The sequence below is a fragment of the Anoplopoma fimbria genome, chromosome 21 (genome assembly GCF_027596085.1).
Source record: "Anoplopoma fimbria isolate UVic2021 breed Golden Eagle Sablefish chromosome 21, Afim_UVic_2022, whole genome shotgun sequence".
Classification (NCBI taxonomy): Eukaryota; Metazoa; Chordata; class Actinopteri; order Perciformes; family Anoplopomatidae; genus Anoplopoma; species Anoplopoma fimbria.
Window position 1 is genome coordinate 1,880,744 of NC_072469.1, and position 51,914 is coordinate 1,932,657.

The 51,914-nt window shown below is 36.7% G+C and overlaps 2 protein-coding genes across 2 annotated transcripts in view; both read right to left on the reverse strand.

Moving 5' to 3' along the window:
- Nucleotides 1-3,806: 3,806 nt before the first annotated feature.
- On the reverse strand, nucleotides 3,807-31,729 carry LOC129110941 (vasoactive intestinal polypeptide receptor 2-like). The gene is made up of 13 exons (XM_054623215.1): nucleotides 31,673-31,729; nucleotides 26,860-26,959; nucleotides 24,990-25,097; nucleotides 21,214-21,311; nucleotides 12,587-12,684; nucleotides 11,376-11,514; nucleotides 10,092-10,242; nucleotides 8,727-8,787; nucleotides 8,265-8,334; nucleotides 6,305-6,396; nucleotides 5,588-5,726; nucleotides 4,506-4,547; nucleotides 3,807-4,422 (listed from the first exon to the last, which is right to left on the reverse strand). Exons 1-13 carry the CDS (start codon nucleotides 31,727-31,729, stop codon nucleotides 4,249-4,251), a joined length of 1,329 nt encoding a protein of 442 aa, XP_054479190.1. The 3' UTR covers nucleotides 3,807-4,248.
- Nucleotides 31,730-36,960: 5,231 nt separating this feature from the next.
- Nucleotides 36,961-51,914, reverse strand: part of LOC129111071 (disco-interacting protein 2 homolog C-like) — a 48,736-nt gene continuing 33,782 nt past the window's right edge. The window contains 14 exon segments of the mRNA XM_054623366.1: nucleotides 36,961-37,213; nucleotides 37,863-37,986; nucleotides 38,084-38,258; nucleotides 39,160-39,234; nucleotides 42,461-42,518; nucleotides 42,694-42,755; nucleotides 43,544-43,714; nucleotides 45,610-45,778; nucleotides 46,760-46,890; nucleotides 47,805-47,914; nucleotides 49,025-49,136; nucleotides 49,893-50,014; nucleotides 50,196-50,319; nucleotides 50,832-50,912. Of these exon segments, the coding sequence (XP_054479341.1) occupies nucleotides 36,961-37,213; nucleotides 37,863-37,986; nucleotides 38,084-38,258; nucleotides 39,160-39,234; nucleotides 42,461-42,518; nucleotides 42,694-42,755; nucleotides 43,544-43,714; nucleotides 45,610-45,778; nucleotides 46,760-46,890; nucleotides 47,805-47,914; nucleotides 49,025-49,136; nucleotides 49,893-50,014; nucleotides 50,196-50,319; nucleotides 50,832-50,912 (1,767 nt within the window).

A 51,914-nucleotide genomic window follows, 5' to 3' on the forward strand; every position in this document is an offset into this window, starting at 1 on the left:
TTATTTCTGGTTGCAGTGTATGTGAATGACAGGAAGTAAACATGGAAAATTCAGTTGAAATGTGCCAAAGTCTGGAGATCTCTTCTAAATTCACCAACAGTTACCATTAGATAATGCCTCATTTGCATATTTAAACATAACATTTCGGGAAAACTTGTACTACAAAAAATAAGAATTACATTAATGTGAATAATCAACTGAAGAAGTTTCATGGTGATATCTTCTAGTTAAAGTTTACCTCTGATGAGCTCATTGTGCTGCTGGTTGTTCTTCTAGACGTCTCTCCATCTGTGAGTCAACTCTGTCATCATGAAACAAAGACAGTAAGACGGAGAAAACATGAATAAACAATAAGGACATAAGCAAGATAATCCAGTCGGACACGTGAAACTCTGAGAAATAACACACAGGCCTTGTTCCTCTGCCTGTTTACGTCGTGCATCTTTCAAATAACTGAAGTCTAAGAATGAATTAGATATGTCTGAGACATATTTGTGAAAATGATTTATTTATATATATATATTTCATAACAGCCTTTGACAAGAGCTTTTGACATTTATTTTATCATAAAAAGGAAAAGAAAGTTTACTGTTAAAATGTATAATGTCTGTACAAAGTAAGAGAGATGTATATGTTGGTTAAGAAACATATAATATATGTAAATATATATAGATAAGTTTGTTATAGATAAAACAGTAAACTAGCTAAATCCAGTCATAATAAAGAGAATAAGTAACACCAGCTAAACTAGACCTGCTCAAAGTTATATATAGTTCCAGTTACAACCTACAAAACAAACCTATAAATCAGCTAATTTCTGTCGTAAATATTATCAGAACTGACAAAATGTTTTCTAGTTTTTTTCTCAGAGTAACATTAAAGACTAAAGTTTCCACCGGCTGCATAAAAACTTGTCTTTTCTTACCGTTTTTCTGTGTTGATGAAGTTTAACCTGCAGGTGATGACTGTCTTCTCCTCACTGAGCTCAGAGTTGTACTGATCGTTTCCATGGTAACCGCTACTGAGGACGATTCAAAATGAAAATAAACAATAACAAAACATATATTTTTCAAAAATATAAACGACGAACCATGAAACAGACCATGAACTAATGTGTAATTGCACAACAAACTAAAAATATATAAAAATAAGTTTATTTTCAGTTTTTCAGATTAATTGTTACGTGTTTTGTCATTTTTGACTTTGTCGAAATGTTACTCATCCTTCAGTTGCCTCCATGTGTAGTTAAACATAAACATTTGCATCGAGTCCTGACACTTTGGGCCTAATTTCTGGGAGACAGAGTTGGTGCATTTCTCTTAAAAGGTGAAGCTGCTCTGGAGGTAGAGATCACTTATGACGTATAACCTTAAAATGCAGAGCCAAAGAACAATCGCTGATAAACTAAAGTGAAAAGTGTGAGGAGTAAAACAGGAGGAAGCTCAACGTCGTCACTTATTACATATAAGTGTGATGAATAGACACGAGACAGCCGATGATTGATAATGAGACTCAGAAAAGTTTCTAAAATGCTTCTTAATCCAAACCAAACATGACCCCTCCCACGAGAAACACAAGGTCTTCCGACAATAAACCAGTTTCACACTCGAGTTTGTTTTATTCTGTTTACCAGTGAAGCAACACGCTCTCTTCCTCGTTGACCTCTGACCTCTGACAGCAGGGGTCAGTGTGAGCTGTCAAGTGCAGATAAACACACACACACAGTGAGATGGTTTCACTCCACAGCCAATGGAAACAAAAACACCAGACAAGGACAGAAAAGTGTGAGTTTACACTTTGTTTTTAGTTTTAGGTAGAATGAGAAAACTGGAAATAAAGACAAATAGTAAACAGGTCAAAACATGGTTCTTTTTAGTTAAATGTGTCCATAAATAATAATGTTAGAAAAAAGTACATGCATATATATTGCTGGGGTATGTTATTCTATCTGTATTGATATAAATTGGGAGAATAAAATGAACTTGTTCTTTTTTATCATGTTTTTTTTTGTCCAAGCCAGGGGATATCAGTGAAACTGGTATTGGGAAACATACTTTTAGAAACTGTGTGTTTTAATTGTGTAATATCAGTTAAACTGGTGTTGGTTTAATCATTTTAACCCTTACTGAATATTAAAAACACCTCTCAGTATACTTATGGGAGAAACAAAAGAGACAAGCCTCCATGATAAAAGCTTTTATACCAAAAAAATATGGAGTCACACATTTACAGTTGTGCTTATAAATCCCCCCCGACCTCATGAACATGACCAACATTAATACACTCACATGTGTAAAAAAAAAAATAACAAAGACATAAAATATAAAACATCATTTTCTGTACAAGGCAAAGTATGTTTTTTTGGCTGTAAGTAGAACTGTATTATTCATTATTTTATTATATTTCATTTTAAGACAACAACTGTCTTATTGAATAGTTTTGGTGTCCCATGATGCTCTACAGTTTCAGATCCAGATCCAATCAAGACTTTACATAATCGACAGTAACCTCTGGGATTTATCTTGAAATCCAGGGATTGTAAAATAAATCTGAGGGGTCGTGAGATGATTGATCAGAAAAATGTATTTCTGCTACATAAATCTTTTTTTGTGGACTAGTTGACCGTTCAACCTGTTAATCCCGTAGATAATAACATATACAGTAACAACGGTTATAAGTTGTCACAACTGGGAGACAATTGAAGCAAAAAGGGTCGCAAGTAGATGCTGTTTTGAATTTTAAAGGGCCAGTGTGTAACATTTATTTGGCTTTATTAGCATAAATTAAATAAATGATTAATAAGCTTGTTTTATTAAATGTATAATCACAAAATAGTGGGCCCTCTTTATGGAGCGTTATCTTTTTTACCTCCTCAATTTAAGTTGGTAAAGTTTAGTCATTTAGCTGGCTAGTTAGCTAGCTAGTATGCTAATTCCAACATGCTAACATGTTCCATTGGTTACAGAAAATGAGTCAAACAAAGTTGTTTCTCATTTACAATATCAATGTGCTGTGACAGGGGTGTTTGGATGAAGACTTAAGTTGTTTAAGTTGACTAATTTAGGGGCTGGCTAGTTAGTTAGCTAGCTTACTAGTTCCACCATGCTTTCTTGCTACGCTGGTTACAGAAAATAAGCAGAATAAAGTGGTCACTCATCTGGCGAAAACAGTGAGCTTTCCTAAGCTGTGACAAGAGTGTGTGGATGAAGCATTACGTTGTTTAACTAAGCACCAGGCTAGTTAGCTAGCATGCTAATTCCTCTTTCACTGGTTACATAAATTGAACGCACATGGGAGAAGTTTGGGTTAATATAAAATATTTCTGTCTGAAAGCTTTGAAGGAAACTTCACTCGTGAGCAAAATGAGAAGAACAGTTGAGGAAACAAGCATTAGCTAATCACTAAACACCCTTGGGGGGAAAAAAACAACCATTTTGCACCTTAATGTTTCTACAGTAGCCCAGAAGGGCCAAACCAAACACTGGCTCTAGATAGGGATATTCGCGTTTTCACATCGGGCACAGTTTCAGTTGCTTGCAATCTGCAAACTCACCACTAGATGTCGTCAAATTCCACACAATGACCCTTTAAGATAAACCTTACATGAAATAATCTGCTTCTTTGGACCCACTATAAAAGTGATAATAAATTCACAATTGTCAAAATATGTAATTCTTGACCACATCGTTTTTTTGGTTCTTAATAAAACATATTTCTGATTCATACATTCTGTCTGGCTTGTTTTTAAAGTTTTCCATTAGGAGATAATCAAAACAAAAAACGACATCATGATCATGGAATTATGGAATCACGAAATCACGAAATCAAAACTTACCATTGACGTTAATAGTCGTCTTCACTGTAACACATGATACACTCGGCTGTCTCCCATAAATATCTGAGACAACTGTGACTATGGAAGTGTGTTGTTCATTTATTGAACCAGTATTTTACTTCTTTATTTGCAATTTTTTTGGTAATGTTTAATCATGAAAGGAGGCCTTCAAATGCAATTAGTTGATGCAGGTCTCTGCTCTGCATGATTTCAGCAGGAACTGTTTAATGTGTGTGACATGAATAAAAAAAAAATCACTGAAGACAAAAATCTTCTGGAGGCAAACACGGTCCAACAAGAAGAAGTCCTTCACCTCAGAAACTTTGTCTATAAAAGTGTCCTTGAGACTTTGAACCTCTCTGTACTTCTCGAATATGAGCATCGGTTCTTTTAAACCTCTTTTAAACCTCCGGTCAGAGCATGCTGGTCTCAGTCTGCAGGATGGACTGGGCTCTGGAGTTTCTGGGAAACTGAGTGGAGCTTTCGTTGCCGTTGCGGCTGACCGACATGGCGTGTGGCCGGTAGTCCCGCCCCACGTAACGCTTTAGAGATAAACTTCTCCACGTCCTCCTCAGCTCGATCTGGACCTTTTTTTACACACCAACAAAGAAGAGTTCAGTGTCTGTGAAGCAGAAGGGTAATGTTGGGAAACCTGTGTGTGCAGACTCACCTCGCTGTTTAGGAAACAATAGAGGACCGCCACGATTAGACCCTAAAACACAAAACATACACAAAAAAACAGAAAACCTTTTTACAGCTAAAGTAAATAAAAGTGGTAGGAAGAAAGGATGCATTTTTTAACTTATATTTTAAATGTTATTAAAAAATGTTAACAGATCAATCAAATAAATACAAAAGTTTACACATAAAAGTGATTAAATACATAAAAAAATAATTAAACGCAAGATGTGGGACTCTGTAGTTAGCATCTTTTAAAAAACAGACTCATTTTCACCTTCACTAAATTGGGTTGTTTCTTTATTCAATTGTAAATTTTCCTATTTTTATTTATGTCTTTTACTATTGCACTGTTTATTGTTATGCACCAATCACGAAGCCAAATTCCTTGTAATTGCAAAATAACTTGGCAATAAACCAATTCTGATTTAATTCTAATACTTATCATTTTGTAGTTTTGTAAGAAGAGTTTAAATTTTGAAAAATTGACACGGATTGTGGTTATAAAAAGGCTTCTCACATAAAAAACTAAAATTAGTTAAGTTAGCTGAATATTTTGAGAATTTTAACCAATTAAACATCAACATTTCAGAAGAAATCTGCACTTTCATATTTAATAATTGTGATTCGGTCTTTGAAATCAGACCTGTATCTGCTTTAAAACGTGGTATGAAAGTGTCCAAATTTCAGTCCCATATGTCCAAAAAAATTAATACAACTTGTCAAAATCCCCAAATTTGAGTTAAGTCCAAGTTTAAAGAGGACGAGGACACACAAATAAATAAATAAAGTTCAATTATGGCCTAAAACAGACAAACAGTGTTCATGTCTTCCAAAATGTGGAAAAGAATGCTTTATATTATGTTTTTGACCATTCATAAAGATGTATTGTTGAAAGATTGAGTTCTGAATTCAAACAAATCAATGTAGAGGATTTGGACTACTGTCTCTATACAATATATTTATATCCATCTCAGCACAACAAATGATTCAAGACTTGTTGTTCATCTTAGAATGAGCACATATGTTGTATATTTCTGTACAGGAAGTGAAACCCGTCGTATGTCATGTTACCTGGAAGGATCCGAGGCCGAGGTCAAAGAAGATCTTGATGTGCTTCATGTTCTTGTCGGCCGGCTCCATCAGGTGGACGAACACCACGTAGTTGATCCCAAACAGAGGGATCAGCAGGAGGGTGGACTTAGCCAGACGTCTGGAGACACACACACACACACACACACACACACACACACACACACACACACACACACACACACACACACACACACACACACGCACACACAGGTCTGCAAACATCAGGTCACACAATAGACCACGACAACATCTTTGTTTTGGTGCCAAATGTTTAATGTAAATTGAAGCATTTTGTTTTTTCTTTCCACAAAAAAAAAGTTGGAAACTGTCTGCTTTTGTTTTGAAAATCAAAACTTTCTTTTTCAGTAACCAGAAGCATCCTGATCTTTGCTGATAGCAAGAGGACATTGTTTATTAAACCCCTGCACACTAAACAGTGTTTTTCTAGCATAACATATGCATTTTTCACTGGAAATGTTCAAAACAAAAACAATGAACGTATTTATGGACCAAACTGTGTCATATTTAGTGGAAACGCTACTTCAAAAACTTCAAAATTATGTTTTCTAAAGAGACATCCAACTTTAGAAACTCTTGTGACTTTAAATGAGGCAGCCAGATGGTTCATTATGTCACCTGAACACGCACTAAAATGTATAAATATGATTATTAAAAGGTCAAAGGTTAAACATGGACCTGTATTGCGACTGCTCATTTCCTCCAACGCCGGTGCAGCGAAGCTTCTGCACCAGGATGCGGATGATGCTGATGAAGAGGACGAAGTTTATCTTACATGAAAGAGATGGAAACAGAGAAGGGTTAGTAGTTCGTGTTTTCTTCTGTGAAATCAAAGCAAAACTTGTGAAGTACAAATTTGAGGTACTTGTACTCTTTATGCCACATTCTACTTCTACTTTTACTCCACTACATCTCACAGGGAAATATTGTACTTTTTATTCCACTTCATTTATCTGAAAGCTTTCGATACTATTAACTTACTAGTTAAGTGATTAGTCAGTTGACAGTTAACATTTCCTGGTTCCAGTTTCACTAATTGAAGATTTTCTTATGTATTATTAATAATGTTAATTATGGCAGCATATTAGTAGCAATGTTGAAGTATTAGTAATAATGATAATAATGTTCATATGCTTGTAATAATGTCAATAATGCAAATGTATTAGTAATAATGTTAGTTATGTTAATGTATTACACATAATGTACTGATGTTAACGTGTTAGTAATAATTTAAATAATGTCTATGTATTAGTTATAATGTTATAATGTTAATGTATAGTAATAAAATAACGTTCATATATTGTATGAATGTTTATAATGTAAATGTCATAGTTATGACTGTCTTAATGTTCATTTATTAATAATAATGTTCATGCTTTTATAATGTTAATATTGTTAACATTTAGTTATAATGTTAATAATGTAAATGTGATAGTTATGATGTTCTTAATGTTCATTTATTAATAATAATGTTGAGGTTTGGACTAAACAGACATAGTTAAGGCGTCACTTCGGTCTCTGGGTAATTGTGACAAACATTTCTCACTATTTTTTACAATCAATCAAATAATGTAGATAATAATAATCAGATTAATCCATAATGAAAATAATAATGAGTTAATAGTTCAAAATGAGCTCCAGCTCAATCAAACATAGCAGAAAGTAACTTTTCTGAACACTTCCTCGTCCACTGGTGATTTCTGTTTCTCAACGACTCTGATCAACGCTTTTAAAATGTTTTTACCTTCTTCACATTTAGATAAATGACTTTGTTTCATGCTCAGATTTTAGAATATATTGGACAGTGCTGAGAGTCTTTGGGAAGCTGAAATCAGAGTAGTTAAACATTCTTGTCGACAATGAATCAAACAGAGCAGCAAGTAGAAAATATGCTACTAAAAACAGAGTAAAGTTCAAGATGACAAAATGTTGTGATTGATCGTCTGCTTTCCAAGATGTTTAGAAATAAACTGAGTGACTGAAGCTTATCTGGAGTTTATATTTGGTTTTAAATGTCATCCCAACGTTTTAGCAGCTATTAGACTGTTTATAAAAGTCTTTATTGGAGGGTTGAAAGACGGGGAATTTATAATAAGTTACTAAAAACGTTCCAAGATGTTAATTTATGAGTATTTGCAGCTGGCAGACTAAAGTATTGAGTATATTGAACTGGGAGAGTAAATTAAAGAGAGACACAGCGTCACAGTGAAAATGACGATAAATGTCATTCAAGTTCCATAAAATGATAAAAATCTAACTGCAAAGAGTTTATGAGTTTGAAAGTGGAAATCTGACGGGATACATTTTAGATAAATGGTTTAGTGGATGATACTGAATGTGCATTTTTAAAAGGTCCCATATTGTGAAATTGTTGTTTTATGAAGCATGTCTAAGTGGTTAACAAATATTGGGAAAGTATTTTATTTATATATTTTATAAACTTAACTTTTATTTACCAGGATAATCCCATTAAGATAATGAATCTCTATTACAAAGGTCAAGACTGCAGCATAAAAGTTTTCGCACTTAAAAACACAGAAAACAGACTTGAAAATGAGCACAATATATCCTGTTTAAATAAATACTGTAGTAGCAGTGAATCAAAGTGGTTATATTAAGATGTTGCTGCAAAACTTACAATGACAGACGCCATGATGGGCCAGTTCATCAGTCTGTTGGGGATTGGGTTCTCATTCATCTCCCAACACCTGGATAAAAGAAAATGAACCTCTGGTGTCGACCTGTCACTCAGTGTGTAGCCCCGCCCTAAAGCATCCCCTGCTTTATGGTCTGTTTGACTCTAAATGGAGCATCATTTACTAAATGAACATCATGCTGTATTGAAGAAGACTTGAAACTAGAGATTGAGACCATAAACTCATGTTTACAATGTTTACTGAGGGAATAAATCAAGAGAGAAGTAGAGTCATTTTCTCATAGACTTCTATACAACCAGAGGAGTCGCCCCCTGGTGGACACTAGAGAGAATGCAGAGAATGACGAGTTTTTAACTGATTAACACATTTCTCCTAATTAGATTAGACTTTATTTTGTTGTTAATCCTGTTTATTAAAAGGCCTCACATGACGTTCAGACTCACAGTGTGTCCTCCAGGTTTATCCGACATATGATCCACGCCACCATGAAAACAAACGGGATTCCTGCGAGAGGAGAGGAAAGAGGAGCAGAAGAAGTCTGTTTAGATTCTCAGTCTGCACATCCTCACGAGGTGCCAAGCAGGAAATATGACGTACACACCCACACAGACGTACATTAAACAGCTGGAGCTGAATGTTGATGCATTAGGGAGGAAGTGTTGGGTAAAGTGGTGACGGATGGTGGAAGGTGGTGTTGCGTGGCAGCGGAACGGATCAGAGTGAACACAGAGGAGCCAGGAGACCGATTACCAGCCGACCTTTCGTGAAACATACTGGTCTGTCTGTCTGTCCGTCTGTCCGTCCGTCTGCGTATGTGAGGGTGATTTTGCAAGAATCTTAAGTGCAGAAATGATGCAACAGTTTCTGTTTATAGTTTTCTGTTTCTGTCTTCAGATTCAAGTTTCAAGCTCACTCAATGAGCTTAAGAGGTGTTGGTATGCGGATTATGTTACCGTCAGACAGAACCAGGCTGTTTCAACCTGTTTCCAGTCTTATGCTAAGCTAAGCTAAGCAGCTAATGACTATAACATGTTATTAACTGTTCCGACACGAGAGTGGTATCCATCTTTTCACCTTATTCTCAGCAAGAAAGAAAATATTTCCCAAAATGTTAAGCTTCTACTATAAAGTCACTATGTGTATATTTATCTTTTAAGTGATTCTTATTTATGTTAAAATTATTCTGATACAGAAAGTTTTTGTTTTTGTAAAAACCCAAAATACAAGTATGAAGCCTAAAAAATATCATGAAATGTCCCCTTTAAATAAATACTGTAGTGGCAGTAAATAAAATTGGTATTCAGATACATTCTAGTAAAAAGTGTTGTTTAGCACATTCATCTCCACACTTAAACACATAAAGCTATCTCATAAATCATTAATCACATTGTATTTTCAGGTTGTTCTCACTCTCAATCAGTGTTGAAAGGCAAAAACAGTAAGAAAGCAGCTAAATCTCCTCTTTTGTTCAGAAAACAACAAAATCCTGCATTAAAGTCAACGTCTAGCGTACAATCTCTACTTATCTTTTTTTTTTTCCATTCTAACATTTACGATTTATACCAATAGTGAAGTAATTCTCAAGTCTGACTTATAAATGAAGGTAAATTGAACGCAACATAACATGAAGGTAAATTGAACGCAACATAACATGCACTAAAAGTCACACGGCTCTATATCTTTACATAGATAATACTCCTTATATATTAACGCTCTGAATTTAGCACCTTTATAAAAAATGCAAGTTATTGCAGAGTATTTGTGACTAATCTCCATGACTTAAAATATATTTTCTGAACACGTCGTACCCCAGCCGATGAGCAGGTAGACGGAGAGGCGGGTGGAGTAGCTGTGGACGACGAGCAGCAGCGTGTGGAGGTACAGACCCTCCACCAGCAGCCAGAAGAAGTTGGCCATGATGAAGTAGTTGAAGAACACCAGGCTGGCCTTACAGCCCACCTGTAACAACACATCACACCAGTCAGAGGATAGAAAGATGTGTCATTAAAAAGATTAAATCCCAGTGTGACCAGAACACTAGTACCATAAATATATAAATAAATATAAACATGAAACACAAGTACTGATAGATTGGTAACAGAAGAAACCCTGCTGTAAACAATATTCCACTGAAACCTTAAAAAAAAATCAATCTGCTATACAGGAAAGAGAATAAACTAATATTCAAATGTAATTAATTTGAATAAAAACTATAAGATAGGCAATTACAATATAACAAAGTAAATAAAAGTAGCATAAAGTAAAAAAATAATAAAGAATTTTATTAGAATTAATTAGATTTACAAGGAAGATATACAGTTACATATATACATATATCTATGCATATAAAGAAATATACTATATATTAACTTATAGAAAATATGTAAGATATGTGCAATATTGTGGTAAAAAAATGTCTTTACAGCAGGGGTCTGAAAATGTTTTTTGGTTGTGGGTCAAATATATCACGACCCTAACTATAGTGAATGTTTAGTTTTAAACTAGACTGAAATAGAAATCTGTGTTTCTAGACCAGATAACGACCACACAGCTCGACTAACAGTGTAACAGTTGACTTCCGGTAGTTTATCGGCGTGTCAACATATTAAAAGAAGTATTTCTGTATGTGCTGCTATTAAATTAAATGTATGTAATACTTTTAAACTCTAATAAAGTGCATGGTTTAAGTGCAAACTTAATAATAACGTAATATGATGTTATGTGTAAATCTGTAAATAAGTAAAGTGAAAACAGGCAGAAATTACAAAATGTTGTTTTTTGGTCATGACTTAAGGGTCTTCTAAAAAGATTATGATGCAAATGTGGATGTTAGATGTAAAGATGTTTGATTTTGAGATGAAACAAAACAAAACAGAAAGAAATGGTCAAACATTGGTTACTGTAAAACAGAGATAATTTCACTAGATTAACATCTAGTGTTTCAATCTACGATGTGCAAATTATTAGAAACATGCACAAAATATATTCTAGTTTATTTAAACTAGTGTGTGTGTGTGTGTGTGTGTGTGTGTGTGTGTGTGTGTGTGTGTGTGTGTGTGTGTGTGTGTGTGTGTGTGTGTGTGTGTGGTCACCAGCGATGGCTGTGTGCTGCAGTCGGTGTTTTGTTCGTCGGAGAACAGCAGCACGTCTTTGGTCAGCACGGCGGCGGCTCGCAGCATGAAGGACAAGAACAAGTTCAGATGGATGTAGTTCCTGGTGCAGTGGAGCCTCCTGCATGTGTACACAAATACATATAAATACACATATATATATATATATATATATATATATATATATATATACATATACGTATATATATACACACAGAGAGGGATGTAGAGGAGTGTGTTTACAGAGGCTGTCGTGGTGTGAATCCAGAGGAAAATTCATCGGAGTGAACATCTGGAGTCGATCCAGACGGAGCTTCACTGAGCTGTTATCACCTCAGTGTGTGTGTGTGTGTGTGTGTGTGTGTGTGTGTGTGTGTGTGTGTGTTAGGAAACATGTGTGTTTAAGAGTGTTTATACACACAGGTTTACTTTATATATCTGAGTAATCCTTCAATCATCCTGAGCTAAAAGTATCTTAAATATGAAGGTCAAGGCCTCGACTCTAAACTGTCGACCATCATCGTGAATGTTTAAATAACTCTCTCTCTCTCCTCTCTCTCTCTCTCTCTCTCTCTGAATGTGGCTCACTGAAATGAACAGTTATATACTTTTGGAGAAAATAACTTATTGGTTAAGGAATAAGAGTAAAACATTTGACAAGATATGGCAACGCTTCTTGGATTATCGCTTCTTGGTAATTGATAGCGTCTCTTTTTAATCCTGTATTATGATAAATTAAGAGAATCCTTTATTTGCAGGATTTCAAACAAACAAGAGACATAAGTAAAACAAACATGATCAAAACAAATATAATACATAACTAATTAAACAGTAAAAGAAAAAATATGGAATTATATAATTTTTACACTGCAATGAAAAGGTTGTATTGAGTTTGAACTTGATGCTTATAAAGTTTGAAATATTACAGTCAGAAATTGATCCACAGTGAATAATAATTTGGGAAAATAGAAGTATGAGCCAAAAAAGAAAGGACATCTTTATTGTTTTTGCCTTTAGAGTTTAAAATATAATAATCAACCTTTTTATAATATTTTAGTCCATCTTTTCCACAACACATTTTTTAGTTCTTCCTTATTTAAAAAAAATAAAATCTAATTGTGAAACCTGAGGGCGCATTGACTGGTTAAACTGGTTAAACTGGTTTAACTGGTGTGGAAGTGAGACCGGTTTACCTGAACAGACAGATGATGATGGTGCTGATGAGCAGAGTGATGAAGGACAGGCTGTGACCCAGAGTGGAGAGAATCTTCACCACCCTGTAGAAGACCAGCTACACACACACACACACACACACACACACACACACACACACACACACACACACACACACACACACACACACACACACACACAAATAATTGATCTAGTTAAAATGTACATGTATGTGATAATATAAAATATAGTTTTAGTATATTGTAAAAATAAAATAAAATAAATTCAATTAAAATAAAACAAAATAAAATAAAACTTATATTAATATTAATAATAATAATAATAATAATATATTTGATTTATATAGCACTATTCATACATGAAATGCAGCTCAAAATGCTTCACAGTGAAAAATAAATAAAAACAGATAAAAGAGAAAATATACATAAAATAATATAAAAGTACACAAAGCAGACACGTGCAAAGTTGTTATTAAAGTAGAAAAGTTGTATAAAGATATAAAATAAAATATTAAAGGAGTATAAATTTGCAGAAAATAGAAATACTACAAGTAACCCTTAAACCAGGTTTCCTAGTTGTGGTGATCATTAAAGCCACTGGAGGGCGCTTCTCTTTTAATATACATATTAAATAAAGAATAATGACCGTCTACGCTTCTAGCCTGGCAACAGAAAACAGCCTCATCGTCGCCCTGCAGCCAATCAGAAACAAGAGTTCTCTGTGTGGTGTGATGCTTCCTTTTTACCTTATTCACATATATATCCACAGAGGATTCTTTATAAAATATTTCGCCAAATAAACTGTTTCAGATGCGTCTTTGTAGGTTTTAATAACAAATGTTTTCTCGATGAATTAAAGTTGATTCCCTTTCTAAATAAAATCTGCAAGCAAAAAAAACTAAAAGAGGTTTCAAACTCAGTTATTTCCAGGTCTGGTTTTACCAAACAACGATGAGAATGATGTTCAAAAGATGCACAAAGACAGTTTCATCAGCTGGAGCCTCGTGTGTCTGTTTTCAGCGTGGAGAGGCCCTTTCACAATAAAAGCAGGGGTCAGGATGAGACCCTGGTCCATTTCAAAACAGCACACACACTCCGTAAAACTCTTCAGGCCGAGACTCAGAGATGGATCTGCCCGCGTGTGTGTGTGTGTGTGTGTGTGTGTGTGTGTGTGTGTGTGTGTGTGTGTGTGTGTGTGTGTGTGTGTGTGTGTGTGTGTGTGTGTGTGTGTGTGTGTGTGTGTGTGTGTGTGTGTGTGTGTGTGTGTGTGTGTGTGTGTGCCAGGCGTTCATCGCTCTCTCGTCATCTATAAACAACATTCTTCATGTCTGACACACCATCTGGCAATAAACCGGACATCCACTCACACAACCACACACACGCACATACACACACATACACACACTCTCAGTGTATACATTAAGACATGCATGAGCACGTGCACGAGCCCCTTTCCCATGCATTTAAAGCACACGCATGTAAAAACACACATTCTGTAGAGGTCCGCACACCAACACATACGTCACACAAGCGTTAAATATGAACGTTTTCATACAAGAAAAAATGCTCAACGACCAAAATATCTCAATTTGCAGAAATGTCCATATTGAGACATCTACAGATTTCCATTTCTGGAGACTTTCTCTTCTCCGTCTTCTCTTTCAATATTCATCCTTCACTCCTTTCCTCTGTCCTTTGTGTTTATGAGTCCATGTTTCCCTATTTCTCTCCTTTTATTACTGCTTTTTACTTTTCTTTTCTTTAGTTTTTTATTTCATCCTTTTTTGTTTTCTTTCTTACTTTTCATCCTTATATTAGTCTTTTCCTGTTCACTCTCTTTCTTTCCTTAGCTCATTATTTTTTGCTTTTTTCATTTCATAATTTTTGTTTTCTTTCCAACTTTTCTTCCTTCTATCAGTCTTTTGTTTTTCCTCATTATTTACCTTTTATTTGCTTTATTCTGACGAGGTTTTCAAAATTCTTTGATCTTCAAATTTGTGTATTTTCACCATTAAAATTCCACATATTCATGAATATTAACGCTCTGAAAGCGAACAATCTTCCCTCTTTTATTCATTCTTTCCTACTTTTCAATTTTCTTTCTTTCATTCCTTTTTACTTCTTATCCTTCTTTCTCTGTTTTCCTTCTCTTTGACACTCTTTTTTTTGTTCTTTCTCACTTTTTTCCTGCTTTGGTCTTTTCTTTCCTTTGCTTGTTATTTTTCACTTTTCTTACCGTCTTTTGTTTTCCAACATTTCTTAAAAAATGTTTTAGGTTTCCAATTTTCATCCTTCTATGAGACTATTGTTTTCCTCATTATTTTCCTTTTCTTTGCTTTCTTCTGACGGAGATTTAAAAATTCTATCTAAATTCTATTCTATATTATTTTTTCTTCCTATTTTCTCTCCTTTTCTTTTTTCTGCTCAAGTCATTTCTTTCCTTCCTTCTGATAAGAATGTTTTCAAAATCCTTCGTTCGCCAAATTTAATGATTTTCATTATCGTTTGAACCTTCATGCATTTTAACATTCTAAACATAACCCGACAATTATGTATTTTTACAGTTTGTGCAATTCTTTACTTAAAGACGGTGAAAACTCTAATCTGCTGCATGTGTGTGTGTGTGTGTGTGTGTGTGTGTGTGTGTGTGTGTGTGTGTGTGTGTGTGTGTGTGTGTGTGGTTTGATCAGACTGTCACCTGGCAACATGAACATTCAGACGTTGATAAATCCAAGAAAAAATGTGAAAGCAGGACTTCCCCGGAGTAAGTACCCTGTTGCACTTCGTTTAATTACTTACTCTAAATACACATGGACAAATATGTGAAGATACAAATATGTGAGGACAGACAGAGCCGTCTCATTCCTGAGTGTGATTCTCAGGCTGTGAGCTGATGACCTTAAAGCAGCCACATCTCCTTCTATGTCCAAACACGTCTCCGTCCAGAAATCTCGCCGCTCGCTCGCCCTTTCTGTCTTCCTCTCTGACATCGGGGAATTAAAGCGATGCTGAACATTAGGCTGAGCGGCTTCCAAGACCGCCATACAAGTCTTTATCTCCTGCTGTTTTAAATCGGGACCATCAGAGTTGTTCTCTACTTCATATTTCTTAAATTCTGTAAATATTTATTGTTATATTTTATCTAATTTGTGTCTTATTCATTCCTTATAAATATGTGTGAAGTCCTTTAATACTATTCAACATTTGACGCTACAGTCATTTCTTTGCATAATGACAATATAGTTCTTGATTCACTGAGTCAGCGCTAAAAATGTACAATTTATTCTCTCTCCAATATTCTAAAAGTCAAGAAAATGATTGACAAATTGAGATTAAAAAACGAATAAATGAGCAATCTATATTGGTAGTTTGGATCAACTGACGGAAAGCACACACTGATATTTAAGACGAGGACATAAGTTGCATCAAAGTTTTCAACACCCCTAACCTCCAAAAATCCAGCAAAACAGGATTTACGTCGATGTTTGTCAGAGTTGGTTTGATTATTTGAAGTTTCTATTCATCAGTACTTTTATAAACCTCATCAGGTCCAAGCCAGGTGGATTTGCTGTGGCGTCACGGACATCTTTGACGGAGGGTTTTGTTGTTAAACAGAAGAAGAGACAAAGAAAGAGAGTCTCTGGTCTTGTGTGTTCAGCATCGAGCAGCTGTTATTTTTCTCATATTGCCACCATGAACGCGTTCTAAGTCCTCGTGTGTCTATTTCAAGTAGTAGTTCTTCAAAGTTGGATCAGATTCTGACATCAAACATCAGCTTTCTTTAACAGAAAGTGGGCAGAGCTTAAAACAAGCCTGTGCTTCCTTCTGTCCTGTGCATTAAAGCCTGTTTGCATGAATCTTTCTTAACCTCCCCACATCCTCTCTGTACACCTTTTGAGTCTATTCTTTTTACGTTCACGTCACAATAAAAGCCTCCACATGTGAGGCCGGGGACATCAGAGTTTGTTGATTTAAAGGTCTGCTCCGTGGGTTTCTGTGTGAGCGCCAGCGGTGACGTCTGGTCTCAGCGAATGTTCTCCAGACGGAAAACCTCCGTCTGTCCAACAGGAAGCAAAGAGAAGCTTCACCGAGAGTCAGAGAGCGGGAATCCCACACCTGAGGGGCTCTGGAGAGCATCACCGCCCAGCTGTGTGTGTGTGTGTGTGTGTGTGTGTGTGTGTGTGTGTGTGTGTGTGTGTGTGTGTGTGTGTGTGTGTGTGTGTGTGTGTGTGTGTGTGTGTGTGTGTGTGTGATGTTAAAATTCACCTCTATGTTCTGCTGTTGTCTGTCAGACTGCTCAGATGTGTGTACGGCACATGATTAATAGTTTCTGTTTACTTATTTACTGATTTGTTTCCTGATTTCACACCGCTCAGATTTGAGTCTTAATACCCGTTATCTTTCTTTTCTCCGCTTAAATCAGTTGTAGACTTTGCAGTTAAACAAAAACATTCACAACCCGTCCGGTACGTCGGGGGGGACCGGCGGGTCGAAGCCTCCAGGAACAATGACAAAGGAACTCAATGATGCCTCCCACAAGAGTCTTGTACACAACAAACGGTTCATGGATTATGAAAGGGGGTGGGGCTTAAGTGTAGGGGGTGTGGCCAGGGAGGTCTATGAGGCATGTCAGTCTTCTAAGGAATGGAAACAACAGTAAAACATGTGGTTATGGTTCACAAAGGTCTTATGATTGTTCCCACCAAAAAATTTTTTAAGTTGATCTGATTAATCAAATTTTTCTATTAAAGTTTTCAAAATAAACCTCCGTCTTCACAGGAAACTCTAATGAAATATAGAGATTAAATGGTATATTATAAAATAATGCAATATTCAGTCACTGTCCAAAGGTTTCTTTTCGATACATTAGGGTAAATTACAAAATGCTAAAAAAAGGGAATAAGAGGGGATTTATTTCTATTGTTAACGTTAAAATACTGTTAGAATGTGTAACTTACTTTTGGTTTTCAAAAGAATGGTTTAAAAAGTTATTTTTCGGGGGGTTACAAGTGTGAATGATTTTACAATTTTTTTGAGAACAGCTTAAACTTATAATGCAACTTAGACATTCTGGTGACTAGTAGTTCTCTTGAATACCTATGTTGAATACACTGATTGTAAGTCGCTTTGGATAAAAGCGTCTGCTAAATGACTGTAATGTAATGTAATGTAATGTAATATATAAGCATTATGTTCCTGCCTTTTCCATCATATTGTATACTAGATTGTACGCTTAGTGTGTTGTGTGCGACGGCTGAATAAAATACTACTACTACTACTACTACTTCTTCTTCTTGAGGAGGAGTGTGTGGCATGAACAGAGCGTGGACTCAATAATGGTCCCGGATATTCTCCTAAACCTGGATGTTACCTGCTTGTTTAAAGCTCCGTATAAACCAACGGGTCCTGGAATGCAGCCGTGACGAGAAGCAATAACGGGGCAGAATATTTAATCTACTGCCTCCGGTTAAAACACACAGAGGCAAACACACACACACACACACACACACACACACACACACACACACACACACACACACACACACACACACACACACACACTGAACACAGATAACACAGGCTCAGAGTAAAAGACAGGAGAAAATTCCTCCAGTTTACCTTCAGACGAGGCGGATTAGAGAGCAGAGAGAGTCAAGGACCAGGATCTGAACCCACAACTCATCTGAGAGCTAAAGCCGGTGTCTCGCCACAACAAGCAATGTGTTTGAACGCTGAAGGAAGTGTTCAGGTCCTTTATTTAAAGTGACAGTGAGAAGCTTCTATCTGGTCCTGAATCAGTCTCAGTTTAGTCCTGATCCTCTATAGACCTCAATCAGTAAACAGACCATCAGAGAGAAGATCGTCTGTTTCTATAAAGTTATTCTTAAAGCTCGTCATCGGAGCCACCGGGTCGGATTCTGGAGAAACCAGATGAAATCATGAAGGTTCACCAGAAACTCCTTCAGACCAGAGTCCAGCAGAGACCAGTCTACACCGCATCTTCTGACCTGGTTATTTGGTGGTCTTATGTGGGTTTTGGTAAATCTGAATTGTTTTTTTGACGATCTGAACTGGGTATTTGGTGGTCTAAAGTTGGTATTTGGAGCTTAAACTTTGTTTTAAATGATCTAAATTTGGTTTAAGTCGTCCAAACTAGTAAAAAAAAAAAATGTTGTTTGGGAAAACCCAAATGATGTTCAAAAATAGATGATTGGTTATTGGATTTGCACCTAAAATGGGTTTTGATTGTCTAAACTTTCGTTTTCTTTTCAGAAATTTCCAAGCAGTGATCGCCAATAGAAACCTGAACAAATAAAAATTCAAAAACATCTTATTGACTTGATACAACTAGAAGTAATTCTCCTTTATCATTCAGGTAAACTGGTCATAAAGTTGCTCCTCCAAAGTTCAGAAACCGACACAAACACAACGAGGATGGAGGAAGAGGCCGATGTCATGGTGGTCTGAAGAGAGAAAGAGGAGCTAAGCCGAGCGATCAGCTGGAGGTCAGAGATCTGTCAACCAAAAAAAAACACTCTCCTCACATCTGACCTTCGTCTTCGTTTATCTCTGTCAGAGCCTCGTCTTTGAACAGATAAACACACGGACGCTCTGAGCCGATATGATAATCTAACCTTTAACTTCACCACGGCGTCCAAACGCTGACTCTGTAATCTGATCAGAGTGATCAGATATGTTGCATTCATGTGCTGTTTTTACTTTGAAAACCAAGAGTGAACAGTGAGTCCTGTTTGAGTTTAGTACTGTCTAAGTCATTTTAAGTATTTATGTAGTTTAAATACACGACAAATGTATTTTGTTTGATTTCACAAACGTTAATCCGATGATTTTTGGGGAGAAGTTATTCTTTTGCTTGTTCTTTTCACCATTCATTTTCAGATGTGCAATAAAAGTTTCAGTTTTAAAGGACAGGTTCCATTTCTTGCCCATTTATGCATTCAAAAAGTTAACATCATTGGTCAAATCAAGTGGCTCTCTTTGTCTTTTTAGTACCAAATCCCCTTAACGGTAATAAAACCTGTTTCAGACTCCAACAAAGTGTCAATTAAGCATTATTTGGAGGGTTGAGATCTGGTTTTGGGACTTGGATCTTTTTTACATTGTAAGAAAAACTATATAATACATTCCCTGCAGAAAATGCAGACAAATACATTTCAAATCAAAGGGGAATAGTTTAAAGTTGTGTGACCCCTTAAAAGTTTATAGTCTGTGGCTGTAAGTATGTGTTAGGTTGCATAAAGGAACTCACTGAAACTAGTCCGCGGTCGGCTTTTAAAATCAGACGGTAAAAACTGGGTCTGTGGTTTAGTTTCTTGTTGTTGAACAAAGCATTCAAAGTGGGTCAAAACAGAGATATGATCTTTTGATGTGTCGATGCCACAGACTGAACGTGAGACTTGACACGTACACTGATGAAAACACTAAATGAAACCATGGTGGAAATTGAACCCTGAACACAACGGTTTTTAAGACTCTTGTCAAAACCTTTTAACAGTGTTTTTAAAGCTCTGAACTGGGTTTATAATGGTTTTAATGGATTTGTAAGGGTCTAATCAGAGTTTTTGATGTCCTGAACTTGTATTTTAGGTGGTCTTAAGTGTGCATGTGGTTATATAAACTGGGGTTTTGGTGGTTTAAAATGGCCATGTGGTGGTTTAAACTGGGATTTTGGTGGTTGTAAGTGGGTATTTGGTGGTTGTAAATGGGTGGTTAGTGATTTGAAGTGGGTATTTGGTGGTTTAAAGTGGGTATTTAGTTGTCCCAACTGGGGTTATGGTGGTCTTCAGTGGGTATTTGATAGGCTAAACTGGGTATTTGGTGGTCTTAAGTAAGCATTTGGTGTTGTAAACTGGTTATGAAGGGCGTAGGTGGGTATTTGTTGGTGTAAAGTGGGCATTTGTTTGTCTTTACTGGGTATTTGGTCGACTGAAGTGGGTTTTGGTGGTGCAAACTGAATATTTGTTGGTCTTAAGGGTTGTTTGGGTTGTCTAAACTGGTTATTTGGTGGTCTTAAGTGGGGTTATGGTGGTTTTTACTGTGTATTTGGTGGTCCGAGGTGGGTTTTGGTGGTGTAAACTGAATATTTGGTTGTCTTAACTAGGTTTTGGGTGGTTTAAACTGGATATTTGGTGGTATTAATTAGATTTTGGATGGTCTAAATTGGGTATTTGGTAGTATTAATTAAGTTTTGGATGGTCTAAACTGGGTATTTGGTGGTATTAATTAGGTTTTGGGCTGTCTAAACTGATTATTTGGTGGTCTGAAGTGGGTTTTTGGTGCATAAACTGGGATTTTGAGTTCATTTAAGGCAGCTTCTTCAAACTTTCTCTGATTGCATCAGCCAAGGTTGCACAATCAGACATGAAACATGAAGTATCAGCAGCAGCTTCACGGTGAACACACACAGCTCAGATCAGAGGTACTCCTGCACCGCAGCGCGCACACACACACACACACACACACACACACACACACACACACACACACACACACACACACACACACACACACACACACACACACACACACTCAGGCTACATGTTGTAGGCCACGTAGACACACGAGAAACACACGTAAACACAACGTCACACAGGAAGTGAACAGACCTCGTTAGGTTCAATGGTGATGTTGGACCAGCAGACAATGGTGATGGGGGGGTAGACCTCAGACCAGCCTCCCTCTGTACAGTTCCTGCTGATGTTACCTGAAACACAAAGAGGTTTCATTTTTACAACCTGAAAAAAATGTATTGATCCCTTCATTAATCAGGTTCAGTTAATTTTATCTCTATATTTATCTATAAATCATAAATTCTGTACAGCATCTAGTATTTTAAGACCCATTATACTGAGATTTGACTGCTTTAATGCCAATAAATCATGAAAAAAATTAAATACACAGACAATTATACATATATATACACATATATATACTTAAACAAACATATACATAAATACAAACACACATATAAAGATACACGTATATAAATATACATATATATGTATACATACATATATTTATGCATACACACACATTTATATACACATGCATAAATATAAATATAAATACAGAAATGTATATACACATACATACATGTACATATAAATGCATGTATATAAATAAGATTCATTTTTAGTTCATCAGAATTTGATTCCTGGCAGCCCTGAAATATATTTTATCTAACAGGTAATAAATAAATTGAATATAAACAACTAAAATAGTGTAATTCTAGAGACATATAGTATCTAGAAGGGATGAAACATTATAAGTAATCAAACAGTAAAGTATAATAAATAAGTAAAAAAAGCGGTTTAAAAAACAACAAGTTGGCCGTAGCTTCATATTTTCCAGACGTATATGAAAATGGTTTCAATCTTCTCTTCTCGCTCTCTGCAAGAAAGCAAATAAGTATATTTTCCAGACTTTGGAAAGCATCATAATTTAAGATGCTCTTAAAAAATGACTCTAGATTAACAAGTTTATCCGACTTAATTATATTGAATATATGTCATTACCCTGAGGAAGACGGTCATGTTGAAATGTTTAAATCCATTTTGCATCAAAGGCTAAGAGTGTGCAGGTATTTTCCTTTACACTAAATTAAATATATAAGTTTATAGATAAGAACATGAGAAGAAGTTTAGTAGAAATGTTCTTAGAAAATGATTGCAGTGAAAGATTGTTAAAAGAAAATGGAGTTTTGTTTGTTTTCGCAGCTTATGCAGGAAGAAAAACTAAACTTCAGTCATATTTAAGAGTCTCGTTCTCAGTCAGCGACCTGTGATGCTGATTTCACGCCTCATCCTTCAACCGGGACGATCTAATGACAGATGCTGCTGAGGGGGAATCACAGAGAAAGTGGACCGGTCCAGATGTTGACAGCTGCCCCGAGAATAATAACCCGCATGAAGTGAATGAGGGGAGAAGACAGAGGTGTAGGAGGAGGCTGATGGAGATGGAGCGAAGCTTTATAATCTGAAAAAGGTTCCACTAAATATGTAACGTCATACATTTAATACATTTCCTTTAAAAAACAAACACTTCAACTCATGTTTGTAATTGCTCATTTTCAATGCCCAGAGGAGAAGGCAGCGTTTATATGAAGACAAACTTCCCAAGGACATTTTTCAGCTGTTTTGCATTAAAATAGTACATTTTAGATTTAGTTTAGTCTATTCGTACTACTTTTGTAGTGTTTGGCATTTCTTTGGGTCTCTGTGGTTGTTATAGTCTCTTTGTAGTCTTTTTGTGTGTCTTTGTAGTCTTTTTAGGTCTCTTTGTAGTCTTTTTGTGTGTCTTTGTAGTCTGTCTTTGTAGTCTTTTTGTCTTTTTGTGTTTTTGTAGTTTTTCTGTCTTTGTAGTCTTTGTGTGTCTCTCTGTGTAGTCTTTTTGTTTCTCTTTGTAGTCTTTTTGTGTCTCTTTGTAGTCTTTTTGTTTCTCTTTGTAGTCTTTTTGTGTCTCTTTGTAGTCTTTTTGTTTCTCTTTGTAGTCTTTTTGTTTCTCTTTGTAGTCTTTTTGTTTCTCTTTGTAGTCTTTTTGTTTCTCTTTGTAGTCTTTTTGTGTCTCTTTGTAGTCTTTTTGTGTCTCTTTGTAGTCTTTTTGTGTCTCTTTGTAGTCTTTTTGTTTCTCTTTGTAGTCTTTTTGTTTCTCTTTGTAGTCTTTTTGTGCCTCTTTGTAGTCTTCTTTTAGTCTTTGGTGTCTATATGTGTGTTATTGTATTCTGTGTGTGTCCTTTAGTCATGTTTGATGTCTCTTTGTTCTCTTTGTGGTCATTATGGTCTTTGTAGTTGTTTTGGTCTCTTTAAACATTTTGTTGGAGTCAGTTGAGCAAAAGGTTTCATCATTATTGTTTATTATAGGAAATATGCTATTTGTGTTAAGGTTTCAGCGTTATGTTTCTATTTAGATGGACAGGAAAAAGGATGGTATCATTTTTGGGGAGAGTAAAATAAGAGATGAAGGCAGAGAGAGGGTGAGGAAGGTTCAGACTGCAGAGTGGGGGAGGAGGGGCTGATGGGAGAGGAAAAGGGTGAGGAGGTGGAGAGGTGGAGGGATGAAAGACCTGCCGGCCTCAAACGTGTGCTGATGACGGAGGAAGAAGAGGATCAAAGAGTGGAGTGACAAGAGGAGGTGGGCATGATGGATGAAGCAGAATGAGTCGACTGAAAGTCACGACGCAGCTGGTTCAGTCCGGGACGAACGAGCTGCAGACAGTTATGACTGATTATTAAACGAAAAACATATTTAAAATGAACCTGACACTAAAACCCCCACAAACCAGACTAACTTGAGCTGCTATCTCACAAAGTCAATCTTTAACAACAAATAAAAGGTAATTAAATCAGTAATAAACAGCTTTATTCATCAACGTTCATTTCGAATGTTTCTGATGAAAAAATTTAAATTGACTAAATGAAAAGTTGAAATAAAAGTCAAAAGTGAAATAAAAAGAAAACTATGACAAAATGTGTTACTTTTATTATCAAATAACAAAAACAAAAATATGTGAAAGATGGACGAATGGATAAATTAACTAATTACTGTTTTAATGTTTTTATAGTAATTTAAAAAACTAATTTAACGAGCTGCAGGCGTCTGCAGAATCACAAACTTTATATTAGTTTTGTATCATTTGTAGTTGATTTCTATCTCTTTATAGTCTCATAGAGTCTCTTTGCAGTAACGTTGTGTCTCATTTTTAAGTCGTTATAAGTCTCTTTGAAGTTGTTTTGTTGTCTTATATATTTCTATTTGTGTGTAGTTGTAGTCTACTTGTGTTTTTTGTAGTTTTTGGTGTTTCTTTTACTCTCTTTGTAGTTGTTTTGTCTCTCTCTGTTGTCTGTTTGTGTCTCTTTGTAGTAACGTTGTGTCTCATTTTTAAGTCTTCATAAGACTCTTTGAAGGTGTTTTGGTGTCTTAGTTTTTGTGTTTGGTATTTCTTTGTCTCTCTGTGGTTGTTTTGTCACTCTTTGTATGTAGTCTTTACGTGTCTTAGTTGTCATTCTGTGTCTCTCTGTTGTCTTCTTGTGTCTCATTTTAGAAATGTAATAATCTATGTAGTTGATTTGTGTCTCTGTAGTGATTCTGTGTTCTTTTTTTTAAGTGTGTGTCCAAACCAAGTAGTTTTTGTTGCTTTTATCAGAGGATAGCAAATGTAGCAGGGATTAACAATCAGCTTATGAACGAGTGAACCACAGAGACCGACATGAAGCAGGAAGGACTCTTCAACTGTTTTCAGACATTTTGGATTCTGTCTAATTATAAACCAAAACAAAACAAGAAGTCTTAGTTAAAGATACAACTTTTCTTATTCCCTAAAAGTAGACAAATGTCAACATATGAACATTAACATCAGTCACTATGGCGATGACGACGGACTCACCCTCTTTTCCGAACAGGTGGAGGATGGGGGAGGGGCATGGAAGGGTCATCACCTCGCCAACCTCCGCCCTCTGCCAACACGACACATTGTCCCACACGCCGTGACATCCTGGACACACACACACACACACACACACACACACACACACACACACACACACACACACACACACACACACACACACACACACACACACACACACACACACCAACAGTCAGGAAACATAAATCAAAATAAAAGCTTCTCTGGATCCTCTGAAGTTCATTTGGCTCAACTGCACATTCAGAAATCCTAAAGTTAACACTTTACGCACTTATTATTCATAAAAAGTATGAATTTAAGATAGTTTTAGAGGTAAAACATTGAAAATGTAATTATTAAATAACCAGTGTAGCTCTTATTGTTGTTTATGCCACTCAATCTTTTAATAACTTAATTTAAGTTGCATTTAAGAAACATATTACCAAATGTTTGCAAATAAAGTACAATTTTATTCATTCAATTTAAATATGTTAGGGCTTTTATATCTAGATTAAAGAAATAATCAACTTGCATTTGAAACTACAAGAAGTAATGACCCAATATTTTTAATTCTGCTTCATTATTTTGGTTAAAATTGCTTAAATGAATTTAGTAAATTATTCACTTTTACAAACTTTCATTTTCTTACAATTCTTTGTTGTCAAAACAGAGATTATTATATTTTGTCTCCACAAAGAAAAGACTTAAATGATTTTCAGTCGTGTCAGGTGTTCATCACTTATTTGTACTTGTCATAAGCACCTATAAATGAATCTGAAGTTATGAGGATCAGTGGTGGAAGTACTCAAGAAGTACTCGAGTATTAGTGGTAACACCAGGGTGGAGAAATACTCTCTTACAAGTAAAAGTCCTGCAATACAAATATTAGTATTTTAGGCATCAAAATACACTTAAAGAACAAAAAGTAAAAGTACTCATTATGCAAAAATAATATTTATTATATTATTGGATTATAATTATTGATGCATTAATGTGTTCATCACTTTATTGGTGCAGCTGGTAATTACTTTATATCCTGCTGGGTAGTTTAATCTACAATAATATGTCATAATTTATTTGTGAATTTATATATTTTTTTGATAATCTGAATTTGAAAAGTAACCACAGCTGCCAGTTAAATGTTGTGGAATAAAATGTACAATATATCTACCTGAGACACACACACACACACACACACACACACACACACACACACACACACACACACACACACACACACACACACACACACACACACACACACTCACGACATAATGCAGTCGTGAGAAAAAACCCAGAAGCTGCAGAGCTCACCGATAAAACGCTCTTTTATTATCGCTGAGGTAAAACATTGAAACACACATGACCTTTGAGGAAAAACAGAGTACTGTAGCTATGTGTGTGTGTGTGTGTGTGTGTGTGTGTGTGTGTGTGTGTGTGTGTGTGTGTGTGTGTGTGTGTGTGTGTGTGTGTGTGTGTGTGCATACACATATTTGGCCTGAGAGGTAAATAAATGATTGAAAGCGAGGGTGTTGCAACAGAGACCGAAAGACACACCCTCCTCTTCCCATAACTGACCTCAGTCTACACAAACACACACCCACAAACACAAACACACACAAACACACACACACTTGTGCGTCAGTGTGTGTTTTAAAGTAGTTTTTTGAGTTTTTGTTCCTGCAGAGGCCAAAACTGTTCGTCACCGTAGAAACTGTCTGTCCTGCATCTATATCATTCTGGAGCTGATGGGGGTTTCCAAACAGTGTGTGTGTGTGTGTGTGTGTGTGTGTGTGTGTGTGTGTGTGTGTGTGTGTGTGTGTGTGTGTGTGTGTGTGTGTGTGTGTACCTGTGCTAGCGGCCGTCTGTTGCTGCAGCAGCGTCTCACACTCCCTCCTGGCGCTCTGCATCTCCCATTGGAACTGGCAGTGAGGAAACTTTCCATTAAGCTGTCGGGACGAGAGGAAATAAATATTATGAATATTATCTCCGACGTGAACGCAGCTCCTCAGTTCAGACAGAAGTTCAGACTCCGGCTCTCCGTGTGTTTGATGAACGTGCTTCATGTTTTTGTAATCGGAAACGTTGTCCAGGAGGTTTTCAGATTAAATGTTCCTTCAAATGAGAAGTTCATGCTTCTGTGCACTAAATTTACTCCCCAAAATGATGAATATGCACCATGAAACTATCAAATATGATGGCGTATTAGGGCCATTGTAGATAAAATAACTGAGATGGGGGTAATATTCAGAGATAATTAACAAGATTAAAGTCTTGTAAAGGGAAGTTATGAGTTTCATTGACAAAAAAGTACAAAATATTCATGATTCCTTTTCCCGGAAATCTGAGAGAGATTTTTTTCTTCTATCTCAGAGAATATTCAAGTGGATTTTTTGTGTGGATTTGCGACTTTAATGTAAGAAATTCAGAGTTTTCTCTTAACTTTGTGAGTTTATGCCCTTGTAGATTTACCACTTTAATCTCAGAGAATATCAGTTTTTTTCTCGTAAATTGAAAACTATAAAGCATTAATTTTATGAGGGTTTTTTTTTCTCCCCCTCCAACAGCTATCTAAACTTTATTTTTTTTTTTTACCTACAATGGCACTAATAAGCCATCCTAAAAAGCCTGTGCTGAAAGTTTTGTGTGTGTGTGTGTGTGTGTGTGTGTGTCTTGGTACAGCTGACGGAGACACTCAAATGAAGCTTGAACAAAAGGAGAAACATGTGTCAACTTGACTTCATTGAAATACCGAGTGTGAGTGTGTGTGTGTGTGTGTGTGTGTGTGTGTGTGTGTGTGTGTGTGTGTGTGTGTGTGTGTGTGTGTGTGTGTGTGTGTGGTCTGTTTACACTGACATACACTGCTGCTCTCAGACGTTTTCAGACCCGTCAGTGTGTTTATACCACACACCACACACACACACACACACTTCTCAAGATTCTGTTAATTCTCCTCTTTCCATCGAGCCATCGCTTGCAGGCTTTCGACCGGTCACCTGATCACGTCGACCAATCAGAAATCACCTTCACAGCTGAGGAGGCTTGTTTTTTTTTTTATATCTGCTTATTATAAAGAACAGCCCAAACTAAACAAAAATACTTCAGGTAAATAAACAAACAGGTAAACAACACGATCAAAAACAGATAATGACCCATGAAAGAAACAAAACCAAACCAACATCAGTCCGTCTCTTAATACTGTCTGACTTCCTGTCTGTGGCTCTCAGCTCAAAGCTCATTGGTTCCTACTAGAGACGTAGATCTTTACAAACACAAATATATAGTTTTATTTTTTAGAGATATGAAACTACCTTAAAGTTACTATTTTGTACATTGTCTTAAAATACACGTGTATCCGGCTGCTTCCTTCTCTAAATAATCTAGAACAGTGAGCCTATAAAAGTTTAAAATACTTTAAATGAATTTAATAAAGTTTACATGTGGATGAGCAGATGATACTTCCTCCCTCAGGCTGCTGAACGTCTGTGACCTTTGACCTTCACTGGTTTTAAAAATGATCAGATGTTTCTGATTTGTCTTTTCCTGTTTCCATCTTCTGAAAACAGAAACTATGAATAGGTAGCGTTAAACGGCGGAGGATGAACCGTTTGACTTTATTTAACAAACAATTTAATCTCAGTCTCCTAACGAGCTTTAATACACACAAACACACACAAACACACACAAACACACACAAACACACACAAACACACAGATCCATTACGGATTAAAATGTTCTGGATTACATTCAACAAAAGGAGGTTTGTTCCAGTTTGTAATCCTCAACCTCGTCTGACCTCGACTCCCAAAAAAACACAGATTAGACCGATACAAATTAAAAAGCACCAACGTTTGTCTTCGGAGAAGTACTATCCACTACTAGCACTGTTCATCAGACTGAATCGAGATAACCGTGCCCCAAGTACAACTACAACTACAAGTTGATATTAATAGATTTGCCAAACCTTTTATTATTATTAATCCGTTTTATTATTCTTGATTTATTCCATGAAACTACAGTTCCAATAATGCTTTAGGAAACATAAACAGGAAGTAAAATGTTGCTTTGCAGCTTGAGCTCTGTTACTTTAAACCTATATTTGTTCACATTTTGGCAAATTGAATGATCTAATTCTTAATTAGGATGAACAGACAGCCATCACTGTGTTTCTTTGACACGGAAGAGAACTTAAAAACGTTCTGCAGCTATAATAAGCGCATTTTTTTCTATGTTGCCAAGCACATTTAGGGATGTTTATTAATGTTGCATACCAGATATATTGATATCCTCAGACAGTGTAAGTCAAACTGCCCAAATATGGGCATCATGTCAGTGAGCTCATATTTGACTGAGTTATGAACGATGGCCATTTATGACGATAATTGCAATTTGAAAACATATTTCTGATCTGCTGCTGCGTTATGATCTATGATGTTTGTGGTTCAGGTTTTTCCTCAAAGTCAAAACTAAAAACATGAAGAAGCAGAATTCACTGGAGATCTCTTCAAACTCTCAGTTATTTTAAATCTTCTCTTTTTAAAGAATGTTGGCATTTTAAATACATAAACAATTCCTCTGGTCTCTGAGGAATGCATGAACTCTGACCTTCACTTGTCTCACGAGGCAGATTCACCCGTCAGAAGCAACATATCAATACATTCCCTCTACTTGTATATATGATGGAAAAACCCAGCATGCATTGGGCCAGTACTCTGGTCACTTCAGCAGGTGCTAATTATGCACATTATGCATCCATTTTGGAGAGAAAACGTCATTTTATTTGATTGCAACGTTTAGACGATTGTTTCTGATTCTTTATGTTAGCGTCTTGCTTTAAATCAATCGATATTTGTCACTTAAATATTAAAAAAAAAGTATCTTTTCAAGCATATTATCCCAGTTTTTCCCTGCATATCATGAATCAAATCTTAGTTAAACATGAAAAGAACATTTAAACGTCACAAACAACCTGAATGATTCTTATCGGCTGAACTTCTAGCTGCAGTTTTTGACTCAGAGTCAACACACACAGAATGATGAACTAAACTCCAGAGAGCTGAGTGACTCTCCAACATCAGGTTTTCCCATCCTCTCTAAGTGTCTTTAAACACAGCAGACGAGGGATGGCTGTTTCATGAGACGTTCACTGACGTCTCTCTGCAGGATTTTAATGCTCAAGTTCAGAAGTTTGTCTGCTGAGCTTTGACAGTCAAACATTAAAATACTGCATAAAATCAATTTATCACAGTTTAGCTTTAATCCAAATGAAGGGTGATTAACTGACTATTCTTTTATGTGTTTTAATATCAAAATGAGCTACATAGTTTACATATTGAATGTCCTGCAGCCTCCCAGTGACATCATCATAACAAGCAGAAGTCATTGACTTTTATCAGAAGTTCACATCTACTGTAACAAACAGCTGATAAGTTTCTTTTGTGATTACAAAAGTCTGACGTTGCGAAATGTCTCGTCCAGCAGACAGGAAGTATTAAATATTCACAAAGGAATGCTGTAAAATGTTCCCTGAACACAACAAAACACGCCCAGATGAATATTAGTGGTAAAAAAGTGCAAAATATTAATAGTAAAAGACATTTTTTCCAATTTTAAAAGAAATGAAAAGGGAAAAAGATGTTAAAAATAAAGACTGATCAATTTAAATCAAAACACAAGGTTTTTGGTGCTTTTATATAAAATGAATACAGAAATAGAACTCAAAATATCAGTTAGAAAACTATAAAACACATGTTTTTCAAATACATTATGCCAGCTTTCTACTACTCATATTTTCACCTGTATATCATCAAATTAAAACGTTCAGTGCAACTTAAAGGACGTGTTTTGTGGAATAGTTTTGTAGAAACGATAAAACACAAACTGACACTTTTCTGTTAAGTTTGTACGTACATCAACAGAAAAAAAGCATAGTATTTTATTTGTCGTTATTGGTTTTCTGTTAAATAAAATCTACAAATGTAAGTTTTCATCCACTTCAGCTGTCTGGTGTTGCATTCAAACTCTGGTAAGGAGTTTAGCTCCTCTAACAGCTGATAACTTGTGTTATGAACAAACTGGACGTCCAGACAAACAGAATCTAAACACAGATGTGAACATGAAGTGAAAAACCAGCAGACAGGAAGTGAAGCGAAGATAAAATGTTTCCACACAATGAAGACTGTAATGTTGCCATCAATGTTTATGAAGAACAGCAGTTTGAGCTGATTTACAGTCAAAACATGTTTTAATTAATGACATTAAAAGCAGCAGAGAAGAAGATTATTAATATAATTATTATATAATTCCTATGTGGTGACTGAAATCTGTAGAAATCCTAAAGGAATACAACTTCAAAGAGATGAATATAAACAGTCTCAGTGGGAATATTAGAGGAAATATATAAATAAAAGCTCCTTTTAATCTCACAGTGGGTCTGTTTTATGATTATTGTGCCCTAATTATGATATTAAGCCGATTAAAGCTAAATATTTAGAGTCACAGATATCATGAACTCACCCTGAACACCAATATAAACCATATAATACACGTGTTTAAAGGAATAACTCATATTTAAATAACAATAATAGTGTTTTTATGAATGAATCACATTAATAATGTTAATAATAATAATAATAATAACAATAAGGAGAAAGGGACCGACCGTGTGGATGAAGGTGAAGCCGAGCAGGAGCAGAGCGAGCCGGTGCGTAAAGGCCATCCTGGTCGCATGTCACCTGGTCCACACCTGGTCCACAGCTCACCTGGTCCACAGCTCACCTGGTCCACAGCTCACCTGGTCCACAGCTCACCTGGTCCACAGCTCACCCGGTCCACAGCTGGTCCACAGCACACCTGGTCCACAGCTCACCTGGTCCACAGCACACCTGGTCCACAGCTCACCTGGTCCACAGCTCCACCTGGTCCACAGCTCACCTGGTCCACAGCTCACCTGGTCCACAGCTCACCTGGTCCACAGCTCACCTGGTCCACAGCTCACCTGGACAGCAGCTCACCTGGTCCACAGCTCACCTGGTCCACAGCTCACCTGGACAGCAGCTCACCTGGTCCACAGCTCACCTGGTCCACAGCTCACCTGGTCCACAGCTCACCTGGTCCACAGCTCACCTGGTCCACAGCTCACCTGGACAGCAGCTCACCTGGCAGACATCCTCAGCAGGAACCAAACTGAACTCTGTGAAGTTTCTGTAGTTTTGATGCGTAAAAGTCTTTTTTCCCGTTTGGCCCGTTTGGCCCGTTTGGCACGCAGCTTTACGCACGGATCCGATCTGCGTCTCACAACCAGAGTCCAGTGTTCAGAACAAAACGGCCAACAAACATCCCATAATGACAACTCAGAGTCCAGACCCCAGCAGACCCAGCAGAGCAGACCCCGTTGGGAGGGAGACCCGGTACACTCTGTGCGCGTCCCCGTCACACGGCGTCCCTCCAGGAGAGCCCGGAGCCATGCGCGCTCCCGCTCACGTGCACGAGCTTCCTGAGTGTTTTTTAATGTGAAGCAGCAGCGACACCACGTGGCTGAACCAGGTGGTTCACCAGCTCTGGTCCTCCATGAAGACAGCTGTGTTTAATGAACATGGAGGGATAAAAGCATCCTGATGTGAGATTCTACCCCAAATAATCACCTCTAATTAGCCTGTTTTTACTTTTTCACTGTCTTTTTTTCTTTTGTGAAGAAACATATATCAGATATCATATATATATATATATGACCCTCCTCCTGGTCTAACCTCCTGACTCCTGTATCAATGACTCTACATTGTCTCCATGATCAGTATTTTTGCTGATAATACTTCTGTACTTTTACTAAACTTATGATATTTAATATGCTGGACTTTTACTTCTTAATGGAGCGTTTTTACTCCGTTGTATCGGTACTTTAGGTGAAATATATTTATGAATACTTCTTACATTACATTACATTACATTACATTACAGTCATTTAGCAGACGCTTTTCTCCAAAGCGACTTACAGTCAGTAGTATGTTACATATCATTCACCCATTCACACACTGATGACAGGCTACCATCAAGGTGCCACCATCAGACTCTAACTAACATTCATCATCCAGTCCACACCGATGGCCTTCAGGAGCAACTTGGGGTTAAGTGTCTTGCCCAAGGACACATCGACTGCCGAAGCCGGGTATCGAACCACCAACCCTCTGATTGGAGAACTACCTTCTCTCCACTACGCCACAGCTGCCCCATATATATATATATATATATATATATATATATATATATATATATATATATATATATATATATATATATATATATATATATATATATATATATATATATATATATATATATATATATATATATATATATATATATATATATATATATATATATATATATATATATATATGACCCTCCTCCTGGTCTAACCTCCTGACTCCTGTATCAGTGACTCTACATTGTCTCCATGATCAGATATTTAATATGCTGGACTTTTACTTCTTAATGGAGCGTTTTTACTCTGTTGTATCGGTACTTTAGGTGAAATATATTTATGAATACTTCTTAGACTGTTTTAGCATGAATAAGGTCAAAGTCTATGAATATCTGCATTATTTAAGTTTCTATAGGAAGCGGTAGAGGACATTTTGTTGAAGTTTAGGAGGTTAAATTGCTGCAAAACCAACAAACATTAAAATAAATTTAATCCAGATTTTGTTTATTATTGTATGAACATGTAAATGTATGTCTGAGGTTTCTTATAAACTGTAAAATAAGCTTTTAACCTTTTAACTCTGGAGGAAATCTTTAATGTTTTAAACTGAACTTCTTTTATTTTGTTTGTCTATCAGTCAGTTTTATTTGTTTGTGACGGATTAAAGGACGGAGGATGAGAAAGAAAAGATGAAACCACAGATCATTCAGTCATTTATGACTAAACACACAAATCAGTTAAAACAGATCAAATCAGAAGCAGAAAGAAGATAAAGAATAAAAGAAGGAAATGTTTTTTATTAAATGAAGCAGATAAAAATAAAAGTTTTATTATTTACACTCTTCATTTTCTCTCCAGACAATATTAACTCTCATTAATCCATTAAAGTCATTAAATCTGGTTTTAGACTGATAAAAAATGATCTTAAAACTCTTATTTTCTTTTATATAACTTTTGTTTTGTCCATGTTTATATATATTTATCTTTCTTTAGTGTTTGTTTCCTCCTAATGTAACACATTTTGAAAATACAGTTAAAAAAAAGTGCTGCATCCAGTAAATAAAGTCCATTCAGGAACAATTCTGGAGCTTTTGAGCGAATCACATGGTCTTCATCGCCAACTGAGTTTGCTTAAATGTCGCCAAACTGTAGATATTAATTCATTTCTTTATAAAACATTTAATTTATAATAAAACATCTAACTTTAACTTACAAGTATCTCCAGTGCTATCTCAAAGCTAAATGCTATAATTTAATGTATATAATGTTTAATATAATTAACATTCTGTTGGACAGAAGAGGAAATATGTTTTAAAATGACAATAAAATCTGATTTTGTTAGGTTTAATAATTATAAAATGTATGTAAAGATATTACGAAAAGATTAATTCATAAAATATAAAGCAGAAAAAAAACAAATTAGCACTTTGATTTCATATTTTGTTAAAATATACATACATTTTCTATTTATTTCTATTAAGTTATTTTATTCAAATGTGATAAAATAAAGTATTTTTGTGTAAAAAAAAATCACGTTGGAATAAAGTGTCACCTGAAGTGTGAAGCATTGAAACCAGTCACATAATAATAATAATAATAATAATAATAATAATAATAATACAGGAATAATAATAAACCAGTCTGAGTTTTAGCCAATCAAAGCACTTTATTGCACTGTATAGTGTGACGGTGAGCCAATAGCAGGCTCTTATAAAAGTGTCATTTTATCTTTTTATCATGTGTACAAAACAAGTCACACACACTTGTACCGTACAAAATCAACACTATTTACATACAATACACACACACACACACACACACACACACACACACACACACACACACACACACACAGGGACTGAATCATGACGCTGCTACCAACAAACCCCCCAAACTGCTCTCAGCCAAACAAACGTTAAGCGACTCTCTGATATGCATAAAGTTTTTATTTGACAATAAAGTTTTAAACAAAAGAAGAACGATGAGACGACGTCATCAGATATTTATGCTCATGAATAAACATTTCTGAGAGTTGAATTCACAGCTATTTTAGGATAAACTGTTGCCATAAAGTCCCTTTAAATAATAATAATAATAATAATAATAATATTCTCTTTTATATTCACACAGTGCACTTTGCTTCACGAGACGCTTCAGGGACTCAAGTTATCAGGTATACTGCAAATAATTTAATACGATAAATGAAAAATTGTTTGCTTGGTAAAATAAAAAATGATGATTTCTGTGATTAATGTAACTTTAATGTAACTTTTCTGCATTAAAACATCTACAAACACTAAACTTATGATATATTTGTTGTTGAGTTGTCTACTTTAATTATCCAAATTATTACCAAGGGTGCGTAGTAGTTTACATAAACTGACTTTTAATCCAGCTTTAAATCACATTTTTTTTATACTATTTCTGTATTTTGGTGGTTTTTAACTCTATATTTTAAGGATTTTAGTGGTCGGACGTCTGGATATTAAGTTATCAGAGAAACAAGCTGAGCTAACGTTAGCATTAGCTCGTCTCTACATTCCTCTAATGTTTTTTCTGTTTTTTGTTTTGTCATGTTTTCTTATGCATTTAATGTGTTACAACTTCATTTTGTTGTGCACCTCGTTGTTGCATAATGACAATAAATGAATCCTTGAAAAAACCTGCTGAACAATAAAGGAATCTGAACGACTGCAATGAAGACAAGAACTCCCATGATCCCTCAGTGCTGCACCAGACTCGTCTGTCGTTAGTGTTGTGATTTGGAGACCCCTTATGGCAGAAAAACAACATTAAATCAACTACTTTATCTAAAGACATTGTACTTAAATTTGTGTTTTTTTCAGATTTTTTTGTCTCCCAAGCTTCAATATATTTTTTAGACTTTGGTTGCTGAAAACAAAAAAAAACATTTTGTTGTTTTTTAGGATGTTTTCACTTTCAACAGCTTAAACTTTTAGTGCATACATTTTCTAGAGTAAAATGTTTCTTATTTTGTTCGTCTGCGGATAAAAATCTGCTGCATGAATCACATTAAAACCATGTAAAACGTCCCTGTCACACTAACACATGATGAACACACACACACACACACACACACACACACACACTCACACACACACACACACACACACACACACACAGGGTGCAGGTGGAGAGAGCTGCATATAGGGGCTACTATACCTCATCGTGTTTTAGGTTCCTCTCCATATAGATTATTATGTCTATGTACAATATTTATATTTTTACAGTTATCTGGCTGCCCCCCCTTCTAATTTAAATAATTCCACAAGTTTTTTTTTTTTTTAATCTTTTGATTGGACCAGTAAAACATGATGACGGATACAGTCTCTATTATTGATCTCTTTCTACTTTTACCTCCTAAAAAAAACGACCGGAGCCGTCGGACACAGTGTTCCCCCCCGAAGGCTTTCTACAGCGACGAGCTCCCGGTGACTGGGGGGAAAAACGATCATCCCACCAATCAATCAATCAACCAATCAACCAATCAACCGATCAATCAACCAACCAATCAACCAACCGGCACAACACGACTTTAAAGAAAACGGACGACGTAACACCACAGCATATGCAGGTTCAAAAATACAGTACATCTTGATTCTGGGAAATAAATGAACAACAACGGCGAAATGCACGGCATGCTCGCTCACTCCCCAACACACACACACACACACACACACACACACACACACACACACACACACACACACACACACACACACACAAGGCTACATGTTGTAGGCCACGTAGATGGGGTCCAGCTGGTCCTGCAGGAAGCCGTCGCGGAGGTGCATGCGCTGCTTCTCGCCACGAGAGTTGATGGGGATGACGCCGATGTCCGTCACCACGACGACGCCCACGATCAGGTAGTGCTCCTCCAGCACCGCCTTGGTCACCATGGGAACCAGGTCCAGGGCCTCCTGCTCGGAGCCCTCCAGCTCCACCACCACCACCAGCAGGTTGGTCCAGGGGAACACCGCACTGAGGAGGAGGCAGGTTAGATTATTCTTCATCATTCTACTGCATTTACATTCCACCAGGGGGCAGCAGAACTCCTCAACAAGCTTGAAAACATTTCACTATTTACAGAGCTATCTGTCTCTTTAGTAACTAAATTACCCAAATGTGTCTAACCCTCCCAGTCGGCAGGAAAACATGTTGGTATTGTACTTTTTCTGCAAACAATGAATACGTTCAATTTCGAAGTTTTTGCATTCAGTCAGAGCAGTGACGTAGTATATCGAGACCGTTGCGTGGTATTATAGGGAGTATACACAGTGACAAAGTCCACTCAAGGTGGGTTGGAGTGGAGATAGTTGGGTCAAACAAACTAAGGACTTTCACCCAGGAGACCGCTGTCCGTGTCCTGACTTTATGCTGTTTACGCAACGTGTACGCAAGAACGTCAGCTCATTACAAAGCGTAGTAAAGCCCATTTCTCTAGCCAGATGAGTGTTTGTTCTGCTCTTGTTCCTGTAAACACTGTAACATGAAAGCATGGTGGAATCAGCAGGTTAGCCATCTAATCGCTGACTTGCTAATTCCACCATGCTTTCATGTTACATATTTCTAAAACATACTTTTGATTCAGATGTTTTTCTGAAGACTGGGTCGTACAGGTCCAACCTACCACTCCATGATGCTCTTGTGGGCGCGGATGACGGAGGTCTCGATGTCGATGGGGTGGTACCTCATCCCCCTCAGCTCCATGGCCTCCTCCAGAGCTCCCACCACGAACAGAGCGTCGTGTCTCTCTGCAGACAGAAACAGACACACAGAGGGTCGGCCATGTTGGTGTATGAGAGTGATGAAGGAGCCGAGGAGACGAGGCGGTGAGAGAGGACGACTAACCTCCGTTGGCGTCGGTGAGCTCGGTGCGGCGGAGGAAGCCCAGGTATCCGGTCCTCGCCCAGACCGTCTGAGTGTCTCCGAAACTGAGTCTGGAGTTGAAGTGGTCGGACTGAAGGACCTCCTCTCCGTAACCGCTGTAGTAACCGCTGCCGTTATGAGCGCTGTGCACCCAGATCTACAAGAAGAGAGGAAAGATGTTTTACTAAACACTCAACACGTTTATGATTCAGTGAGGCAGGTAATGACAGAATATTTAAGAGTGGAGACGGAAATGAATATGGATAAATAACTACAAATTGTGAAAAGAAATCTAGGAGGCAATATTGCTAAATGAGGATTTTATGGGACGTCTAGAAGACTTTAGGAGAAAGAAAAGATCCAGGAGATGAAAGGAAGGTACGGAGGGTACAAAACAAAAGAGGGACGGACAGAAATAAAGATTAAAAGGAAAGAAAGATTTGGAAAAGGAAAAATAAAACATAAATGGATATGAAAAGGAAAAGACAAACTAATTAAAAAAAACAAAATATGAGAAATAGAAGAAAGACAGAAAGAAAAGATGAGAAAGAGCAGACAGGAGAAGAAAAAGTGACAAAAAAGGTTAAAAAAAAGGAGAAGGTAAGAAGACAATGAAAATAAAAAGAAATTCCACAAATAAAAAATAAAATAGTGACAAAAGCTCTCAGAAGAAATGTAAAGGCATACTTAAAAAAAGAAAAGTGAAATCGTAAAGAAAGAGAAAGACAGAAAGAAAATAATATTAAGAAATAGATGGAAAACATAAAAAAGGACAGAAAGTGAAAGAAAAAGGAGTAAAATAAAAGTTCAGAAAAACAAATAAGACAGAAAGAGTGAAAATTAAATAGACAGAGGAAATTAAAAGGAAGTCAGGAAGAAAACAATTTAAGAAAAGCTCTGAGAAGAAAGATAAAATGAAAAAAATGAAAAAAATGAAAGCAAAACCAGAGGAAAAAGACAGAAATAAACAACAAAACAGTACAAAAAAGAAAGAGGAAAGAATAAGAGGAAAAAGGCGAAAAAACAAAAAATAATAATGAGAGTTGATATGAGCTGACCTCTCCGAGGTGGGAGTCTCCCAGCGGTCCTTTGGTCTCTGGGTTGGCGATGATGACACGAACTCCAGGGAGGATCTAAAAAATATAAAGAAAGTTATATTTAAATAAGGCTGCACGGTGGTGTAGTGGTTAGCACTGTCGCCTCACAGCAAGAGGGGCCCGGGTTCAACTCCCGGGCTGGACAACCTTCTGTGTGGAGTTTGTGTGAGTGGTTGTCTGTCTCTATATGTCAGCCCTGTGACAGGCTGGAGACCTGTCCAGGTGAACCCTGTCCAGGGTGAACCCTGCCTTCACCCATTGACAGCTGGGATCGGCTCCAGCACCCCCGCGACCCTTAACTGGATAAGCAGGTTACGGAAAATGGATGGATGTTTAAATAATAAAAAATATTAAAACATCACCTTGTTGTTATTTAGATATTTTACTCAGAAGTAGTTTTGATTTTTTTATTCTATTCTTTTGCATATTTATTTATATTTTTTTGTTATGAATTGGGTAACACTGCAGTTGTGTATATGAGTAGGAAGGTTTAGGACCAGCATGCACTGGGCCAGAGAGAGATCGATATCATCTCTTTGTTCTTTTGTTTGCTTGTTTTTTGTTGAATAAAACACCAGAAAGAGAGAAACTTTTCCTGAACAGTGGACTCTTCTGCATGCGTATACCAAATACCCATGATGCACCAGTTAAGTTTGACTTTGATGTTTGTGACGGATGTCCACTAGGAGCTGAGTTTATCAGATCTCATCCTCCACAGTTGAACCCGGACGGACGGGGAACAGACTCGTCCTCCCACACAGCGATCAGAATAACGGCTGAAGATGACGGCGTCTCTTTGTGTGTCAGTGTGGAGGAGGAGGAGACGCCAACGCTGAGGCAGGCTCCGAGAAAAAACATCCGTCATGTTGCTCACTCTCCTGTTTTTATAAATCAACACGTCAATCAGAAGTTCTGACAGTGGATTTAATCTGTTAAATACAAAGTTAAAGGAAATGTTTTGAGCATGAAGTCAAGCTCCGATAATTTAGTTTCAGTAACTTGTTTAGTAAAATATAAGAACTGAAAACTGAAAACTATCCTGTGTGTGGAAGGTTAAATGAAAAAGGTTAAGCTTTCATAGAGTCTGAAGGGAAAACAAGAAAAGCAAAGAAAGAAAGACAGAAAAGAATAAAGACAAAAAGAAGAATAAAAACAGGAATAAAAGATAGAAAATAAAATAAAGGTGACATAAAAGTTACGAAAAGAAATGAAAAAATGAAAAGAGAAACTGAAATAAAGGAAGATTGACAGAAAGAAAAAAAAGACAATTAAACAAAAGATGACAGAAAACAAAATAAATTAAAAAATAAAATAAAGAATAATGACAGAGATAAAAGACAGTGACATAAAGGTTCTGAATAGAAATGAAAAATATAAAATAAAGACTAAAGTAATAAGAAGAACAACAGAAAGAAAAGTTTAAACACAAATGAAAGACAGAAAAGATAAAGAAAAGTAAATTAATATAAAATTGATTTTTAGCATTTACAAATTAAAAGAAAATGAAAAACAGAAAAAAAGACTAAAGTAAAAAAAGAACGACATAAATAAGAATTAAAAACAGAAAAAGACAAAAAGGAAAGAAAATAATTAATAAAGAGGAAGGACAGAAAAAACTATAAAAAAGGAATGTTACACAAATACAAAGGGAAACAATAAAAAAGAGACAGAAAAGCTATTCAATTAAAAATAAAGTGATGAGAAACGATAAAGACAAAAAGAAAAAACGAGAGAAGAGCTGCAAAAAGAAAAATGAAACAATGAAAAGGAAGACATATTAATCAGAAACATAAACCATAAAAGATGAACTTATTTTATTAAACTGAAAACAAAACAAACGAAGGCTGTTTAGAGTTTCATAAAAACAAAACAGATTTTTGTGCTTCATGTCTTTTTCTTTAGAGTAAATGATCACGAGCTATATTTAGACTTGAAGCTGGAGGAGTTCATCTGGTTGCTAAGAGATCAATAATGAACCTGAAATAAGAACTGCTCGAGATCAGATGTTAAACAGATTAAAAAGCTGCATTTGCCGTCTTTATGAGGACAACACGGGACAAATTACCCACAATTCAGTTCAACACCTGTTCCTAATTCTTATTTCATTCCTTTGAAAGAAAGACGGAGCTTTGTTTATTGGCTCGACTCTTTAAAACTTGTTTAAAGAAACTTTATGAACACAAGAAAAACAAAAAGTTTGCCTCTATTGTCCTCTTCATATTTCTGCAAATGCAAAAGTAACATTATCATTATTGTTTTGATTATCATTGAATTAAATATCGGTGCACGTTTTAGTTGGACCTCGATAACAAGACAAATACAAAAAGGATGTAAGTTTTTTTTATGGATGAAGCTGGAAAAGTGTTGTTTTTTTAAATGTCCTCTATAAATAAATACAGTGACTGGACTCCATGTGATGAATGTGGGCGACTCTTTTATAAAGAAGGTTATGATTTCTTCCTCCTTCACCATCTGCCACCATGTGATGAGTGGATACAATAATTAATAATTATTAAAAACACACTTTAAGAGCCTCTCATCAACAGCTGACATTCCTGATTCCTGGTCTGAGTTTCTGACAAACATCTGATGAATGTGATTCCTCCACCACGTCTCCTGAGACGGAGGACGCAGCTTTCAGGGCTTTGACTCACTGGATGTGGGAGGACGAGAGCAGAAATAGTCCGATCTGTCGTCCTGTTTGAGACCTTTTCAGTGCAGATGAACAGTTTATTTATTGTGGGGGAAACAAGTTTCATTTTTGAAATCACTGTCTGTTCTATTTTCCATCATGAATCATATCTTGCAACGATGGAAAGGAACCTAATTCAGTGGATGTTTAATTGTATCTGTTTGAGGTTTTGGAATATTCATGTTGTTTGTTTACGGCTGCTCCAGAAAATGTATTTTTTAATTAGATTGTATCGTCTATAAACTGTATATAAGAAGTTGACATGGAAGTGGTCACTTCATCCCCTGCTTTATGGTCTGTTTGACTCTAAATGGAGCATCATTTACTAAATGAACATCATGCTGTATTGAAGAAGACTTGAAACTAGAGATTGAGACCATAAACTCATGTTTACAATGTTTACTGAGGGAATAAATCAAGAGAGAAGTAGAGTCATTTTCTCATAGACTTCTATACAACCAGAGGAGTCGCCCCCTGGTGGACAGCAGAGAGAACGCAGCTTTAGGACACTTCCACATCTGGGCAGAACCGGAGGCGAGCTCAATGTTAATGTAACTCTGAGTCACTCACCTTGCCGGACTCCATTAAGGGCAGACTGTGAGGAGAACCTCTCTCCACCAACCGAACCCTGAAACACACACACACACACACACACACACACACACACACACACACACACACACACACACACACACACACACACACACACACACACACACACACACACACACACACACAAATATGTCAGGATTCTGTTTGTTGAGGATGAGGAAGATGAAGAAAAGGAAACCAGCCTGTGTTACCTGTCGTGACGCAGCGCTCTCATGTCCACGTACACGGTAGTCGGGTCCGGTCCTGAAGTTCCCTGCAGCCAATCACAGCACAGACACAGAGAGCATGTGATCAGAGACGTTTAAACAGTCACACACTGGTTATACATGATCAAACAGATAGCAAACATGAGTTATTCCTCCATGTTTTGGTCACTTAACAAAAGAAACCAAAGATTTAATATGTTGAACGCTTAAACCTGAAACCGTCTCAGAAATCAGGAGTAACATCAAGTTACAGAATATGCACAAACAAAGAGCAATAATAAGAAAAAATAAAATAATTATGTAAACATATATGCATCATACTATAATAACTAAATAAGAAATATGTAAATGATGTGCATTATACTACAATATATTACACCCATGAATATGTAAAAATATAATTCAGAAATAAGTAATATATGTGCATTACACTACAATATACAACAATAAATATGTAAATATTTGCATTATACCAAAATACACAAGAAAAATAAATATGTAAAAATATAAATAATAAATATCTTAAATAAGTGCATTATACTACAATATATAACAATAAATATGTATATTAATATAAACGAGAATATTAATTAAAGTACACAAGATTACAGATGTGACACATTTCAGTCAGTACCAAAAACATATTGTGTACTAGTACTCAGCTTTAAAAGTATATGAATAAAACGTAATTAGCACTTTATCTTTGCTCCAAAATGACCATATTTTCTTATGGAAGCTGCACATTTTTGTAGTATATATTATCACTGATGAACAGACTGTAGATGATGAAAAGTATTAACGTGTCTGTGCAGCAGCTTTCAGCAGCAGCTGTTACCTGCAGGCAGATGGCCAGGTTGACTCTGCAGCCGAAGGCGGTGCTGACGGATCTCGGGTGGAGGCCGAGGTCTTTGAAGAGCTTAGAGAAGGAGTGAGTGAGCGACATCCTGGGCCTCTCCTCCGCCACCACCACGCAGGCCCGAACCCGGGACAGATCCAGACCCCGAGCCTGGACCAGAGACGGGAGAACACGTGTTGTTATTGATAGGTTTTTATATTAGGGTTGAGTGGAATATTTTTATTATTTATATATATATATATATATATATATTTTTTTTTCATTTGTTTTAGATTAACAGGGAGGTGAATATTGCAGATACCAGTATCAATAATAACAGATACCAAACAATACTTTTTTACGTAACATTTCTACCAAATCATAGGACATTAAAGATTTAAAATGTTAAATGTTGCCTTTTAAATACAAGCAGCCGTACACTGATATTACTGCGTGAAGAAAATTTGATTTAAAAGTTTTGATTTAAATCTGAACTGTCTCAGAAATTAGGTCGAATTATGTATATGAACATAGAGAATTAAAAGAAAAACAGAAGTCATTATGTAAAATATGTGCATTATACTACGATATATTAAAACTATAAATATGTGAAAATATAAATAATAAATATGTGAAAATATGTGCATTATGCTATAATATATCACAACTATTACTATGTAAAAATATGAATAAGAAATATGTGCATTATACTACAATATATTAAAATAATAAACATGTAAAAATATAAAAATAAATATGTAAAAAAAAAAGTGCATTACACTATAATATATTTTAACAATAAATATGTAAAAATATAAATAGGAAATATGTAAAATATGTGCAAGCTTTTTTATTATTAACTTTACTAATTATCTTTACTGTATAAGTGTAAAAACACTCTTATAAATGCTGCAACCAAAACTGTCAATTAAATCTCCCAAAAAGGAGCCACAAATCTGTAATCTGCTGAAAAGAGAGGGTTTTATATTCTCTATAATATACGGTGATCCTGTTTTATTAAAACCAGGGAGATGAAATGTTTATTCTCCTCATAGACAGTTCGAGGGTTAAACTTTGCTTTATGTGTCAGTAAAGAACATTAATTTGTACTTTTCCTCTCTGCTTTCGTCATTCAGTCTCCATGGAGACCTAAAGACAGATAATGACTAAAATTAACTCTGCTGAGACCAATCAGAGGCGTCAGACGTCAGACGTGTCCTCAGGCTTCAGCACAGAGAGTAACACTCAGAGTTTATTACCGCCGACGTCTGGAGTCAGAGAGCTTCTAACTGTGTGTTCAGCTGCTGACTGACTATATCTGTCCCACGGTCTTTGAACACATCACGTGTGTCAAACGCTTAGTCAGAAAAAGCAACCAGAACGAAGCTTAAAATTGTGATATTTCATTAAAACATTTTATTCTACGTCTCATTTAAAATCTCGTCCAAAATAAACCGTCTGCTTTAAAGAGATTCTGTAAAAAACATTAAATTCTGAGCTCCTCAGCGCAACTATGAAGCCATGATTGATTCATCTGAGACCAACAGTCATGTGACAACAAATCTGTGAAACTTTGACTGAACTGGAGAGGCTGTAAAAACGTAAATAGTTCAATATATTTAATAAGTGGAGTCTCCTTTCTTTCCAACATTGGTCACACTTGCAGACACTTGATAAAATGTTTGATATATAGATTCCATTGTTTTCCAATTTTCGTAAAATAAACTATAAAAGAACTTCAACATTTTTATGATTTATGTCATTATAACTGTGTTATTCTGCACTAAAGACATGTTTGAGTTCTCTCTACTTCTAGTCATGATTGTTCTGTTTCCATAGAAGAGCAGGACTTTTATTTTGTAGTGAAAATCAAGGCCATGGACAGAAAAATGTGAAAAAAAAAAAAGACCCAAACTGCTAGGAGGTCTGAGGTTTAATCCAGAAACAATTTTCAGTCCACCTAACTCATGGAGTGGGAGGATTCAAAGGTCTGGACCACTAAAAAAGGTTTAACTACCCTGAATACGTCACGAGCATCACTCGGATGGAACATGCCGGTCGCTGACCTTGAGCGCATCGGTCTGCAGGCCGAGTCCTTTGGTGCAGAGCTCCATGACGCTGTAGGAGCAGAAGGTGTCTCGCACCCTCAGCTGGCTGACGGCCAGCAGCCACAGCGCCGGGTTGGACTCCAGCTCCACCGGGGGGATCAGGATGGACTGGTGGCCCGAGTACACGCTGCAGAACACACGACAAACCTTCCTTTAATGCATTTACAAAACCTTCTATCTGATATGTATCCACACGGAGGAGATCGAAGGTCATTCATTAAAACAATCCGGTGCTTTAAAGTCACTGAGGGAGATCTTTTCTTTATTTATAAGACATTCAGCAGCAGAAATCTGCTCTCGCCAAGTTCAGGATTTATGAGCTGATGATTTAAAACTAAGCAGTCCAGAGATCTGGAACCAGAGCAGAGCTTCACAGATAAAATGTCTGTTCTTGTTATTAAAGGAAAGCTTCTTAAATAAATCAGAATCTGAGTATAAAATATAGAAAAACTTCTGTTATAATAATTAAGTAAAAGGAGCAATGACAGATGATTGTCAGTGATCATAAAGAACAAAACTTGACGACTAGAACCTTGTGATACAATCTGGAGGTGTTTGAAGGAGTTTGAGGGAGAGTCTAATGAAAGATGAGTTGCATCATGGGAAATGTAGGATCAAGTGTTTTTGGAGCTTGACATGTGAAAAGTCAGGATACCATGTTGAAATAACTGATTTTTTTTGCAGCAGAAACAAGTTGTGAACTCAATCTAAACTCGTATCCTTTCCTTTGAAGTTGATATGTTGAACTTTATTTAAACATCCGTCAGTTACAGAGCAACAAGATGATTCATTAGGAGTCTTTGTGTCCAATATTCTCTCTATTTTTAGCTCTGTTTTTGGTCTCCACCACCTCCTGAGGGGAATATCTGTCTCTTTAGCTGCTAAATGCTCCACTATGTTCACCAGCTGGTCTCTAACTGAGTCTGTCTGCTGTTTGCTGCTGAGCAGGTAGTGTGAAGAGTTGATTTTTTACAGCTTCATCTCTGAAAACAACACCATGAGAGTGAACCACAACAGTAAAGTTTTGGGCGGAAAAAATAAACAAATCCACATTTTTTGTCTTTACATGTTTTTTCAGTGTGAACAGTACGTAGACGGAGACACAGACCTGCAGAGACACCAGAGGACGAAGCCGAGGCCGCAGTACGGATCCAGACAGATGGCCACTTCTCTGGACGGATACAACTCACACTGCAGCTTCACCGACCGGCAGAAGGCTCCAACGGCATTATGGGACATCTGGAGACAGAGAGAGAGAGAGAGAGAGAGAGAGAGAGAGAGAGAGAGAGAGAGAGAGAGAGAGAGAGACACAACAACACAAACACACAGAGACGAACAAAGACACAGGGTAGAAAGACAGACAGGTAGTATTAAAATATATTTCCTGACTTTTCATACTTGAAGGAATTCAGGAATTCAAATTCAAATTTATTTTCCGAAACTTAAAGTTACTACGAGGAAATTTGATTTAGTGTTGATTCTGGCGCCCCCTGTGGACGAAAGTGGTATTGTTTCAGAGCACCAGACTCCCTTTAGAAAACCTGAGGAGGAGGAGGAGGAGGAGGAGGAGAGACGCTGCTGCTGCCGGGAGCTGAGCTCTCCTCTCTCTCTCCTCCTCTCTTCCTCTATTCTCTCCTCCCTCCCCTCCTCCCCCTCTCTCCTTCTCCCCTCATCCTCTCCTATTTCTCCCTCTCCCTCTCTCCCCTCCTCCTCTCTTCCTCTATTCTCAACTCCTTTCCTCCTCTCTTCTCTGCTCTATTCTCTCCTCCCTCCTCTATTCTCTCCTCCCTCCTCTGATTTCATCTGGTTTCTCCAGAATCCGACCCGGTGGCTCCGATGACGAGCTTTAAGAATAACTTTATAGAAACAGACGATCTTCTCTCTGATGGTCTGGTTTACTGATGGAGGTCTATAGAGGATCAGGACTACACTGGGACTGGTTCAGGACCAGATAGAAGTTCCTCATAGTAACTTTAATTAAATATATCTGCTCAGGTTCATTTCATAACAAGCTCTGTTTGTTCTGTTCTGTGTGTTGACTGTAATTAAAGATTAATGGATGAATGGAATAAGGAGGAGGGTCGGTCCAGGAGGTTCTAGACTCTGTAAGCGGTTTTGGGTTTTCTGGTGATGAGGATTAACGCTGAGCTGACCTGAACTCCGGCCAGCATGCCGGTCGTGGACACGCTGAAGTCCAGATAGGCCAGACCGTCAGGGTTGGTGGGCTTATAGAGAGCTGGAGGCTTCTTCTTTGGCAGGTCATCTGCAGCACACACACACACACACACACACACACACACACACACACACACACACACACACACACACACACACACACACACACACACACACACACACGTTTGTTTTATTACACTTAAGAGGACAGTCTACAGCTAGTTAGTGAACAGTCGATTATGGAGGTTTAACATGTGCTGTTGTAGCAGAATGTTCTGTTACTTTGAATAAATGTGATTTATTTATCATATTTCAAAACCAGGATTGTTTTATCGTCATGAAATACAAACATTTTAATATTTCAGGTGCACAAAAGTTCACATTTTTATTCTCTTTCTGACTGAATGTTTACTGCAATTAACATTTACACAGTATAAAGATTATGGAGACTTAAAAAATGACACATTAAACTGTAAGAACTCTTTCAATCTTGATCCCCACAAGATTACATACACACACAAAAAGTATAATATTTTTTATCTAATAATCCAGGAAGCAAATGAGACAAAGTTGTACATCACTTCCTGTCTCCAAACTACAACTCCTTTGAGTTCTCCCAGTTACAAGACAGTGAGTTATGTCGTGTGACCATTTCAATTTCAGCTATCTGACCCTTTTGAAAGTCGTCCAATGTGAACTTTACTTCATAAAATAAGATAAAATAATCCTTTCATTAGTCCCACAGCGGGGACATTTGCAGGATTAGATTAGCAGTAGAGAGGATAGTGCAAACAAGAGACATAGCAAAAAAACAAGTATTATAAATAAGTAAATAAGTAATCACACAGTTAAGAATATAATAAAGTAAAAAAGCTAAAATCCACAATAACTTAAAAAAAATTATATATACAGACAGAATTATTATTGTATTGCACGTATTTTTGTATTGCAAAAATAATACAACTATAAAAGACGGGATGATGTTTTGTTTCCTCTAAACTTTGCATGTTAACAGTAAAATACAGAGAGGATGAAGGTTGCTGATTATAAAAAACGTTGATTTAACATCTGCACTCTTACGGTTAAGGTAAATAGGTATATTTATTGACATGGTCAGAGGTCAGAGGTCGTTTTGAAGGACTGAATGTAAACAAACGTCTCTTCTGAAGTTCAGTAGGACAGTAAAAGCTTTTCGTACCCGTGTCCAGGACAGGAGGCCAGTTCCTGATGTCCACGGTGGCCGTGGCCTCTTTGGAGCGCAGCAGCTTACAGATGACGGCCGTGGTCATCACACAGGCCGAGTGGCTGACCTGCAGGGACAGAGGACAGAATACCATAGGATGAGGATTTAAATGTAATATTTAATGTCATTATTTTAATGTCAAGAAGGTCAGCTAGCAGAGTTTGCTAGAGTAGATTGTCTTATTCAAGGACACTTTTTAGATTTTAATATTGGATGAAATACCAGAACATCTGAATGCAAACAAGTTAAAATATTAGAAGGAAAATAAATATGACTTGATAAATAAAGTGTAATATAATATAATACAATATGATATAATATAATATACGCCTTTGTTGATCCCTAGAAAAGAAAAAAGACAATAAATAAATAAATTATATAAAATAGCAATTAATATTTCTGTCTCAATGGTGGTCCAAACTTGGTTTTAAGTTCATTAAATTGTTTATATAAAATAAAAAAATATATAAATATAAAAAAATATATAAAATATAAAAGAAATAAGCCTTTATTGATCCCCAAAACAAGTAGACCAATATAGAAAAGACAAAAAAATATAAATTATAAATAAATAAAATATAAAATAACAATAAGAGCAGAAATAATTAAAAAAAAGAGATTATTAAAGAGCAAATTAACTCAAAATTATAAGTCAAGCAGTACAAATACATTCAGTATCCACAACCAGAGTTGTACGTAAACTAATTATGCAGTGACGTCCAAAGAAAAGTGACTAAGTTTTGTGATTAGTAGAAGCAAAGTGAGCAGAAACATTAACACAAAAACAATAAGCATCATCTGGTTATGTTTCCTGTTCTCTGACCTCCACGATCATCTTGACGGTGGGCAGCGTGGTGGAGATGTTCTGAGGGTGAGGCGGCCGCACCGTGATGGGAACGCAGCCGGCGTACAGGGAACCGTAGAACGCCGCAATCAGGTCGATACCTGCACACACACACACACACACACACACACACACACACACACACACACACACACACACACACACACACACACACACACACACACACACACACACACACACACACACACACACACACAGGGGTGTGAGGGAGGAACTCAGGTTTGTTGTTCTGCGAGTTAAACGGCGTGCGTCCTCTCTGACCTGGCGGGTAGACCAGAGCCACGTGGTCTCCCTCCTGCAGACCGGCCCGCTCCATCAGCAGAGCCGCCACCCGCTCCGCCCTCTTGTGGAGCTGCAGACAGGTGAGGGAGCTGGACACCGCACCCTGCAAGAGGGGAGGAGAGAGGGATTAAAGTTAAAGATAAAAAGGAAACACTTCAAAAACTAGTTAAAAAAACAATGAATAAAAGGTGTTTTTTCTTGTAATGAATAAAAAAAAATGCCATTGTTTGCCAAGTGAAAAGATTGATGTAATATGTAGGCATTCAAAGATAAAAAGAGAGAAGAAATCAAGTGTTTTTAGTCATAATGAGCCTCTTTAAGATATTTAGGATGCAAAAAATGTAAGAACAAATCCCTATATCTCACTGGAATGTTACTTATTAGTGTTTGTGTCTTGTAATAAATGTGACAAGATATTTTAAATAGTAATTACAGAAATACAATTAGTAAGATTTAGCATTTTTTGCAGTGTATATCATGTACCGTGTCCCCTTTGTGTGACACAACCTAGTGGCTTCCAGTTTCAGGTTCTAGTTCCTACATAATATTAAAGAGACTTCTTCTGCTGCTGTCATGTGGTAATGTGTATCTGTGGCGGGGGGTGCGTGCTGTTACCCGGGAGCTGAGCAGAGTGTAGAGGACGTGGTCCGGTGTGGTCTGAGCCCTCCACTGCAGAACCTCCGACAGGAACAGGAACTGAAAAACACAACCGGAGGTTCAGAGGTTCAGATCCAGGTGTTCACTCTCAGGCTTATATTCAGTCGTATAGTAGCAGTTTAAGTGAGTCCAAAACATTTGTATAAAACAAATAAAACCTGAATTACTGATATGTTGAAGTATGCAAACACTGGACACTACGCCAGCATTAATATCCCACAATGCAATGCTGTAGCGTCAATGATGCTTCAATGGAAGTTAAAAACACTTTTTAGAATCGCTTTACTGTGATTTTATTTGTGTTTTACAACTGTGTTTTTATTGCAGTTTGTTTATTTCATTCTCTTTTTGTTTTAAATGTGTTATGTTTTATTGTACTTTGTAACTGTGTTTTGAAAGGTGCTGGAAAATAAAATGTATTATTATCATTATTATAAGATTCTACCTGGCTAGACATAATATATATTTTTAAATCATCGTTTGGTCACATGTGAGTGGCACAGGTTACTATGGTTACGTGTCTCCAACCCACTTACTGCTGATGCCAGTGTGTTGAACGGTGGTACACGTTTGGTGATTTCAGACGCAGCATCACACTTTGTTTGTGTTTAAAATAACAACAGATGTTTTCCTGCAGTTGTTGTAAAATAAACTGAATTAAACAGACAAAGTTATAGAAACCTTTCTGATCTAACGTCCCTGTTAAAAGCAGTAAAGAAATATCAAACGAGGTCATAAAACATGAATCCACTAACGTCAGCACATCATGTAAAAACGCTCACGAGACACAAGCAGAGAAAGTTTTTCTGCAGGAGCCGTGTGTCTGTGAGATAAATCTTTAGTTTAATGCCTCGTGTTCAGCTGAGCGTGCAGGACGTTTCTACGCTCTGCCTTTCACACAGAACATTAACGTGTTTGAATCAATATCAATAAAGTATAAAGCAGGTAAGAAACAAACCTGCAGACGCCTCAAACTGCTTCTGAGGAATAAATTCATGAACATTTTCACTGATGCAGCAACGGAAACCTTTTCTAGAAACA

Excerpts from the sequence above, each read along its gene's own strand:
- LOC129110941 (XM_054623215.1), bottom strand. The coding sequence starts at position 31,729 with ATGGCCTTTACGCACCGGCTCGCTCTGCTCCTGCTCGGCTTCACCTTC. Across the intron at positions 12,685-21,213 it reads TCACCATTGAACCTAACGAG|CTGGTCTTCTACAGGGTGGT; the intron begins GTCTGTTCACTT and ends GTGTGTGTGTAG. Across the intron at positions 8,788-10,091 it reads CTACCTGCTCATCGGCTGGG|GAATCCCGTTTGTTTTCATG; the intron begins GTACGACGTGTT and ends CTCCTCTCGCAG.